We start from the raw sequence: 72,089 nt of genomic DNA on the forward strand, positions 1-72,089 counted from the left end.
GAAATGGCTGACAGATACTACCGTATCCATAGATCTAATAGGAGTGTGCTCTAAAAAACAAGTATAAATGATTCACAACAATGGTATGTAAATCCCTGTGTTGCATACATGATAATGAAAAGTAACCCTGTACATGCTTTGCATTACTGCATTATGTGGCTCCACGATGCCTTGCACAGGGGTATAAACAGAGTTCTATCGGCCCCAGGGAAACTTTTGGACCTCTGCCACAACACAAGCGTCTAGGTTGGATGCCCCTGTGTCACTGCTAGTAAGGAAAAGTCGAGGAATTATGAAAATCACAGTATTGATAGATATGTTATTGATATGGAAATGCTACAAAAATGGAAACAAGGATTTCTAAACTTCTAGATTTATTCAACATCGTGTATTAGCATCATGTGCAGAAATACACGCACTTACACAACTTGGCTGCTATCAATGAGGTTATTAATGGTTGTCTGAGAAATATTCTGACACACTGAATGCACTTGGTCACACAAATCATCAAGATCCGCTGCTGGCAGCTCCCTGTGCAATTGCCGACCAATTAGGTCCCAGATGTGTTTGATGGGAGAGAAGTCCAGAGACACTTGAGTCACCATATATTATTGAATAATAGGTAAATAATAAATTAATAATTTATATTATTGTCACTTGTGTGTCAACATATTAATAATGCTCCCGTATATTCATAATTCCTCCGTGTGCCTCCATGCACTATGTAATAGTACTTCCACACATTCTTTTGTTTTTAAAAATAAATAAAGTGAAACTCGTCTCATCTTGAACCCAGATTGAAAGACACAGCTCTGATCCTTCCTGCATGCAGCTTAGTCCAGGAGGTGACATTAAGTGAAGTCTACATGATATATGACCTGCTCCACGTGCTTCAGAAGTCTAACAAGCCACAGACCGATAGCAGTCTGCTAATTACCAGAGGAAGTGCCAGAGCAGGGAGCCAGCACGTTTTTATGTATTATCTTTTGCTCGTGTACACAAAACAATCACAGAGACGTGTTCCTTTTTTGATTGGATTCAAGGGTTAAAATTACCGATACTTGTCTATGAGTCCATGAAAATCACAGACAGCAGACGGATGGTATCAGTGTATCGCCCGTGTACTGTCCATGATTAACATTACAATAAGTAGGAGAAGCTTTGTGATTCATTTATTTAATTGGATGAAAAACGCTAACGACGCCGGGCGTGTTTTGTGATTTTGTTTCTAAATTTCCATGTTACTATCTGTATTTAAATAGTCTCTTCAGAGAGGAAGACTAGAACTCTAGTGCCACCTATAGGAAGTGACAATCCTAGAAGTCAATATTCACCCTTTAACGAGCTTGGTCACATGACTTAGGATAATAGCCAAATCAGAATCTCAATTTGCAGACACTGTGTTTCGGGGTACTGCCCCTCGTCGGTGCAAAGTGGAGATCTGGTTTGGCTGTGTGAGAGGCATCCGACCGGGATCCAAGGGGTAATGTTTCTCCTTGCGAAGAGTGACATGCTAAGCATGTCGAAATGAGGAGACTTTTAAGATGCAATGCTCCTCTGAGAAATATGCAAATTGTCTCTCCAGAGAGGAAGAGGACTAGAACTCTAGTGCCACCTATAGGAAGTATCTGTATTTAAAAACTCTAAAATCTTGCCGTTTTTACACACTGTCCACTAGCGCTCGCTTCTTGTTTTGTAGATATCACGTCTAAGAAGTGATCTCATTATAATCATAGGTAGTGCTTATATTAAAGGGTAGTTTAACACACACACACAGATGTGCACACACAGACGCACAAGCACACACTATGACAGACACACACACAGATGCACACACACACACTGTGACACACAGATGCACACACACAGATTCACACATACATGCACAGACACACACAGACGCACACACACACACACTGTGACACATACACACAGACGCACACACACAGATTCACACATACACGAACAGACGCACACACACAGATTCACACATACATGAACAGACACACACAGACGCACACACACAGATTCACACATACACGAACAGACACACACAGATGCACAGACACAGATTCACACATACATGCACAGACACACACAGACGCACACACACACACTGTGACACACACACAGATGCACACACACATACTAACACCTCCATGCACAATGATCTCCACACAGAAAACAGAGGATGTCTACACCACTTTAAAGTCATAGTCATCTGCAGATATCAGTTTCCTACGTCCATGTGGCTGCTATAAAGCACTGTAATGCTATTAACAGTAGCTCGGACAAGAATGCTGCATCAATAATCATGTGCAAAAAGTAATCTTAAACAAAAAAAATCTACTACAAAAAATAAAATAAAGCAACTAACAAAAAGAAGACGCTTTAGCATCTGGTTTTCATTAAACATGAAATCTAATGATATATTCCCTTCAAAGGGAATGTAGAGTCAGAAAGTGAACCTTTTGTTTAAATTAAAGAGGTAGTCCACTGCTTTTTCATTGATGACTTATCCTTAGGATAGGTCATCAATGTCTGATTGGCCGGGGTCTGACACCCAGCACTCCTGCTGATCAGCTGTTGTCAGTGCCGGTGGTGGTGCCCACTGGCTGGAAGTGCTCACTTGCCGAGCTGCTCCATCTTCTGATGGTGGCCTAGCCTTGGTACTGCACATCCGCCTCTTCCTATTCAAATCAATAGGAGGTGGATGTGTAGTACCTGTGGCGGCCACTACCAGATGACGGAGCAGCTCTGCAAGTGAGCACTTTCGGCCGATACCAGCTGTTCGGCAGGAGTGTCGGGTGTCAGACCCTGACCAATCAGACAGTGATGACCTATCCTAAGAATGCTAAAGGTAATGGACAACCTCTTTAAGTTTTCATTTTATTTCTTTTTTTTTACCTATTGATGGAGAAAATAAATTAGCCACTAATGTGCACGATATTAGTAACCACAATTAAAACATGGATCTGTAATATGACAACGTGCATCAACCTTTTTAATTTAAGAATAATTACATACATTATTATAGTTATTATGTTATACTAATGATTATATTAACTATAAACTATTTAATTTCCTTTTATTTTTTTTAACCTTTTCTTAACCTTTCTATGGCTTGCTTTTAATATGTGATGTTGAGTCTTTATTTTTTGCCCTTCAGTGATTACTTTTAAGGGTTAAATTATAACGTAAAAATAAATACAACAGTTTATTCTACAGCGAGCAGTCTGTAATCTTGCCAGAATTATCCATCTGTCAAAAGGAGGGAACATATATTTATGTGCACATACCCTGCTGAAATGTATCTTGGAAATTTGGATTTTACTTAATCAGCAAATTAAGTGAAATCCAATAAGTAGATGCTGATTTTGTTGCAGGTGTCTGCTTGCTATGAGTCATAAATATTCTGATTTAACCCAACAACCAAACAAGATATATTCTATGAAGAGAAGAATGCCACCTTTTGAAGAGAGATACACTAAATGAAATATATCAGGATAAGGATACATCGAGTGGCCACTTTATGAATCATCAACTTATTCTGGTAAAAGTCTCAGTTTCGAGATGAACAGGAAATCCTTCATTTCTGTCACATAAGAGCATGTCAACTTGGGAATTAAAGATATATTTTGGATTAATATGATGCGAGATCTGCACCTCATTTCAAAGTTTCCGTCTTTCATTTGTATATAGTGTCTATAGAAATATGCACTTTGTGTGAGTAGGTCTTTTATCTCAATGGCGTGAAAAAATAAATAAATTAGGGTATGACAGTATGCTGAGAAATTAAAGGAGTTGTCCAGGTTTATCAAGAAAGTCTGTAGTCCCTCTATGTGACTGCAGACTTATGACTCTTCACATACTGTGAGGATTTTCTGGTGCCTGTGGTGAGAAAGAGCAATTTAGATACTTATGGCCACATTCCGACTAGACGTGCACAGCCTCACTCAATACAAGTGAATTGAGTGAGGTCACGTACGTCTAGTCGAAATGTGACCTGGAGTATGTATATCGCATATTTGTGGTCATATGACAGTCCAGTCTAGCCGCTGACACTGGAGAATCATCAGAGCACACGCTGTGCATGATTGAGGATTCACAAGTCTGCAGTCATACAGAGTGAATGCAGATTTTTGTGATAGCCCTGAACAATCCCAATAAAAGGGTGGGCTGGTTTTTCACTACTTCTCTACAATCCCTTTAACGCCCATTGCATGTAAAAACTGCTTATTAGGGCTATGTTCAGATTATGCTTTAGCCTCATGTCAGTGGCCCTGCCAGGGTTTCTGTCTGGTGCCCCGAAAAATAAGAATCAAACAAATAAGCGGAAGGGGCCATGGACCTAAATAAAGCATAGAGTCTCTTTGTGCTCTGACAAACCGTCTTTTCTGCAGCAGTTGACTTTTGTGGCCACTGCAAAAAAGGTGATCACTGCTGAAAAACAGGTCAAATATAGCCCAAAGTAACTCCATTTTTTTAAAGTCGTTGGCTCCGATGGTTGAACCTGTTAAATCCCTTTCTCAGTGCTCCAGATGGAAGCAATGATGTGTTGTGACGTGTGACAAAAACGTGATGTGAACTAAATAATTATGTTGTGAATATTTTCTGCAGTATTTGCATGTATCCTGCATAGATATGGTACCTGTATAGCTATTTAGGGAATATTTGTATTAAATAGTTTAATCAATGCTCAACTATGAAGGTCCACACTCACATATTCTAATACTAGTGGAATTAAAGACTTAAAGGGATCCTGTCACAATAAAAATGCAGTCCAAACTGCATGCACCATGGTTTAGAGCAGGGTGAGCTCAGTAGACTGATATACAATTTAGCTAGAAAAGATTTAGCATAACTTGTGTTTTAATCCTCTAATCCTCTGCTCTTTCTGAGATTTTTGCTCCAGCAGGCGGCATTATCAGTGACTGATAGCTATCTGTGTATGCACTCTTATACAAAGAAAGCTGTCAGTCACTAATAGGACCGCCCACTGGACCAAAAATCCAAAATAGATAAGAGCTTTAAATATGTCTACTCAGCTTTTCCTGTTCTTTAACATGTTACCTACATATTGGACTGCATTTTCTTGGTGACAGGTTCTCTTTAAAGTGGTTGCCCAGCCAATTTTCATATACCCTATTTCAAAACTTTGTTCAGGTTCCTTATCTGATAGGCAGAATGCAGAGCGGTTACAAAGAATGTCTTTTCTGGTGGACCTGTCCTGGTCTACATTAGACAGGAAGCCATTGATTTAAATCTGAGCGGTGTAATACTTCGTTTTTCCTGTGGAGGCACTGATGGAAAATTGAACAGATTTCCCTAAGGATTACAGCTTTCTCTTTTACGCTGTGAAATTAGTTTATTGTCAGAAGAAGTTTTTACCATGTGATTGTTGAAAGCAGTCAACCCCTCTAAGATGCTTGTACATGTACAATAATCACAAAATTACAAGAAAGTCTAAATTTACTCCCTATTTTGTGATTACATTTGATGTGATGATGTAAAATGGTATTTCTTTCTTTATTCTTTTGTTTCTTTTTGCACAGTTGCATTGAATAGAACAGTCAACTGTATTTTTCAATACAATTACAGGCACAGCGCAGTAAGCATTGGGAGATTTTCCTGGTGCAGATGCAGTATGAATCAAGCATCGTCTGTATGACACTGAAACAATCAATTCCTACTGATGCAAATGTGTTTCATCAGGTATAATTGCTGCCTTTAATCAGCTTCGGTGTAAAAACACATGCACGGCAATGCATAAATGGTGCTATTTGCAATAGAAGGAATGGTCCCAGTAGTTACAGATATGGCAGGATATACCATACACTCCTTAAATGACCAATGACAGAATAGTAAAAATATTGGTCAGATTCTGTGAAATGTTACCAATCTATAGCAGAAAATTCTCCGTAAAGCTTTCAAGTTCAATAAAAAATGCTTTTAAATAGATTTTATAAGTTGTATTTCTTAATCAAGTTTTTCAAGAAATAATCCTAGAGACACTTCCGAGAACTTTTATGAATAAAACAAAATCCAAATCACATAAAATAATTGTCAAGAAGTTTGTGCAATTAGGTTATCTTGTCTTTTATTGCTAAAAGTTCTTATAAGCAGACCAGATTCCTCAGCATGCAGAGGTAATAACAACATGTGATATGGCAGTGGTAGTGGTTTCCAGTGTGACCAAACCATTCTTCTTGAGGGACTTTAAAGCCCTCTGCCAAAACAAAACTCTTGAAGGCCCAAATGAAAAAAGTCCTTCGAGACCCCAAGTTCAGATACCTGTTGTAACCTGGCATATGAGGGGATACCTATCAGGCACCACTGCTGAAAATGAAAGGGACTGCAAGGTCCATAAACAGGAGTTTCCAGAATTGAGAAATCGGGTAAACCACTAAACATCTCCGAGCTTAACCTCTTTGTTCCTACAGTGTAATAACTAAAAATTAATTCCTTACCCTCTGTGTATTACTAAAGAAATAACATTTTTTTCCTAAGATTAAACCATTAACTAACACCCTTCCTGCATAAATTCATTACTAATTAACCATCCTTCTGCCAGTGAACCGCTAATAATGAACTTTCATTTGCCTTTAATATTCCAATAATTAACCAGCTGTGGTGAATTTGAAATTGTCAAAATTGTTGTCCATTTTGTAACTGTATAATGCTGCATATACGTTACACATTAGGCCCTATGAATCAAGACAGGGATTGAACACGCCGGTGTTGATGAGGGGGCATACTGGAGTCGGATGCTCGGGATTCATGAAGAGACATATGCCTCTTCATGAATCAGGAGTGTTGGATGAGTGGTGTGCACCTCTGTGTGTGCGTCACCACAAATCCTACTCCAACCCTGCTGGGTAAGATTTGTGGTCTAGCAAACACTGCCACTCATCATGAACTCATTACTTTACTGACATTTTTTTGGCTATATATTAATTCACTCTGGGTGGGGGTTGGGGGTGAGAGCATTTGTGCCAACTGTATATGTGGCGCCCCTAGGGGTATTTGCCACAAAAATAGTTATTGACACCAAATACAAATATTAAAATAGCAAGACTGCATTACCATCTCCGGCCAGAAGGGGGAGCTCCAGAGACTCCCCTTGATCTATTCTGGTCTGAGAAAAGGACTGGCAGTTGGGTTGAGGAGTTGAAAGTGAGAGGTCATATAACTGAACTCCTAACAGCCCTATGACGGATTATAGGCCTGTAATACCCATAGTAGGAAAAGAGGAATAGAGAAAAAGGACATTGTGAGAACCAGGTAGCAATAACCTCTACCCAGAATAGGCGCAGAGACGGATACCGGATCCGTGGCTATATTCATTATATATAATACAGCAACCGGAAGGACGTGAGGTGATATCAGCTTCACCAGGGTAAGACGCAGAAACAGACACAGAGTTCAGCGGTACTCCCAAAAGGGGTAAGCCGACAAAAAGGACTCGGGTTGTCCGTCGAACCAGAGCACAGAAGAGACAGATTGGGTCGGCAGCCAGTTCACAAACAGCAGCAGGGCCATACAGAAACTGCGCATAATAAGAGGTGGAAATCCTGACAGGGTCAAAGTAATTCAGAGTTCTTAAACAGACTCCGGTGACAGTATTGGTTGCAAATCCCTTTTTGTTGAAGTAAACTGGTTAAACGTTTCAGCGCCTCAGTCTTTCATTTGGACAATAGCCATCGATCCAGGATCGGGGTCATCACAGCTGAGAGGACCTGTTGCTGATCAAGTAAGTGTCTGTTTCTTCATGATATCCCTTACATTGTGCATCGCCTGAGGCCACAGCACCGGGTCAAGCCACTAGTGACATCCCCCTCAAGAGACGGACCTCATTGATCTGGTGCTGGGTACCTCGGTCTCCTGGGCGTCACAACTGGCGTCACGAACAGGATTGGGCCAGCCCGTACACCGGGTATTGTGTGCCGTAATTGGAGTCTGAAACTGTGAAAATTTGGATGAAAAATCTTGGAGATTGACTTTGTTAAAGAAAATCCCGTTCCCCATTGAAAACTATTGAAAGTGACTTTTCTCCATTGGTTATAATGGGGTAAAAATGGCAGCCATCCCCTGATGTAATCATCTCATAACCGTTAGGCACAAAACTGTTAATCAAGCTACGTCATTACCCAAGCCCCAGTCTAACTGAAAAAACGTCAAAATCCACCATCACAGAGCGTGCGGCAGTTAGAGGCAGCAGGGGGCGTGTCATTGTCATCCTGCTGCACAGAGGAACGAATCTACATTATCTAGACGGAAGCGGAGACCGGAGGGGTCTGGATTAACTAAGGGGGTACAGTATGTCGCTGCACGGAGACGCCGCAGCACCCGGCGACGCTAATGCAGCTGAAAGACAGAGTGTCGATAGAGAGCCTGGCAGCGCAGCAGTGCAAGGAGTGGTGCCCATCATGCCGGTGTTGATGCCATATACCCCGGGTGGCCCGTGGCTTCCAATGTATGAAGGTGAACCTAATACCCTTGAAGGTTTCAGGGAAAAGATGCTGGCTCATTTTGATATGTTCCCCGTGGGTGAAGCTCAGCGTGTTAGTCTCCTGATGATGCAGTTAAGTGGTCATGCTAAGCGAGAAGTCACGGCATGGGCAACTGATCTAAAAGGTACTGTTGAACACATATTTGCTGGATTAAAAGCTACATTTGAAACCACTGCCAGCAGCAAAGCTAAAGTACAATTCTTTAATTGCAAACAAAAAGCTAATGAGGGCGTGAGAGATTTTGCCTTAAACCTGCAGGAAGCCCTTAAATCACTTATACTGGCTGAACCCATTTTTAACACAGGAGCTGATAAACTGCTAAGAGATCAATTTATTGAGGGACTCTACACCCCTTCTCACCGGGGGCATGTGAGCATGCTTGTTTTTAAGAATCCTGAATTGACATTTGCCCAATTAAAGGAGAGTGCTATACGTCTCCAGCTGGCAGAGGCACCTCGGGATCAGGATCTCACACAACCCATGGCAGATGCACTTCAGCAACGGGGAATGCCAGTGACATCAGCTACGTCCGGTGCCAGTGCTAAGTCCCTGGGGCCCATTACTAATGAGGCTCTTCAGCAAAAGTTTGACTCTTTAACTGATGTTGTTGCTTCAATGGCTAAAACCATGCAGGAGATGAGAGAACCCAAGATGGAGTTGGCAAACCGTAGAGAGAATGTTCCATGGATGAGGTCCCGGAGATACCCGACATGGAGAGGACGACCCCGTGACCGCTACCAACCGGATGGACAGCCCATTTGCCGCCGTTGCCAGCAGCCAGGCCACTTTGCACGAAATTGTGATTTAAACGGGAATCCCCTGGGAATGCGGGCCGCTTCGCAGGAATGAATTTTCAAGGCCCAACTGTTGTGAAATTGGATTTTGGGCTCCCCCGGTGGCCACTGGTGGAATTGAACTGGTGTGCATCATCCTCTCTGTTCACCTGTTTCCATCAGGATGTGGGAGTCGCTATTTAGCCTTGCTCCTCTGTCACTTCCATGCCGGTCAACATTGTAATCAGAAGCCTTTCTGTGCATGTTCCTGCTGCTAGACAACTCCCAGCTAAGTTGGACTTTAGTCCTTGTTTGTTTTTGCATTTTGTTCCAGTTCACAGCTGTAGTTTCGTTTCTGTGTCTGGAAAGCTCTTGTGATCTGAAATTGCCACTCTGATGTTATGAGTTAATACTAGAGTCTTAAAGTAATTTCAGGATGTGTTTTGATAGGGTTTTCAGCTGACCATGAAAGTGCCCTTTCTGTCTTCCTACTATCTAGTAAGCGGACCTCAATTTTGCTAAACCTATTTTCATACTACGTTTGTCATTTCATCTAAAATCACCGCCAATATTTGTGGGGGCCTCTGTCTGCCTTTCGGAGAAATTTCTCTAGAGGTGAGCCAGGACTATATTTTCCTCTGCCAGGATTAGTTAGTCCTCCGGCCGGCGCTGGGCGTCTAGGGATAAAACGCAGGCTACGCTACCCGGCTACTGTTAGTTGTGCGGCAGGTTTAGTTCATGGTCAGTTTAGTTTCCATCCTTCCAAGAGCTAGTTCTTATGTTTGCTGGGCTATGTTCTCTTGCCATTGAGAACCATAACAGTTTGACCGGCCTAAAAAAAGGGTTAAATTAATTGACAGAGAAAGGAGAGAAAAAGAGAAGTCTGCTGAAGATTTTTTTTTTTTTTTTTTCAGTTCTAGTGTGCTTGTAATTGAATCTCTTGCAAGTCTGCCTATATTGCAGCCTTTCTCTCTCTCTCTCTCTCCTTCTAATCCTGGAATGGCTCTGTGTTTACCTGTTTAAAATGGATATTCAGAGTTTAGCTGCAGGTTTGAATAATCTCACCACGAAAGTCCAAAATTTACAAGATTTTGTTGTTCATGTTCCTATATCTGAACCTAGAATTCCTTTGCCTGAATTTTTCTCGGGGAATAGATCTTGTTTTCAAAATTTCAAAAATAATTGCAAGTTGTTTTTGTCCCTGAAATCTCGCTCTGCTGGAGATCCTGCTCAGCAGGTCAGGATTGTGATTTCCTTGCTCCGGGGCGACCCTCAGGATTGGGCTTTTGCATTGGCTCCAGGGGATCCTGCGTTGCTCAATGTGGATGCGTTTTTTCTGGCCTTGGGGTTGCTTTATGAGGAACCTCAGTTAGAACTTCAGGCGGAAAAGGCCTTGATGTCCCTATCTCAGGGGCAAGACGAAGCTGAAATATATTGCCAGAAATTCCGTAAATGGGCTGTGCTTACTCAGTGGAATGAGTGCGCCCTGGCGGCGAATTTCAGAGAGGGTCTCTCTGATGCCATTAAGGATGTTATGGTGGGGTTCCCTGTGCCTGCGGGTCTGAATGAGTCCATGACAATGGCTATCCAGATCGATAGGCGTCTGCGGGAGCGCAAACCTGTGCACCATTTGGCGGTGTCTACTGAGAAGACGCCAGAGAATATGCAATGTGATAGAATTCTGTCCAGAAGTGAACGGCAGAATTTTAGACAAAAAAATGGGTTGTGCTTCTATTGCGGTGATTCAACTCATGTTATATCAGCATGCTCTAAGCGTACTAAGAAGCTTGATAAGTCTGTTTCAATTGGCACTTTACAGTCTAAGTTTATTCTATCTGTGACCCTGATTTGTTCCTTATCATCTATTACCGCGGATGCCTATGTCGACTCTGGCGCCGCTTTGAGTCTTATGGATTGGTCCTTTGCCAAACGCTGTGGGTATGATTTAGAGCCTCTTGAAACTCCTATACCCCTGAAGGGGATTGACTCCACCCCATTGGCTAGCAATAAACCACAATACTGGACACAAGTAACTATGCGGATTAATCCGGATCACCAGGAGATTATTCGCTTTCTTGTGCTGTATAACCTACATGATGTGTTGGTGCTTGGATTGCCATGGCTGCAATCTCATAACCCAGTCCTTGACTGGAAAGCTATGTCTGTGTTAAGCTGGGGATGTAAGGGGACGCATGGGGACGTACCTGTGGTTTCCATTTCATCATCTATTCCCTCTGAGATTCCTGAATTCTTGACTGAATATCGTGACGTTTTTGAAGAACCTAAGCTTGGTTCATTACCTCCGCACCGGGAGTGCGATTGTGCCATAGATTTGATTCCGGGTAGTAAATACCCTAAGGGTCGTTTATTTAATCTATCTGTGCCTGAACATGCTGCTATGCGAGAATATATAAAGGAGTCCTTGGAAAAGGGACATATTCGTCCTTCGTCATCTCCCTTAGGAGCCGGTTTTTTCTTTGTGGCTAAGAAAGATGGCTCTTTGAGGCCGTGCATTGATTATCGGCTTTTGAATAAAATCACGGTTAAATATCAATATCCGTTGCCACTGCTGACTGATTTGTTTGCTCGCATAAAGGGGGCCAAGTGGTTCTCTAAGATTGATCTCCGTGGGGCGTATAATTTGGTGCGAATTAAGCAGGGGGATGAGTGGAAAACCGCATTTAATACGCCCGAGGGCCACTTTGAGTATTTGGTGATGCCTTTTGGTCTTTCAAATGCCCCTTCAGTCTTTCAGTCCTTTATGCATGACATTTTCCGTGATTATTTGGATAAATTTATGATTGTGTATCTGGATGATATTTTGATTTTTTCGGATGACTGGGACTCTCATGTCCAGCAGGTCAGGAGGGTTTTTCAGGTTTTGCGGTCTAATTCCTTGTGTGTGAAGGGTTCTAAGTGTGTTTTTGGGGTTCAAAAGATTTCCTTTTTGGGATATATTTTTTCCCCCTCTTCCATCGAGATGGATCCTGTCAAGGTTCAGGCTATTTGTGATTGGACGCAACCCTCTTCTCTTAAGAGTCTTCAGAAATTTTTGGGCTTTGCTAACTTTTATCGTCGATTTATTGCTGGTTTTTCTGATGTTGTTAAACCATTGACTGATTTGACTAAGAAGGGTGCTGATGTTGCTGATTGGTCCCCTGCTGCTGTGGAGGCCTTTCGGGAGCTTAAGCGCCGCTTTTCTTCCGCCCCTGTGTTGCGTCAGCCTGATGTTGCCCTTCCTTTTCAGGTTGAGGTCGACGCTTCTGAGATCGGAGCTGGGGCGGTTTTGTCGCAGAGAAGTTCCGATTGCTCCGTGATGAGACCTTGTGCTTTTTTCTCGCGTAAATTTTCGCCCGCCGAGCGGAATTATGATGTTGGGAATCGGGAGCTTTTGGCCATGAAGTGGGCTTTTGAGGAGTGGCGTCATTGGCTTGAGGGGGCTAGACATCAGGTGGTGGTATTGACTGACCACAAAAATCTAATTTATCTTGAGTCCGCCAGACGCCTGAATCCTAGACAGGCGCGCTGGTCGTTGTTTTTCTCTCGGTTTAATTTTGTGGTGTCCTACCTGCCGGGTTCTAAGAATGTTAAGGCGGATGCCCTTTCTAGGAGTTTTGAGCCTGACTCCCCTGGTAATTCTGAACCTACAGGTATCCTTAAGGATGGAGTGATATTGTCTGCCGTTTCTCCAGACCTGCGGCGGGCCTTGCAGGAGTTTCAGGCGGATAGACCTGATCGTTGCCCACCTGGTAGACTGTTTGTTCCTGATGATTGGACCAGTAAAGTCATTTCTGAGGTTCATTCTTCTGCGTTGGCAGGTCATCCTGGAATCTTTGGTACCAGGGATTTGGTGGCAAGGTCCTTCTGGTGGCCTTCCTTGTCTCGAGATGTGCGAGGCTTTGTGCAGTCTTGTGACGTTTGTGCTCGGGCCAAGCCTTGTTGTTCTCGGGCTAGTGGATTGTTGTTGCCCTTGCCTATTCCGAAGAGGCCCTGGACGCACATCTCGATGGATTTTATTTCGGATCTTCCTGTTTCTCAGAAGATGTCTGTCATCTGGGTGGTGTGTGATCGTTTCTCTAAGATGGTCCATTTGGTTCCCCTGCCTAAGTTGCCTTCTTCTTCCGAGTTGGTTCCTCTGTTTTTTCAAAATGTGGTCCGTTTGCATGGTATTCCGGAGAATATCGTTTCTGACAGAGGTACCCAATTCGTGTCTAGATTTTGGCGAGCATTCTGTGCTAGGATGGGCTTAGATTTGTCTTTCTCGTCTGCTTTCCATCCTCAGACTAATGGCCAGACCGAGCGGACGAATCAGACCTTGGAGACATATTTGAGGTGTTTTGTGTCTGCAGATCAGGATGATTGGGTTGCTTTTTTGCCTTTAGCGGAGTTTGCCCTCAATAATCGGGCCAGCTCTGCCACCTTGGTGTCTCCCTTTTTCTGTAATTCGGGGTTTCATCCTCGATTTTCTTCTGGTCAGGTGGAATCTTCGGATTGTCCTGGAGTGGATGCTGTGGTGGAGAGGTTGCATCAGATTTGGGGGCAGGTAGTGGACAATTTGAAGTTGTCCCAGGAGAAGACTCAGCTTTTTGCCAACCGCCGGCGTCGGGTTGGTCCTCGGCTTTGTGTTGGGGACTTGGTGTGGTTGTCTTCTCGTTTTGTCCCTATGAGGGTTTCTTCTCCCAAGTTTAAGCCTCGGTTCATCGGCCCGTACAAGGTATTGGAGATTCTTAACCCTGTGTCCTTCCGTTTGGACCTCCCTGCATCTTTTTCTATTCATAATGTTTTTCATCGGTCATTATTGCGCAGGTATGAGGTACCGGTTGTGCCTTCCGTTGAGCCTCCTGCTCCGGTGTTGGTTGAGGGCGAGTTGGAGTACGTTGTGGAAAAAATCTTGGACTCCCGTGTTTCCAGACGGAAACTCCAGTATCTGGTCAAATGGAAGGGATACGGTCAGGAGGATAATTCTTGGGTAACTGCCTCTGATGTTCATGCCTCCGATTTGGTCCGTGCCTTTCATAGGGCTCATCCTGATCGCCCTGGTGGTTCTGGTGAGGGTTCGGTGCCCCCTCCTTGAGGGGGGGGTACTGTTGTGAAATTGGATTTTGGGCTCCCCCGGTGGCCACTGGTGGAATTGAACTGGTGTGCATCATCCTCTCTGTTCACCTGTTTCCATCAGGATGTGGGAGTCGCTATTTAGCCTTGCTCCTCTGTCACTTCCATGCCGGTCAACATTGTAATCAGAAGCCTTTCTGTGCATGTTCCTGCTGCTAGACAACTCCCAGCTAAGTTGGACTTTAGTCCTTGTTTGTTTTTGCATTTTGTTCCAGTTCACAGCTGTAGTTTCGTTTCTGTGTCTGGAAAGCTCTTGTGATCTGAAATTGCCACTCTGATGTTATGAGTTAATACTAGAGTCTTAAAGTAATTTCAGGATGTGTTTTGATAGGGTTTTCAGCTGACCATGAAAGTGCCCTTTCTGTCTTCCTACTATCTAGTAAGCGGACCTCAATTTTGCTAAACCTATTTTCATACTACGTTTGTCATTTCATCTAAAATCACGGCCAATATTTGTGGGGGCCTCTGTCTGCCTTTCGGGGAAATTTCTCTAGAGGTGAGCCAGGACTATATTTTCCTCTGCCAGGATTAGTTAGTCCTCCGGCCGGCGCTGGGCATCTAGGGATAAAACGCAGGCTACGCTACCCGGCTACTGTTAGTTGTGCGGCAGGTTTAGTTCATGGTCAGTTTAGTTTCCATCCTTCCAAGAGCTAGTTCTTATGTTTGCTGGGCTATGTTCTCTTGCCATTGAGAACCATAACACCCAACACCCTGGCACGACAGGTACATCGGAGGACGACCCATCATCCCTATCGTGCTGGACGGAATTCCCCTCAACGCTTTGCTGGATACAGGTTCCCAGATTTCATCTATACCATATATCCTTTATAAGAGGTACTGGGCTGAGGTAGATATTGATAAAGGACCCTCTGATGTTGAACTAGATATATGGGCCAGTAATGGTAAGTTGGTACCGAAACTAGGATTCAGGGATATGACCATAAAGATTGGTAAAGCAGAATTGAAGAAACAGGGTATAATTGTCGTTGATGTTGACCGACAGAACTGTGAACCAACTGTATTGATAGGAATGAATGTGTTAGAGAACTGCTTTTCCGAAGTTATTTCTGTCTTACAACAAATTGCTGAAACTGCCCGATCCTGCCAGCAGAGAGTTCTCCAGAGGAAAATAAAAGTATTAATGTTAAGGCAACAGATAGAAGTTGCAGGTGGAGAAATCGGCAGTGTGAGGGTGAGTGATCCAACGTCTATTGTAATCCCACCAAAAACAGAAATGCTGGTATGGTGTAGAGCGGCCATTGGTACTAAAGGACGAGACTATCAAGCCTTAATAGAACCAGCGTACACCGACAGCAGGCCCAGTATACTCACGGCACGAGGGGTGGTCGAGGAACACCGGGGACGGGTGCCAGTACGACTTTTGAACTGTGGAGAGGAAGAGGTCACTTTGCCAAGGTACGCTACAGTGGCAAAGTTATATACTGTTGACAACAATGCCATCACAACCGTTGAGCCCTTAGAATCGACCTGTCAGGTGGAAAATAACGGCTCAGATGGAAAATTGGAGGATTGGTGCCAACAGCTAGACGTAGGTGTAGATTCAACACCTACCCATCAAAGACAAGGGGTGTATAGATTAGTGACGGAATATGAACAGGTCTTCAGTAAACACCCATTGGACTTCGGACGGATAGAAAGGGTGGAACATACAATCCCCACCGGTGACCATCCCCCGATAAAAGAAAGATATAGAACCATACCGCCCGCTCACTATCAATGCGCGAAGGACATGCTGAGAGAGATGAAACAGGCCGGGGTAATGAGAGATAGTTGTAGCCCTTGGGCGGCCCCTCTGGTGATTGTCAAAAAAAAGGACGGAACCATGAGAATGTGCGTAGACTACCGGCGGATTAATAACATCACCCATAAAGACGCCTATCCCTTGCCTAGGATAGAAGAGTCCTTGACTGCTTTGAAATCTGCTAATTATTTTTCCACCTTAGACTTAACAAGCGGGTATTGGCAAGTCCCTGTGGCTGAGAGAGATAAAGAAAAAACGGCATTCACCACACCAATGGGTCTAAGCGAATTTAATCGCATGCCGTTCGGACTCTGCAATGCATCCGGTACTTTCCAGCGACTGATGGAATGTTGCCTCGGACACAAGAACTTCGAGAGCGTCCTCCTGTACCTAGATGATGTGATCGTCTACTCAAAGACTTACGAACAGCACTTAACAGACCTGGCAGAGGTGTTCGAAGCCTTATCCAAGTATGGTATGAAAATCAAACCATCCAAATGTCACCTTCTCAAGCCAAAGGTACAATACTTAGGGCACATCGTGAGTTCGGAGGGAGTAGCACCGGATCCCGAGAAAATAACTGCCATAAGGGATTGGCCAAGACCTACCAACGCAAAAGAGGTGAGGCAATTCTTGGGATTAGTGGGTTACTATCGTAGATTTATAAAAGGACTTACCAAATTGGCAGCGCCCTTGCAAGATGCTTTGATAGGGCAGACGAAGAAACCTTCAAACCGAAACCCTCCTTTTCAGTGGAATGACGAAAGAGAAGACTCCTTTGAACAACTAAAGAAGGCACTAACCGGAGAAGAAGTTCTGGCGTACCCGGATTACCATCAACCTTTCATCCTCTACACCAATGCCAGCAATGTGGGATTGGGAGCGGTGCTGTCACAAAAGCAAGAAGGTCGGGAGAAAGTCATCGCCTTTGCAAGTAGAAAACTCCGGCCTACTGAAAGAAATTCTGAAAATTATAGCTCCTTCAAATTGGAGCTACTGGCAGTAGTTTGGGCTGTGACTGAACGTTTCAAACATTATTTGACCGGTGCAGAATTTATTGTCTATACTGACAACAATCCATTGACCCACCTAGACACGGCTAAATTAGGTGCGTTAGAACAGCGATGGATAGCCCGGTTATCTAATTACAACTTCGTGATCAAGTATCGAGCAGGTCGCAAGAATGGAAATGCCGATGCCCTATCCCGGATGCCACACTTGAGAGATGTAGAAGAAGAAACGGGGGAGCTTGAAGAAATTGAACTACCAGCCTTTCATCAGCCCAAGGTAAAACATCGTCAGTCAAATACCTATCAGAAACAACAAGAAGTGAATTTTAATCCGTTAGCACACCATAGATGGGCTGACACCCAAGATAGCAATCCGGCTGTGAAGCTAGTGAAGGAACTATTGACTGAGCAAAGTGCATATCCCGATGAGGATGCCCCAGAAGAGACGCATCAACTCTGGAAAGAGAGAGGCAAAATGTTCCTGTATCAAGGGAAACTCTGTAGAAGATACACCAATCCGAAAACACATGAATTGGTTTGGCAGATTATCGTGCCTAAACAAGATGTGAGGATGGTCCTCGAGGCTTACCACAATGGTGCTGGTCACTTTGGTTGGAAAAAGCTAGAAGTACTTCTGAGAGAAAGATTTTATTGGGTCGGGATGAGAAAATCAATCGAACAGTGGTGTAGAAACTGTGGCCCGTGCAACCTCAGAAGGAACGATCAAAAGAGCCAAAGAGCACCACTGCAGCCCATAATCACCAAACAACCACTTGAACTGGTAGCCATGGACCACGTGAAGTTGACACCGAGCCGGTCCGGTTACGTCTATGCCTTGACCATCGTGGATCATTATTCGCGCTTCTTGGTAGTAGTACCTGTAAAAGATCTGACTGCAAAAACAGCAGCCAAAGCGTTCCAAACGTACTTTTGTAGACCCCATGGATATCCGGAACAGGTTCTCACTGACCAGGGTACAGCCTTTGAATCAGAGATCTTCAGAGAATTCTGTAATATGTATGGTTGCAAAAAGATCCGGACGACGGCCTATCATCCGCAAACAAACGGCTTATGTGAGAAGATGAACCATATTGTGATAGACCTACTAAAGACTTTACCTGAAACGGAAAGGAATCAATGGCCAGAGAAATTGCCTGACTTGGTGGATCTGTATAATCATGTCCCGGTGAGCTCTACCAACTGCACCCCAGCTTATCTTATGCGTGCAAGACCCGGCCAATTGCCAATCGATCTAGAAATGGGAATTCTGAAACCAGACGCAGAAGTTCAAGACTCCAATTGGGATGTCGTACGGCAAAAGCAGTATCGCCAAGTGCAAGAGAGTGTGGAAAGAAGCCTCCAGCAAACCAGAGAAAGACAAGAGCGAACTTTCAACCAGAATGCTCTAGCAACTCCATTAAGACCAGGTGACCAAGTACTCAAGAGGAATCATCGAACCAATAAACTGGATAATCAATGGGAAGCCGTACCCTACACAGTTTTACCAACAAGTATGGATAATCCTAAAATGTGTCTCATTAGCAAAAACGGAGGTTTAACATCTGTACTAGTGTCAAGAGACAATCTTAAATTATGTCCGGAAACGTTGAAAGAGCCAGAAGTTGTCCAGCCAGAATCAGAAGTTAGTCAACCTATACAGGTTCAACCAGTAAAGGAAAAAGAGGAGGAAATGTATCACACCTGTATAGGAGACTTTCCCAAAACCCTACTAACATACCATGGTGCAGTAGTGGTTCCCATGGTGGCCTTTTATCCAACACCGAATCCAATATTAGAAGTCCCAAGACAGGAAGAGGTTGACCCCATACTACAAGAGGTTCCAGGTCAGGAAGAACAGATTCCTGATCAGAGTGATCCCATTCACGGTGGACTTGCCAACCCCTTAGTGGTGGAATTATCTTTAGCAGAGAGGGCAGATACTATATCCGCAGTGAACAGAAGTACACCACATAAAGAGACACCGCTATTACGTAGATCCCAGCGTAGTACCCAGGGTCAATTACCGGCCAGGTATGTGGATTACCAGCTATAAGACTATAGTCATTGTTATCGTTCTGTAACGTTTAAGCCCAGTACCTACAGAGATTTACCTGTATGAACTTTTTGCATATTCTTGAACTTTTTATCAGCCCGGAAACACTAAATCAAAGCTCCGGAAAGACTGCTTTGTGAACTTTGCTTCCTAGTACCTTCAAGGATAGAACTGTATTAATGGACGCTATTTGAAGTGACTTCTTACAGAATTCCATTTTTTTGGTTTCTTTGAGTGGTTTTTGTAACTTTTCATTTTTAAGACTCTGTACATATCAATTGTTATTTCAAAATGTTATCATCCCACAGTCCCGGAGTACTGTTCTTAACTAAGGGGGAATGTGGCGCCCCTAGGGGTATTTGCCACAAAAATAGTTATTGACACCAAATACAAATATTAAAATAGCAAGACTGCATTACCATCTCCGGCCAGAAGGCGGAGCTCCAGAGACTCCCCTTGATCTATTCTGGTCTGAGAAAAGGACTGGCAGTTGGGTTGAGGAGTTGAAAGTGAGAGGTCGTATAACTGAACTCCTAACAGCCCTATGACGGATTATAGGCCTGTAATACCCATAGTAGGAAAAGAGGAATAGAGAAAAAGGACATTGTGAGAACCGGGTAGCAATAACCTCTACCCAGAATAGGCGCAGAGACGGATACCGGATCCGTGGCTATATTCATTATATATAATACAGCAACCGGAAGGACGTGAGGTGATATCAGCTTCACCAGGGTAAGATGCATCAACAGACACAGAGTTCAGCGGTACTCCCAAAGGGGGTAAGCCGACAAAAAGGACTCGGGTTGTCCGTCGAACCAGAGCACAGAAGAGACAGATTGGGTCGGCAGCCAGTTCACAAACAGCAGCAGGGCCATACAGAAACTGCGCATAATAAGAGGTGGAAATCCTGACAGGGTCAAAGTAATTCAGAGTTCTTAAACAGACTCCGGTGACAGTATTGGTTGCAAATCCCTTTTTGTTGAAGTAAACTGGTTAAACGTTTCAGCGCCTCAGTCTTTCATTTGGACAATAGCCATCGATCCAGGATCGGGGTCATCACAGCTGAGAGGACCTGTTGCTGATCAAGTAAGTGTCTGTTCCTTCATGATATCCCTTACATTGTGCATCGTCTGAGGCCACAGCACCGGGTCAAGCCACTAGTGACATCCCCCTCAAGAGACGGACCTCATTGATCTGGTGCTATGTACCTCGGTCTCCCGGGCGTCACATATAAAAAGTTGCAATTGAAGAATCAAATGAAAATATGTGGAACCCCAAACTCTGCCTACAATGGTAAACATAAAAAATGGTGCAAATTAAAAGAAGAATTAGAAATGAAATGAAATGAAAAACAGGCAACATTAAAAAAAAAAAAAAAAAAACTAGACGCAAAGAAAATTAGGCCCAAATTGAATTGTGACCTAGGTCTTTGATGCTCCTACTGAAATGTGCAGATGTCCTAACTTCAGAAGTTGATTTTTCATCATTTCTAAAATTGAAGTGTGGCTGGCCTGTTTCTTTTTTTGGGAATTTGGGGTTCATGAAAAATAAAATTGCAGTACATAATCAACTTCTGAACTGAAAATGTTGACATTGATAATATTGCTCATTTTTATTTCTGCTTTGTTGTCCATAATTAAGATCTGTTTTCTTGAGGGGCTGAAAGTGAATACATATACTTTAGTTATGTAAATGTCAAGGACTGTCAATGATAAATCTGTCTCTGTCCAAGGTTTTTCCAGAGAGTTTGAAGTGGTACAAAATACAAATTGAAAATCATTCGCTTATTTTATAAGTGTTAAATGAACTAACCCTGAAGAACATTTTCTGTCACAGCACTCCTATATAAAGTACTTTAAGTCTTTAGAAGAACCCTTAAGATCCTGCAGCCAGTGTTATCACATTTAATGGAATTAAATTCATTTTCTCCTCTGTTTCTAATTCAATGAATTGTGTTATTCCATGAGCTGTGAACTTATCGGAAGACAATATTGAGTTTAAAAAAAATAAGTGTTGTTTATTTTTCCCTGTGTTTTTATTATACAAGGTGATTGAGTATAATTTGATAAATTTGTTTTCTGGATTCCTGATGAGTAGAGATGAGCGAACTTGAACTGTAAAGTTCCTAATGTCCGCTGCTGAACTCCAAACACGGACTTTTCCTGGAAGTCCGTTTTACAGTTCCTGAGTTCGGGGAGTAGAGAGAGAGAGATTTTCTAGCTCAAATATTTGGGTCTCCATTGATTTGTATGGGGTTCAGGTTCAGGTTCAATTTTGAATGTGCTTCTGGCATTTTTTGACTAACGTTTGTTTGGACCGGACCCACCCAAACTTCCACAGCTCTACTCATCCCTAGTGATGAGTTAAAAAATGTTTTTAAAAAGGGTGGTCTCATAAACACAAATCTAATTTAAAGTTTATTAATTTCCCCTATTAACTGAGCTGTCCCATTTGGGATGTTTATGGCATATAAATAAGCAGGAAATAGCATAAATATCTTACAGATGCAGGTCCAACCACTGGAGCTCTGTCATATGTCCATTTATCAGAAATGGAGAGCTGGCCATCTATCCTTTTTCATATCTATTGTAGCTTTGAAATTGAATGAGTGTGCTGACCTTGTAATTTTCAGAGTTCCATAGAAATGAAGAGAGTTGTGCAGACACGGCCATCTTTCCATACCTTACATCATATAATAGGTCTCTTGATTCCACTATGGCATGTGACAGGGTCAGTTTCTCAAGAAAGATTCCACCTGTGGAACTCACATTAATTGAACATATACTCCATATATGTTCCAAATTGGAATACTCCCTTAAAGTTTGTGACTAGAGATGAGCCACCTCCCTAGTGTTCGGGTTTGGTTCGGTTTGGCGAACAGGGACGTGTTCGACGAACTGTTCGTCGAACGTTCGACGAACACCGTGTAACCCCATTGAAACCAATGGCAGGCAAACACAAGCACATACAAACACATGGAAAACACATAGAAAACACCTTAAAAGGTGTCCAAAAGCTGACAAACTGCTCAGAAGACACAACAAACGCATGGAAAAGTCACAACTACATATAGTCATGCGAAAAGAAAAGAGGTGGAGGAGTAAAAGGAGGAGGAGACACAGATATAGGCATGTCATGCCCTTCTAAAATCAAGAAAGGCTGGAGTAAAAATCTAAACTCACTCTACTAACACCCAGACGTCTTGACAAAAATTTTTTAAAAAGAAATATCTTTAGGTAGAATGGCGGCGGGTCCATTCAGAACACTTTCCTTAGAAGACGTAGTGGTACCCCCGTTGGGAGTTGTGCCAAAAAATGAACCCAATACATTCAGACTAATCCACGATTTGTCATATCCAAGGGGCAGGTCAGTAAACGACAACATCGACGCGGAACCTCCTTTGACGAGGCAATCAGGCAGTTCAAGAAGTTGGTAAGGGGCACCCTAATGGCCAAAACAGACATTGAGGGGGAGTTCCGGTTACTACCTGTGCCTCCGAATAGTGTCCTCCCATTGGGCTGCTTCTGTGAAGGAGCATACTACATAGATCGCTGTTTGCCCATGGGGTGCTCCATATCCTGCTCACTATTTGAGGCGTTTAGTTGCTTCCTCGAATGTGTCGTCATGGACGTTTGTAAGGCGGCATATTTTATTCATTACCTCCATGACTTCTTATGCCTGGGCCCAAAAGATTCGCCACAGTGTCAAAATACGCGGTAGTCAACCTGTGAGAAGGAGAGAGCTGGAGGGAGAGTGGACATCCCAGAGCCGAGGGGTTAGATTGAGAAAGAAAGAAGGCGGTGTAGCTTGCTTCATGGGTGGGGTACTCTGCTGAGTAGCAGAAATTGCTACTGGGCCCGAAAGGATTTCCTGGGCCAGATGCCGTTACAAAATAGTAGTTAGGTAAACAGGCGGTGTAGCTTGCTTCATAGGTGGAGTACGCTGCTGAGTAGCACTAAATTCTACTAGGCCCAAAAGGATTTCCTGGGCTAGATGCCGTTAAAAAATAGTACTTAGGTAAACAGGCGGTGTAGCTTGCTTCATGGGTGGGGTACTAAGTAGCACTTAGTCTACGTTCACATTAGCGTTGTGCGCCGCAGCGTCGGGCGCCGCAGCGTCGCCGCATGCGTCATGCGCCCCTATATTTAACATGGGGGCGCATGGACATGCGTTGTGCTGCGTTTTGCGACGCATGGCCGCAAGCGTTGGGCGCAGAGAACGCAGCAAGTTGCATTTTTTTTGCGTCCAACTTTCAGCAAAAAAGGACGCATGCGTCGCAAAACGCAGCGTTTTAGCGTGCGTTTTGTTGCGTTTTTGTTTGCGTTGTGCGTTGCGTCGCCGACGCTGCGGCGCACAACGCAAATGTGAACGTAGCCTAAATTCTACTAGGCCCAAAAGGATTTCCTGGGCCAGATGCCGTTACAAAATAGTGCTTAGGTAAACAGGCGGTGTAGCTTGCTTCATGGGTGGGGTACGCTGCTGAGTAGCACTAAATTCTACTAGGCCCACAAGGATTTCCAGGGCTAGATGCCGTTACAATATAGTAGTTAGGTAAACAGGCGGTGTAGCTTGCTTCATGGGTGAAGTACGCTGCTGAGTAGCACCAAATTCTACAAGGCCCAAAAGGATTTCCTGGGCCAGATGCCATTAAAAAATAGTACTTAGGTAAACAGGCAGTGTAGTTTGCTTCATGGGTGGGGTACTGTACTGAGTAGCACAAAATGCTATTAGGTACAAAATGATTTCCTGGGCTAGATGCAGTTAAAAATTAGTAATTAGATCAACAGGCGGTTTAGCTTGCTTCAAGGGTGGGGTACGCTGCTGAGTAGCACCAGATTCTGCTAGGCCCAAAAGGATTTCCTCGGGCCAGATACCGTTAACCCCTTAAGCCCCGAGGGTGGTTTGCACGTTAATGACCGGGCCAATTTTTACAATTCTGACCACTGTCCCTTTATGAGGTTATAACTCTGGAACGCTTCAACGGATCTTGGCGATTCTGACATTGTTTTCTTGTGACATATTGTACTTCATGTTAGTGGTAAAATTTCTTCGATATAACTTGTGTTTATTTGTGAAAAAAACGAATATTTGGCGAAAATTTTGAAAATTTCGCAATTTTCCAACTTTGAATTTTTATGCCCTTAAATCACAGACATATGTCACACAAAATGCTTACTAAATAACATTTCCCACATGTCTACTTTACATCAGCACAATTTTGGAACCAAAATTTTTTTTTGTGACGGAGTTATAAGGGTTAAAAGTTGACCAGCAATTTCTCATTTTTACAACACCATTTTTTTTTAGGGACCACATCTCATTTGAAGTCATTTTGACGGGTCTATATGATAGAAAATACCCAAGTGTGACACCATTCTAAAAACTGCACCCCTCAAGGTACTCAAAACCACTTTCAAGAAGTTTATTAACCCTTCAGGTGTTTCACAGGAATTTTTGGAATGTTTAAATAAAAATGAACATTTAACTTTTTTTCACACAAAATTTATTTCAGCTCCAATTTGTTTTATTTTACCAAGGGTAACAGGAGAAAATAGACCCCAAAAGTTGTTGTACAATTTGTCCTGAGTACGCTGATACCCCATATGTGGGGGTAAACCACAGTTTGGGCGCATGGCAGAGCTTGGAAGCAAAGGAGCGCCATTTGACTTTTCAATGCAAAATTGACTGGAATTGAGATGGGACGCCATGTTGCATTTGGAGAGCCCCTGATATGCCTAAACATTGAAACCCCTAACAAGTGACACCATTTTGGAAAGTAGACCCCCTAAGGAACTTATCTAGATGTGTGGTGAGCACTTTGACCCAACAAGTGCTTTACAGAAGTTTATAATGCAGAGCCGTAAAAATAAAAAATCATATTTTTTCACAAAAATTATCTTTTCACCCCCAATTTTTTATTTTCCCAAGGGTGAGAGAAGAAATTGGACCCCAAAAATTGTTGTGCAATTTGTCCTGAGTACGCTGATACCCCATATGTGGGTGTAAACCATTGTTTGGGCGCAGGGCAGAGCTCGGAAGGGAAGGAGCGCCATTTGACTTTTCAATGCAAAATTGACTGGAATTGAGATGGGACGCCATGTTGCATTTAGAGAGCCCTTGATGTGCCTAAACATTGAAACCCCCCACGAGTGACACCATTTTGGAAAGTAGACCCCTTAAGGAACTTATCTAGATGTGTGTTGAGCACTTTGACCCAACAAGTGCTTCACAGAAGTTTATAATGCAGAGCCGTAAAAATAAAAAATCATATTTTTTCACAAAAATGATCTTTTCACCCCCAATTTTTTATTTTCCCAAGGGTAAGAGAAGAAATTGGACCCCAAAAATTGTTGTGCAGTTTGTCCTGAGTACACTGATACCCCATATGTGGGTGTAAACCATTGTTTGGGCGCAGGGCAGAGCTCAGAAGGGAAGGAGCGCCATTTGACTTTTCAATGCAAAATTGACTGGAATTGAGATGGGACGCCATGTTGCGTTTGGAGAGCCCCTAATGTGCCTAAACATTGAAACCCCCCACGAGTGACACCATTTTGGAAAGTAGACCCCTTAAGGAACTTATCTAGATGTGTGTTGAGCACTTTGACCCAACAAGTGCTTCACAGAAGTTTATAATGCAGAGCCGTAAAAATAAAAAATCATATTTTTTCACAAAAATGATCTTTTCACCCCCATTTTTTTATTTCCCCAAGGGTAAGAGAAGAAATTAGACCACAAAAGTTGTTGTGCAATTTGTCCTGAGTACGACGATACCCCATATGTGGGGGTAAACCACTGTTTGGGTGCATAGCAGAGCTCGGAAGGGAAGGAGCGCTATTTGACTTTTCAATGCAAAATTGACTGGAATTAAGATGGGATGCCATGTTGCATTTGGAGAGCCCCTGATGTGCCTAAACATTAAAAAACCCCACAAGTGACACCATTTTGGAAAGTAGACCCCCTAAGGAACTTATCTAGATGTGTTTTGAGAGCTTTGAACCCCCAAGTGTTTCACTACAGTTTATAACGCAGAGCCGTGAAAATAAAAATTATTTTTTTTTTCACAAAAATTATTTTTTAGCCCCCAGTTTTGTATTTTCACAAGGGTATCAGGATAAATTGGACCCCAAAAGTTGTTGTCCAATTTGTCTGGAGTACGCTGATACCCCATTTGTGGGGAGGGACCACTGTTTGGGCGCATGACAGAGCTCGGAAGGGAAGGAGCGCCATTTGGAATGCAGACTTAAATGGATTGGTCTGCAGGCGTCACGTTGCATTTGCAGAGCCCCTGATGTACCCAAACAGTACAAACCCCCCACAAGTGACCCCATATTGGAAACTAGACCCCCCAAGGAACTTATCTAGATGTGTTGTGAGAACTTTGAACCCCCAAGTGTTTCACTACAGTTTATAACGCAGAGCCGTGAAAATAATTTTTTTTTTTTTTCACAAAAATGAAATTTAGCCCCCAGTTTTGTATTTTCACAAGGGTATCAGGATAAATTGGACCCTAAAAGTTGTTGTCCAATTTGTCCTGAGTACGCTGATACCCCCTATGTGGGGGGGAACCACTGTTTGGGCGCATGACAGAGCTCGGAAGGGAAGGAGCGCCATTTGGACTGCAGACTTAAATGGATTGGTCTGCAGGCGTCACGTTGCATTTGCAGAGCCCCTGATGTACCCAAATAGTACAAACCCCCCACAAGTGACCCCATATTGGAAACTAGACCTCCCAAGGAACTTATCTAGATGTGTTGTGAGAACTTTGAACCCCCAAGTGTTTCACTACAGTTTACAACGCAGAGCCGTGAAAATAAAACATATTTTTTTTCCCACAAAAATGATTTTTAGCCCCCCAAATTTTTATTTTCCCAAGGATAACAAGAGAACTTGGACCCCAGAAGTTGTTGTTCAATTTGTCCCTAGTACGCTGATACCCCATATGTTGGGGTAAACCCCTTTTTGGACGCACGGGAGAGCTCGGAAGGGAAGGAAGACTGTTTTACTTTTTCAACGCAGAATTGGCTGGAATTGAGATTGGACGCCATGTCGCGTTTGGAGAGCCCCTGATGTGCCTGAACAGTGGAAACTCCCCAATTCTACCTGAAACCCTACCCCTAACCGTTTACTGAACATTTTCTGACAGTCATAAGTGCCACGTATATAAGTGCCACGTATATAAGTGCCACGTATATAAGTGCCACATATATAAGTGCCACGTATATAAGTGCCACGTATTTAAGAGCCACGTATTTAAGTGCCACGTATTTAAGTGCCACGTATTTCAGTGCCACGATATTTCAGTGCCACGATATTTCAGTGCCACGTATTTCAGTGCCACGTATTTCAGGCACTGAAAAATACGTGGCACGTAAATACGTGGCACTTAAATACGTGGCACTTAAATACGTGGCACTTAAATACGTGGCACTTAAATACGTGGCACTTAAATACGTGGCACTTAAATACGTGGCACTTAAATACGTGGCACTTAAATACGTGGCACTTAAATACGTGGCACTTATATACGTGGCACTTATATACGTGGCCACTGAAATATCGTGGCACTTATATACGTATATAAATGTATATTTCAGTGCCACGTATTTCAGTGCCACGTATTTCAGGTTAGGGGTAGGGTTAGGGGTAGGGTTAGGGTTTTTTGTTTTTTTCTTGTTTTCTTGTGTTTTTCTATAAAAACGCATGCGTTTTACCGCGTTTACATGCATTTTTTCACACATGCGTTTTTTTTTAAAAACGCATGCAGATAAAAACGCAAGTGTGAAACCAGACTAAAAGACGCTTTTTATAGCAAAAAAGTTTTTGCGTCTCCACATTTTGAGACCTATAATTTTTCCACATTTTGGTCCACAGAGTCATGTGAGGTCTTGTTTTTTGCGGGACGAGTTGACGTTTTTATTGGTAACATTTTCGGACACGTGACCATTTTTTATCACTTTTTATTCCGATTTTTGTGAGGCAGAATAACCAAAAACCAGCTATTCATGAATTTCTTTTGGGGGAGGCGTTTATACCGTTCTGCGCTTGGTAAAATTGATAAAGCAGTTTTATTCGTCGGGTCAGTACGATTACAGCGATACCTCATTTATATCATTTTTTTATGTTTTGACGCTTTTATACGATAAAAACTATTTTATAGAAAAAATAATTATTTTGGCATCGCTTTATTCTGAGGACTATAACTTTTTTATTTTTTTGCTGATGATGCTGTATGGCGGCTCGTTTTTTGCGGGACAAGATGACGTTTTCAGCGGTAACATGGTTATTTATATCCGTCTTTTTGATCGCGTGTTATTCCACTTTTTGTCCGGCGGTATGGTAATAAAGCGTTGTTTTTTGCCTCGTTTTTTTTTTTTTTTTCTTACGGTGTTTACTGAAGGGGTTAACTAGTGGGCCAGTTTTATAGGTTGGGTCGTTACGGACGCGGCGATACTAAATATGTGTACTTTTATTGTTTTTGTTTGTTTTTTTTAGATAAAGAAATGTATTTATGGGAATAATATATTTTTTTTTATTATTATTTATTTAGGAATTTTTTTTTATTTTTTTTACACATGTGGAAATTTTTTTTTTTACTTTTTTACTTTGTCCCAGGGGGGGACATCACAGATCGCAGATCTGATAGTGTGCACAGCACTCTATTAGATCTGCGATCATCCTTTCATCGGAGCAGGCTGCAGCTTTCATCTGCAGCCTGCTCCGACCCGGAAGTGCTCCCTGCAGGACCCGGATACAGCCCCTCGGCCATTTTGGATCCGGGGCCTGCAGGGAGAAGACGTTCGGTACGAGGTGAGTACATCACCTTGTACCGATCGTCTCAGGGAAGCCCGCAGGGAGCCCCCTCCCTGCGCGATGCTTCCCTGTACCGCCGGTACACCGCGATCATGTTTGATCGCGGTGTGCCGGGGGTTAATGTGCCGGGGGCGGTCCGTGACCGCTCCTGGCACATAGTGCCGGATGTCAGCTGCGATATGCAGCCGACACCCGGCCGCGATCGGCCGCGCTCCCCCCGTGAGCGCGGCCGATCGCGTATGACGTACTATCCCGTCACCCGGAATTAAGTCCCAGGTCACCTTGACGGGATAGTACGTCATACGGGATTAAGGGGTTAAAAATAGTGATTAGGTAAACAGGCGGTGTAGCTTGCTTCATGGGTGAAGCACGCTGCTGAGTAGCACCAAATTCTACAAGGCCCAAGAGGATTTCCTGGGCCAGATGCCGTTAAAAAATAGTACTTAGGTAAACAGGCAGTGTAGTTTGCTTCATGGGTGGGGTACTGTGCTGAGTAGCACAAAATGCTATTAGGTACAAAATGATTTCCTGGGCTAGATGCAGTTAAAAATTAGTAATTAGATCAACAGGTGGTGTAGCTTGCTTCATGGGTGGGGTACGCTGCTGAGTAGCACCAGATTCTGCTAGGCCCAAAAGGATTTTCTGGGCCAGATACTGTTAAAAATAGTGCTTAGGTAAACAGGCGGTGTAGCTTGCTTCGTGGGTGGGGTACGCTGCTGAGTAGCAATAAATTCTACTAGGCCCACAAGGATTTCCCGGGCTAGATGCCGTTACAATATAGTAGTTAAGTAAACAGGGGGTGTAGCTTGCTTCATGGGTGAAGTACGCTGCTGAGTAGCACCAAATTCTACAAGGCCCAAAAGGATTTCCTGGGCCAGATGCCGTTAAAAATTAGTACTTAGGTAAACAGGTGGTGTAGCTTGCTTGATGGGTGGGGTACGCTGCTGAGTAGCTCTAAATTCTACTAGGCCCAAAAGGATTTCCTAGGCTAGATGCCGTTACAAAATAGTAGTTAGGTAAGCAGGTGGTGTAGCTTGCTTCATCGGTGGGGTACGCTGCTGAGTAGCACCAAATTCTACTAGGCCCAAAAGGATTTCCTGGGCTAGATGCCGTTACAAAATAGTACTTAGGTAAACAGGTGGTGGGTAGCTGGGCTACTCTGCTGACTAGCAGACACTGAAGCTTTGGAGCAGACCTCTGAATCCCAGGCCATAGTATGAGTAAACAACTCTGCAGATGACCCCACCCTCCTGGAATTGACGATAGCAACGTCATGTAAAACTCAGCAAGGGGACTAAATAAAAGAGCCTCAATTTTTTCAAAAAATTTGGCCACAGACACCACTTAAGTAGCATCAATTTCGCCAGAGTTTTTTTAAACGGTTGGTGAGGTGATTTTCAAAAATCATCAAGCTTTTAGTCTCCCCAAGATGACACAGGGGTAGAAAAGTCCTTGCGGATCCAGGATTTGTTCATCTCGATGAACGTTAGTCTGTCTACATTGTCACTGGACAGCCGCGTGCGCTTATCTGTCAGCACACCACCAGCAGCGCTGAACACACGATCAAAGAGAACGCTGGCTGCGGGGCACGACAAGATCTCCAAGGCGTGAGTGACGAGCTCAGGCCATTTTTCAAGATTGGAAGCCCAAAATGAGCAAGGGTCCAGTTCCACAGTCATGGCATCGATGATAACTTGGAGATACTCTTGTACCATCCTCTCTAGGCGTTGGCTGTGCGTCAGACTTCTTGTCTCCTGTGGCCTTGCAAAGGATGGTCTAAAAAAATCTTGAAACGATTGGAAAAAATTGCTGTTACCACCAGATACGATGTTACTGTTACGGTTAGAGTGATGACTCGATAGTCCCACGGTTGGCAAGTTAGAACTCAGAGATTGACTATGTGCACCACTGGTGTTTTGTGGAAAAGCAGATGTTAGATTCTGTAACAGTCTCTGCTGATACTCCTAAATGCGTGATTCCCTTTCTATGGCAGGAATTATTTCACCAAATTTGCTTTTGTACCGAGGATCTAAGAGTGCAGCAACCCAGTAGTCGGCATTACTTCGGATTCTGACAATCCGAGGGTCATGTTGCAGGTAGTGTAGCAAGAAGGTACTCATGTGTCTTGCGCATCCAGGAGGACCAAGTCCTTGTTGTCTTGGTGGTGGCGAGGTGAGAATCATGCTTCCTTCGTCTGCCCTCTCCCCCCAACCTCGCACAACAGAAATTTGATCAAGGTCTCCCTCATCTGATGAGTCTTCCATGCCCAGCGCCAGTTCGTCCTCCACTTCTTCCTTGCCTCCTGCACCTTCCTCAACTGTTTGGCTGCTACCATGCGCCCTCGGTAATCCCTCTCCCCCAGCCTCCAATGCCAGCCGCATTGGTGCTGCCAACCTTCTTGACCTTGCAGATATGATCCCTTCCGCATACGACTCCTCCTGTTCCTCCTCCTCTTGTTCCACCACCTGACTTCGGACACTGTGTAAGGTATGCTCCAGCATGTAAATCACCGGAATGGTCATGCTGATAATGGCACCGTCAGCACTAAACATCTTCGTTGCAACGTCATTCTCAGGTCCTAAATTCCTAGAATTAGGAATTTAGGACCTGAGAATGACGTCACGGCTTGTGATTGGTCGCGTGGCGGTCACATGAGCGGCACGCGACCAATCAGAAGCCGTGACGTCATGGAAGGCCCTAAACACGCTCATTTTAAGCAAAGAAGGCTGCCGGTTAACAGCGGTAAGGTGCAGGGGCCTCCGGAGAGGTGAGTATATCAATATTTTTTATTTTAATTCTTTATTTTACACATTAATATGGATCCGACACTGATTCCTGATACCACAAAAGTATCGGAACTCAGTATCGGAATTCCGATACCGCAAGTATCGGCCAATACCCGATACTTGCGGTATCGGAATGCTCAACACTACTTAGAGCCCGTGCGACCTGAAGAGCCACCATGACTTCTGGTCTGAGGCACAGTTGGGGTTGAGGATGCAGTTGATGACGTGCTTCCAGTACTCCATCTCTGTCCAGGAAGGTGCACCGTTACCTCGTCGTCAGACTCGTCACTAGAATCCTCCTTCACCTCCTCTGCTGACTTCATGGACTGGCAGACTGGGGGTTGACAGTAAGTGGGGTCTACAACCTCATCATCATCATCCTATGTGTTCTCACACCCTTCGTCCTCAGAGCCAACCTCTTCCTGCCCTGACTGAAAAGTCAAGTTTTCATTCCAATCAGGTATCTCAGTCTCATCATCATCTTCCTTATTGTTTCCACCAACAGGAGTTACAGTTTGGGAACGAGGGTCTACATTATGCTCAGAACCTTCTTCATCTGGGCCCGGATCCGACTCACAAAGATTCTGGTCATCAGTGCAGATCATTTCCTCATCTGGATTCACAGAAGCTCTGGCGCAGACCTCTGATTCCCAGGCTATAGTATGCGTAAACAGCTCTACAGACTCAACCATGTGTGTTACCCCATGCTCAGACGGGCAGCTGGAGACTTGGGAGCTGTGAGGAAACAAGTGCGATTGGGGTGACAACTCTGAGGACTGGAGTAGTTGTGATGTTGAAGTTGACATGGAGGAGAGCCCACTTGAACGAGCACTTGATATCTGTTCAAGCACCTGCTGTTTTTGTGCCTCATCCGGAATTTTTGGCGATGTTTGTAGAGATGGTCGTAAGAAAGGGATCATATCAGATTGTCCACGAAAAGAAGTAGACATCTTACTTTGGCAGGAAGATGGTCTTTCTTCTGCAGATGTTACTGTTGCTTTACCACCTACCCCACGGACACAACCTTTTTTTCCCTTTCCAACACGCCTATTCCCATTTCCATCAGCAGCAGGCCTTTTGCCACTCATTTTAGTGCTTAACTAATTGGCAACTCTGTATCTGTAGTTGTTGGCAGAACAAACGATGGATGAAAACCAAGCAGAACTGAGTGGCCAAACTGTGGTACTAGGCCCAAAACTATTAACTGGATTAGATGCAGTGACAATAGAGATACACAGGCGGTGTAGTTAGTTTCACAGGCGGGCTACTCTGCTGACGTGCAGACACTGCTACTAAGTCCCAAACCCCAAAACGATTTACTGGGTTAGATGCAGTAAAAATTGAGATACACAGGCGGTGTAGCTAGCTTCACAGGCGGGCTACTCTGCTGACATGCAGACACTGCTCCTGGGCCCTAAACTATTAACTGGATTAGATGCAGTAAAAATTGAGATACACAGGCGGTGTAGTTATTTTCACAGGCGGGCTACTCTGCTGACGTACAGACACTGCTCCTAGGCCCAAAACTATTAACTGGATTAGATGCAGTAAAAATTGAGATACACAGGCGGTATAGTTTGTTTCACAGGCTGGCTACTGTGCTGACGTGCAGACACTGCTCCTAGGCCCTAAACTATTAACTGGATTAGATGCAGTGAAAATTGAGATACACAGGCGGTGTAGTTATTTTCACAGGCGGGCTACTCTGCTGACATACAGACACTGCTCCTAGGCCCAAAACTATTAACTGGATTAGATGCAGTAAAAATTGAGATACACAGGCGGTATAGTTTGTTTCACAGGCGGGCTACTCTGCTGACGTGCAGACACTGCTCCTAGGCCCAAAACTATTAACTAGATTAGATGCAGTAAAAATTGAGATACACAGGCGGTATAGTTTGTTTCACAGGCGGGCTACTCTGCTGACGTGCAGACACTGCTCCTAGGCCCAAAACTATTAACTGGATTAGATGCAGTAAAATTGAGATATACAGGCGGTATAGTTTGTTTCACAGGCGGGCTACTCTGCTGACGTGCAGACACTGCTCCTAGGCCCAAAACTATTAACTGGATTAGATGCAGTAAAAATTGAGATACACAGGCGGTATAGTTTGTTTCACAGGCGGGCTACTCTGCTGACGTGCAGACACTGCTCCTAGGCCCAAAACTGTTAACTGCATTAGATGCAGTGAAAATAGAGATACACAGGCGGTGTAGTTAAATTCACAGGCGGGCTACTCTGCTGACGTGCAAACACTGCTACTAAGCCCAAAACCCCAAAACTATTAAGTGGATTAGATGCAGTAAAAATTAAGATACACAGGCAGTATAGTTTGTTTCACAGGCGGGCTACTCTGCTGACGTGCAGACACTGCTCCTAGGCCCAAAACTATTAACTGGATTAGATACAGTAAAAATTGAGATACACAGGTGGTATAGTTTGTTTCACAGGCAGGCTACTCTGCTGACGTGCAAACACTGCTACTAAGCCCAAAACCCCAAAACTATTAACTGGATTAGATGCAGTAAAAATTGAGATACACAGGCGGTATAGTTTGTTTCACAGGTGGGCTACTCTGCTGACGTGCAGACACTGCTCCTAGGCCCAAAACTATTAACTGGATTAGATGCAGTAAAAATTGAGATACACAGGCGGTATAGTTTGTTTCACAGGCGGGCTACTCTGCTGACGTGCAGACACTGCTCCTAGGCCCAAAACTGTTAACTGGATTAGATGCAGTGAAAATAGAGATACACAGGCGGTGTAGTTAGTTTCACAGGCGGGCTACTCTGCTGACGTGCAAACATTGCTACTAAGCCCAAAACCCCAAAACTATTAACTGGATTAGATGCAGCAAAAATTGAGATACACAGGCAGTATACTTTGTTTCACAGGCGGGCTACTCTGCTGACGTGCAGACACTGCTCCTAGGCCCAAAACTATTAACTGGATTAGATGCAGTAAAAATTGAGATACACAGGCAGTACAGTTTGTTTCACAGGCGGGCTACTCTGCTGACATGCAGACACTGCTCCTAGGCCCAAAACTATTAACTAGATTAGATGCAGTGAAAATAGAGATACACAGGCGGTGTAGTTAGTTTCACAGGTGGGCTACTCTGCTGACGTGCAGACACTGCTACTAAGCCCAAAACCCCAAAACGATTTACTGGGTTAGATGCAGTAAAAATTGAGATACACAGGCGGTGTAGCTAGCTTCACAGGCGTGCTACTCTGCTGACGTGCAGACACTGCTACTAAGCCCAAAACCCCCAAATGATTTACTGGGTTAGATGCAGTAAAAATTGAGATACACAGGCGGTGTAGCTAGCTTCACAGGCGGGCTACTCTGCTGACGTGCAGACAATGCTACTAGGCCCAAAACTGTTAACTGGATTAGATGCAGTGAAAATTGAGATACACAGGCGGTGTAGCTAGCTTCACAGACGGGCTACTCAGATGACTATCAGACAATGCTACTAGCCCAAAAGGATTGGCTGAGCCAGATTACACCAAATGCTGTGACTAACACTTGCACAGCACTGGCTCAGACCTGCCTGGCAAACAGTGCTATGAACTGCTGTAACCTACCCTGAAAAGGACTGATATTACAACTAGTCCCAACTCCTCCCGACTCCCTAAACCTATCTCTCTGACAATTCGCTCCAAAAAAACACTCTTAGTCTGTATAGCGCCCACAGCAGCAGTGATGCCGTCTAACATCTAAGCTGCAGCAGTGAGGAAATGGTGGCAACGGGGCAAATGGCTGGTCCTTATAGGGCAAGGACATGTGACATACACAGCCAATGACACATGCCCTTGCTTGTGTGCATCACATGCACATTGCTGTGTGTGTGTGCACTGCTGATAGGCTGAGGGACTGCACCGCCCCTCTGTAAATGCAGGAAAGAAAAAACAAAATGGAGATCGGCGTTATTTCAGCACAGATCTATCCCCCCACCAACTATACACTGAAACAGTCTATTAACAATGATAAACAGTTTTAATGTGCAAATCAAGCTAGGCTTTTGGTGAACGAACAGTTATCGAACAGAAACTCGAACAGCCGAATTTTAAGCAAATTGTTCGGGTTCATCAAACGACTCGAACACCGCCCAAAACAGCTCGAATTTGAAATTGGCTAACAGTTCGACTCGAACACCGCTTATCTCTACTTGTGACATTATAAAGGGGGCCTCTGTTTGTTATCAATAATGAACAGCATGAGCAGTGAAACAAGGTGTACATGACAGGGTTCATCTATGCACTCTGGGTGCACTGGGTGCCATGCGAATGAGTGAAGGAATTGCGCAGTGTTTAGATAGGAATACAACTTGTTTGGTGAGAATTAGCATTCATTGAGTGCATGGTTACAATGTACTTTTATACATTGTAATATCATAAAGTTTACCCAAAAGTATGATACCAAAGTTAATAAAAAGTAGAATAACTTGTTAATGGTAGTTAAGGAGGTGTAAACCAACTAAAAAGTTAGTGTAATCTTAAATAGACAGATGGCACATTGATGTTTAAAGGTAAATATTCATTTTACCAAATTTTTCGGACTATAAGATGCACTTTTTTCCTCCAAAAATGTGGAGGAAAATGGAGGGGATGTACTGGCTCTGGCTGTGGTGAGTAGTGTTGAGCGATACCGTCCGATACTTGAAAGTATCGGTATCGGAAAGTATCGGCCGATACCGGCAAAGTATCGGATCCAATCCGATACCGATACCCGATACCAATACAAGTCAATGGGACTCATGTATCGGACGGTATTCCTGATGGTTCCCAGGGTCTGAAGGAGAGGAAACTCTCCTTCAGGCCCTGGGAACCATATAAATGTGTAAAAGAAAGGATTAAAATAAAAAATATCGCTATACCCACCTGTCCGACGCAGCCGGGACTTCAGCGAGGGAACCGGCAGCGTTGTTTGTTTAAAATTCGCGCTATTACTTGGTTACGTGAATTCCCGGCTTGTGATTGGTCAGGTCGGCCATGTTGCCGGGACGCGGACCAATCACAGCAAGCCGTGACGAAATTACGTCACGGCTTGCTGTGATTGGTCCGCGTCCCGGCAATATGGCCGCCCTGACCAATCACAAGCCGTGACGTCACGGGAGGCTGGACACGCGCTCATTTTAAAATGGGCGCGTGTCCAGCCTCCCGTGACGTCACGGCTTGTGATTGGTTGCGCCGCGGTCAACCAATCACAAGCCGGGAGGCTGGACGCGCTCATTTTAAAATGGGCGCGTGTCCAGCCTCCCGTGACGTCACGGCTTGTGATTGGTTGCGCCGCGGTCAACCAATCACAAGCCGGGAGGCTGGACGCGCTCATTTTAAAATGGGCGCGTGTCCAGCCTCCCGTGACGTCACGGCTTGTGATTGGTCAGGGCGGCCATATTGCCGGGACGCGGACCAATCACAGCAAGCCGTGACGTAATTTCGTCACGGCTTGCTGTGATTGGTCCGCGTCCCGGCAACATGGCCGACCTGACCAATCACAAGCCGGGAATTCACGTAACCAAGTAATAGCGCGAATTTTAAACAAACAACGCTGCCGGTTCCCTCGCTGAAGTCCCGGCTGCGTCGGAGAGGTGAGTATAGCGATATTTTTTATTTTAATTCTCTCTTTTACACATTTTAACATTAATGTTGTTGCGATACCCGATACCCGATACCACAAGAGTATCGGAATCCCGGTATCGGAATTCCGATACAGCAAGTATCGGCCGATACCCGATACTTGCAGCATCGGAATGCTCAACACTAGTGGTGAGGATTTGGGGGAGCGGCATCGGTGGAGCAGCGGATCACAGAGGCAGGAGGGTAATGAATATTCATTTCTCTTTAGCATCCTGGTATGATTGGCCCCCGTTCCCATCCAAGCATGCATGGCCCCATCCTTATCCTGGTATGATTGACCCCCGCTTCTATCCTGGTATGTATGGCTCTATTGAAAACATTAAAAACAAACCATTCCACTTACCTTTCCGGCGCTCCCTCACAGCATCTTGTTACAATGCCAGCAGCTGCTTTATGCTTTTGAGCAGCGCATTGTAGGGACATCATGCACTACTTGCAAGCCGAAGGGCAGCTGCCAGAATACTCACTCCTCTGCACGCCGGGACTGTGAGTGCACAGAGCAGTGAGTATTCATTGCTCTTTAGTAGCATGCACAGTGTCAGCTGGAGCCTTCCTGCTGGGGCCATGCACACCAGGATAGAGATGAGGGATCCATACATACCAGGATAGGGATGAGGGGGCCATGCATAACAGGGTAGGGATGAGGGGGCCACGTGTATCAGGAAGGGGATGAGCGGACCATATATACCAAGATAGGGATGAGGAAGCCATGCATACCAGGATAGGGATGAGGGGGCCATGTGTATCAGGAAGGGGATGAGCAGACCATATATACCAGGATAGGGATGAGGAAGCCATGCATACCAGGGTAGGGATGAGGGGGCCATGTGTATCAGGATGGAGATGAGGGGACCATATTTACCAGGTTAGGGGATATTAACCTCTTTCTGACATCTGACGTACTATCCCGTCGAGGTGGGGTGGGCCCGTATGACCACCGACGGGATAGTACGTCATATGCGATCGGCCGCGCTCACGGGGGGAGCGCGGCCGATCGCGGCCGGGTGTCAGCTGCCTATTGCAGCTGACATCCGGCACTATGTGCCAGGAGTGGTCACGGACCGCCCCCGGCACATTAACCCCCGGCACACCGCGATCAAACATGATCGCGGTGTACCGGCGGTACAGGGAAGCATCGCGCAGGGTGGGGGCTCCCTGCGGGCTTCCCTGAGACGATCGGTACAAGGGAATGTACTCACCTTGTACCGAGTGTCTTCTCCCTGCAGGCCCCGGATCCAAAATGGCCACGGGGCTGCATCCGGGTCCTGCAGGGAGGACTTCCGGGTCAGGGTCCGGAGCCGGCTGCAGAGCAGCCTGCTCCGATGAAAGTAAGATTGCCCACCTGACAGAGTGCTGTGCAAACTGTCAGATGGGCGATCTGTGATGTCCCCCCCTGGGACAAAGTAAAAAAGTTAAAAAAAAAAATTCCAAAAGTGTAAAAAAAAAAAAAAAAATTCCTAAATAAAGAAAAAAATATATATTATTCCCATAAATACATTTCTTTATCTAAAAAAAACAAAAAAAACAATAAAAGTACACATATTTAGTATTAACGCGTCCGTAATGACCCAACCTATAAAACTGTCCCACTAGTTAACCCCTTCAGTGAACACCGTAAGAAAAAAAAAAAAAAAACGAGCCAAAAAACAACGCTTTATTATCATACCGCCGAACAAAAAGTGGAATAACACACGATCAAAAAGACGGATATAAATAACCATGGTACCGCTGAAAACGTCATCTTGTCCTGCAAAAAACGAGCTGCCATACAGCATCATAAGCAAAAAATAAAAAAGTTATAGTCCTCTGAATAAAGCGATGCCAAAATAATTATTTTTTCTTTAAAAGAGCTTTTATCGTATAAAAGCGCCAAAACATAAAAAAAGATATAAATAAGATATCGCTGTAATCGTACTGACCCGAAGAATAAAACTGCTTTATCAATTTTACCAAACGTGGAACGGTATAAACGCCTCCCCCAAAAGAAATTCATGAATAGCTGGTTTTTGGTCATTCTGCCTCACAAAAATCAAAATAAAAAGTGATCAAAAACTGTCACGTGTCCGAAAATGTTACCAATAAAAACGTCAACTTGTCCCGCAAAAAACAAGACCTCACATGACTCTGTGGACCAAAATATGGAAAAATTATAGGTCTCAAAATGTGGTAACGCAAAAAATATTTTTTGCAATAAAAAGCGTCTTTCAGTGTGTGACGGCTGCCAATCATAAAAATCCGCTAAAAAACCCGCTATAAAAGTAAATCAAACCCTCCTTCATCACCCCCTTAGTTAGCGAAAAATAAAAAAAATTAAAAAATGTATTTATTTCCATTTTCCCTTTAGGGCTAGGGTTAGGGTTAGGGCTAGGGTTAGGGCTAGGGTTAGGGTTAGGGTTAGAGTTAGGGTTAGGGCTAGGGTTAGGGCTAGGGTTAGAGCTAGGGTTAGGGCTAGGGTTAGGGTTAGGGCTAGGGTTAGGGCTAGGGTTGGGGCTAGGGTTGGGGCTAAAGTTAGGGTTAGAGATGGGGCTAAAGTTAGGGTTAGGGTTGGGGCTAAAGTTAGGGTTGGGATTACATTTACGGTTGGGATTAGGGTTGGGATTAGAGTTAGGGGTGTGTCAGGGTTAGGGGTGTGGTTAGGGTTACCGTTGGGATTAGGGTTAGGGGTGTGTTTGGATTAGGGTTTCAGGTAGAATTGGGGGGTTTCCACTGTTTAGGCACATCAGGGGCTCTCCAAACGCGACATGGCGTCAGATCTCAATTCCAGCCAATTCTGCGTTGAAAAAGTAAAACAGTGCTCCTTCCCTTCCGAGCTCTCCTGTGCGCCCAAACAGGGGTTTACCCCAACATATGGGGTATCAGAGTACTCGGGAAAAATTTGACAACAACTTTTGGGGTCGAAGTTCTCTTGTTATCCTTGGGAAAATAAAAATTTGGGGGGCTAAAAATCATTTTTGTGGGAAAAAAAAGGATTTTTTATTTTCACGGCTCTGCGTTGTAAACTGTAGTGAAACACCTGGGGGTTCAAAGTTCTCACAACACATCTAGATAAGTTCCTTAGGAGGTCTAGTTTCCAATATGGGGTCACTTGTGGGGGGTTTCTATTGTTTGGGTACATCAGTGGCTCTGCAAATGCAACGTGACGCCTGCAGACCAATCCATCTAAGTCTGCATTCCAAATGGCGCTCCTTCCCTTCCGAGCTCTGCCATGCGCCCAAACAGTGGTTCCCCCTCACATATGGGGTATCAGCGTACTCAGGACAAATTGGACAACAACTTTTGGGGTCCAATTTATCCTGTTACCCTTGTGAAAATACAAAACTTGGGGATAAAAAATCATTTTTTTGGAAAAAAAAGAATTTTTATTTTCACGGCTCTGCGTTATAAACTGTAGTGAAACACTTGGGGGTTCAAAGTTCTCACAACACATCTAGATAAGTTCCTTGGGAGGTCTAGTTTCCAATATGGGGTCACTTGTGGGGGGTTTGTACTGTTTGGGTACATCAGGGGCTCTGCAAATGCAACGTGACGCCTGCAGACCTATCCATTTAAGTCTGCATTCCAAATGGCGCTCCTTCCCTTCCGAGCTCTGTCATGCGCCCAAACAGTGGTTCCCCCCCACATATGGGGTATCAGCGTACTCAGGACAAATTGGACAACAACTTTTGGGGTCCAATTTATCCTGATACCCTTGTGAAAATACAAAACTGGGGGCTAAAAAATAATTTTTGTGAAAAAAAAAAGAGTTTTTATTTTCACGGCTCTGCGTTATAAACTGTAGTGAAACACTTGGGGGTTCAAAGCTCTCAAAACACATCTAAATAAGTTCCTTAGGGGGTCTACTTTCCAAAATGGTGTCACTTGTGGGGGGTTTCAATGTATAGGCACATCAGGGGCTCTCCAAACGCAACATGGCGTCCCATCTTAATTCCAGTCAATTTTGCATTGAAAAGTAAAATGGCGCTCCTTCCCTTCCGAGCTCTGCTATGCGCCCAAACAATAGTTTACACCCACATATGGGGTATCAGCGTACTCAGGACAAATTGGACAACAACTTTTAGGGTCCAATTTATCCTGTTACCCTTGTGAAAATAAAAAATTGGGGGCGAAAAGATCATTTTTGTGAAAAAATATGATTTTTTATTTTTACGGCTCTGCATTATAAACTTCTGTGAAGCACTTGGTGGGTCAAAGTGCTCACCACACATCTAGATAAGTTCCTTAGGGGGTCTACTTTCCAAAATGGTGTCACTTGTGGGGGGTTTCAATGTTTAGGCACATCAGGGGCTCTCCAAACGCAACATGGCGTCCCGTCTCAATTCCAGTCAATTTTGCATTGAAAAGTAAAATGGCGCTCCTTTCCTTCCGAGCTCTGCCATGCGCCCAAACAGTGGTTTACCCCCACATATTGGGTATCAGCGTACTCAGGACAAATTGTACAACAACTTTTGGGGTCCATTTTCTTCTGTTACCCTTGGTAAAATAAAACAAATTGGAGCTGAAATAAATTTTGTGTGAAAAAAAGTTAAATGTTCATTTTTATTTAAACATTCCAAAAATTCCTGAGAAACACCTGAAGGGTTAATAAACTTAATGAATGTGGTTTTGAGCACCTTGAGGGGTGCAGTTTTTAGAATGGTGTCACACTTGGTTATTTTCTATCATATTGACCCCTCAAAATGACTTCAAATGAGATGTGGTCCCTAAAAAAAAATGGTGTTGCAAAAATGAGAAATTTCTTGTCAACTTTTAACCCTTATAACTCCCTAACAAAAAAAAATGTTGTTTCCAAAATTGTGCTGATGTAAAGTAGACATGTGGGGAATGTTACGTATTAAGTATTTTGCGTGACATATCTCTGTGATTTAAGGGCATAAAAATTGGAAAATTGCGAAATTTTCTAAATTTTCGCCAAATTTCCGTTTTTTTCACAAATAAACGCAAGTTATATCGAATAAATTTTACCACTAACATGAAGTACAATATGTCACGAGAAAACAATGTCAGAATCGCCAAGATCCGTTGAAGAGTTTCTGAGTTATAACCTCATAAAGGGACAGTGGTCAGAATTGTAAAAATTGGCCTGGTCATTAACGTGCAAACCACCCTTGGGGGTGAAGGGGTTAAGTACAGAATTGACCACATTTTTTGCTTCAACTTTTTTTCCTAATTTCCTCCTCTAAAACCTAGGTGCGTCTTATTGACTGGTGCATTTTATAGTCCGAAAAACACGGTAACTTAGAACTTATTAACACTGAAGGAAATCTTCATATTGTTTCAGTATTTTATTTTAGTACAGTATTTTGAAATGAAAGGTGCTCAGATTAACCAATGGAGAAATAACAGTGCACTGTTCAAGGAAGGCTGGTAGCTCTTAATAGAGTTTCCATGGACAGGCTTTGCAAAAGTCACTCTATTCAGTGAATCCAATGGAAAACTAGGAATTCACCATTTAATCCCTGTACAGGTATCGGAACTTACACTGGGCCCTTACATCCACAGAGTGACTGCTGGCTGGTGGAGTGAGCAGGCAGAGGGAAGGTATGTTAAACCAAGTCATATCCAGAAGGTCAAGTCAGGGACAAAAATAGATGTGAGGAGCGTAGTTAGGGGAAAATAGTGCATACTTGCGGTCACATCACCTCTTGCTCCTGGCGCCGACACTGGAGAATCCTCACAGCACATAGTGCATGCAATGTGAGGATTCACAAGTCTGCAGTCACATAGAGCAGACTTGTAGGTTAAGACCGGACAACCCCTTTAACAGAACTGCACTTGTGTTGCCTAGTGTTGTCTGCAATGAAAGTGCAGCACTGCCTAGTGACAGTAGTAGGAGTGAGTCCAGATATGGATGTTACAGAAAAGCTGAAGCAAACATTAACTTACCATTGAAACTGTAATATCAATTTGTTTGTCAACCTGCATTTTCTAAAATGGATATAACTTAGACACAGCAGAATGTAATATTAGAGTATAATTTAGGAGTAATTACTAACTATAATAGAAGTTATGGAAATGTTATATTATGAAGACGGAGAAAGCTTTATAGACTAGATATACTCCTAAACAATTAGATGCTAATGTTATCATTCACGGTTATGAATAATTGGCATAATCTGAAATGAATAGGTGTATTCTGTTGTAGGAAAACCTTCTAATAAAAGTAAGTGTATAGCCTTTGTCTCAAGGGTGGCATGATGGCAACAACAATCTTGTGTCAAGCCGTTTAAGATAAGAGGTTAAGATTTCCATGTTGTTCTTTTAACTAGCATTAATTTGTGACACAATACCCTTTAAATGAATATGTATGACGAATCCGCGTCATTGAAGCTGAGGGATTACTGATTTGATCCATACAAGTGGATGCAATAAGCCCTCTCTATGTGAAGTCTTATAGGTGGGAAAGATCCACGTTTCTGCCCTTACAATGGGATGAAAGACTCTGTATTTGTAGAGCCGAACACCTGCATTCTAAGATGCCTCTTGCAAACAGCCGCATCAAAGGTTTACTATTTCATTCTTGGCCTCTTCAATGCACAAGCAAATTGCCTCATTAGAAGCCCAGAAAAGTACATTGTTTAGATTAGCAAGACCTGATTAACAAGGTACAATGGCTGTCTTATTTATGTCACCTTGGCGTACGACAGCACTCAAACGTGTTTTTGATCGCTCTTTGCAAGGTGCGTCCCCTTTCAAAGGAGATACCGTGCTGTTTGTTCAGATTTCACTCCTGTGCTAATTAGGTACTTACAAATGAGCAATATCCCAGGGCTCGGACATAAAACAACACCGTGGATGGAGCTGCAGTTACCAGCAGCATGATTATGTTGATGGAGATGCGCAGAGCAAAGAAGCCATGTTTCATTTCAATGTTATGACCTTGTTTCTACAGGAAAGAGAGTTTACATTTATCATAAAACTTATCAAGGGAGACCAAAGGACTTTTATATATACAGTATGGTGGAAGCAAGTGCTCGGTCGCCAAGAAAGAAACTTTAATAATTATGGACTATCACAAATTACAGATTTTATGCAGTCTGGAATGCCAATTCGCAACATGAGCCGGGAGAGTACGGCCTCCACGTAAGAGTCATTCGTTGGATGAGTTTAGTTGTCATGAAGTGTGACATAACTGTGGCAAAATGTTCATCATCACATCACTCTGTTTAGCTTATAGGACATCAGACACAAAAATCATAGACTGTATGCAAAAAGGAAAACTCATCACAACCATTGGAGGTATTTATTTGAAGCTTAAGATAAGTTCTTCCATTAGTTAGATCCATAGAGGTAAGGCTACTTTCACACATCAGGTTTTTGCTGTTGGGCTCAATTCAGCGAATTTTGAAAAAAACAGAACCGGTGAACGCTGCCGCCGGATCTGTTTTTTTCTCATAGATATGTATTAGTGCCGTATTGCGCTGGATGGCCTCACGTTGTGTCCGGTTTTCCGGCGAAAACTGTTTTCCGGTGTCTGAAAAAACACAGACAGTAATGTTTTTTGTCCGTGGGAAAAAAAATGGACAGTGCTGGATCAGCGCTTTTGTTTTTTAGCTAGAATGGAAGCCTATGTTTGCTGGAAGACGCCGGATCCGCTTTTTTTAACTGAGTATGCTCAGATACAATTGGCCAGCCCCAGGAAACAGATATAAACACTGCCAGTGAGGCCTTCTCTCATCCATTTACCAGCCAGCCACCAAGACAAAAGACTTGCCACCAGAGCTGAACATGCCACCAGAGCTAAACCTGCCACCAGAGCTGAACCTGCCACCAGAGCTAAACCTTCCACCAGAGCTAAATCTGCCATCAGAGCTGAACCTGCCACCAGAGCTGAACCTGCCACCAACCAGCCACAGTGCGCCAGCAGCCAGCCAGCCACAGTGTGCCAGCAGCCAGCCAGCAGCCAGCCAGCCACAGTTTGACAGCAGCCAGTCATAGCCATGTCTTCTTCTGGGAGCCCTCCCCCACGTCAACAGCGCTTTGAGGTAAATAAATGTTTTGGTTTTTTTGGTGATGTTTACGTAGTATATAATATACAGTACAGACCAAAAGTTTGGACACACCTTCTCGTTTAAAGATTTTTCTGTATTTTTATGACTATGAAAATTGTACATTCACACTGAAGGCATCAAAACTATGAATTAACAATGAGGAATTATATACTTAACAAAAAAGTGTGAAACAACTGAAATTATGTCTTATATTCTAGGTTCTTCAAAGTAGCCATCTTTTGCTTTGATGACTGCTTTGCACACTCTTGGCATTCTCTTGATGTTACCCACGCTGGGTATTCTAAGATTTGCAATCAGAGTAAAAGGATCAGCCCAAAATTAATTTATGATTTAATTGCCTTAAGGGCGCACTAGGTAATTACAAGAAATATACAGTAAAAATATATCAAGATTTACAGTCAGAGTAAAATATAACAATCATAAGACAAAGCTTAGAGGTATAAAGTTGGAGGTCAATTTACCAGGTTGAAGGTCGCTTGTGGAAGCCGGGGAGCTCAGCGTGCCGCAGGTCCAAGACTTAGTTGCCAGGCAGCCCCCAGAAAGCGTGTGCTTGCTCCCCTCTGGCTGGCATACCCTCTCCCTTAGTTCCTTAGTTAGTCATCTTCCTCTGTTCTTACCCACTCTCCAAGGGTCCCAGCTCTTAACCCTGCTGTGTCCCTCCCCCCTGTACCTGGGCGGGCTAAGAATCTCCACCCCTCAGCTTCCCTGCAAGATCTGTATCCAATATCTAATAAATGGGATAACTTCTCTCAGGATGATCAGATCAGCACATGGGCGGTACCAGCGCACGAGGTTTGTTCTGCTGGTCGCACAGGGACCAAACCCGGACCCATTCGGTCACTGTGGGAGGCTGATCTCCATATCTCAGGTCCAGAACTCCCACGGACCTGGGAGTTGCACTGTCAGATACGCAGTTTATTTAGGGCGAGGGGGATATTTTTTATGAGCCTGTACCTCGGACGATGCGTCCATAATTCATGATTCCATGTTGGAGATGGTTCAACTGGAAGGCCACAATAGACGTGTATCCTGTGGCCACTTGACATGCGTGCTTTAATTGAGCCCCTAGGCACCTCCTGCAGACCTGTGACCAGGAGACAAAATGGAGTCATGCCAATCTTTGTTAGTATGCCCGTATCCAAGATGGTGGCTGCTCCCTCATCACACCTCCCTGCTTTAGAGGGCGCTAGGGGGCATCACATTCCTGTGTTCCCCATGCGCCCTTCTGCACCTTCTCCTTGCCGGGACAACCCATCAGCATTACCATGGCCTCTTCGGTGGCGAATGGTGAAGTGATACTGCTGGAAAGTGAGGCTCCAGCGTAGCAACCTCCCATTCGTCCCAGAGACCAAGTGTAACCAGCTGAGGGGGTTTTGGTCTGTTTCCACGGCGAAGTGGCGTCCATACAAGTATGGCTGCAGACGCTGCAGGGCCCACACAATTGCCAGACATTCCTTCTCCATCGTGGAATAGGCCACTTCCCTCTGCAGGTGCTTCCGGCTCAGGTACAAAATGGGGTGTTCATTTCTTGTAGTATCGACCTGGCTGAGCACAGCACCGAGGCCAAAGTCACTGGCGTCGGTCTGTACTACAAACGGCCACGTGAAGTTGGCTGCCTGTACTACGGGAGAGCTAGAAAGGGCCGTTTTGAGCACCTGGAAGGCTGTCTCACAGGCAACTGTCCAGACGACTGCGACAAGCAGCTTCTTCTTGGTGAGGTCCGTCAGGGGCTTGGCCAGGGTGCTGTAGTGTGGAACAAACTTGCTATAGTACCCAGCAGTCCCCAAGAAGGACATCACCTGCTTCTTGGTCCTGGGGGAGGGCCAGGAGGTGATGGCATCTACCTTCCCAGGCTCTGGCTTCTGAGCTCCCCCACCTACCCGGTGTCCCAGGTAGTGGACCTCACTCATACCCAGCTGGCACTTTTCCAGCTTAATGGTCAACCCTGCTCTCTGGATCTGCCCTAACACCTGCGCCAGGTGCTGTAGGTGATCCTCCCATGTGGGACTGAAGATGGCAATGTCATCCAGGTACGCGGTCGCATACCCTTCCAGTCCCTTGAGCAGCGTGTTGACCATCCGCTGAAAAGCGGCAGGGGCATTCTTCAGGCCGAAGGGCATCACTGTGGACTCATACAGTCGAAATGGGGTGATAAAGGCAGAGTTTTCCCGTGTCTTAGAGGTCAGGGGAATCTGCCAATATCCCCTGCTCAGGTCCATGATGGTCAGGTACTTGGTCCCGGCCAGCTGATCGAGCAGGTCATAGATGCGCGGCATTGGGTACGCATCGGTGACCGTCACAGCGTTGAGCCCCCAGTAGTCCATGCAGAACCGCGTAGTTTGGTCCTTTTTAGGGACGAGTACTACAGGCGAAGCCCACACGCTGTTGGATGCTTGGATCACCCCCAGCTTCAGCATCTCATCTATCTCTTGGCACATGTGCTGCTGCACCTCGAGAGAGACCCGATATGCTGAACGCCGGATCAGGGGGTGATTGCCGGTGTCCACCTCATGGACAGCTGCCTCAGTCCTTCCGGGCAGGCTGCTGAACAGCCCCCGAAAGGGGTGTAGGGTGACCCCCAGCTGGGAACATTGGGCCTCCGAGACCTGGTGGCCAACCCCCACATCCTCGATTGATCCACCCGCCTTGGCTTGGGTGAGCAGATCCAGGAGGGTTTCTACCTCACCTTTCTTGCAGGGAGATTGCACACTGGGTGGGCACAAGCCTCCCGCTCATGATGTGCCTTCATCATGTTCACATCGAAGGCCTTCCTCCTTCCACGGGCATGGTCCAGGGTGACCAGATAGGTGATGGCTTTGAGCTGCTGGTGCCAGAGGTATGGACGCTCCCAGGCCGCCTGAAGCTTGTTTTGTGGGTCGGGGACCAGTACCCATACCTTTTGACCCACCTGGTAGGTCCTCTCACAAGCATTCTGGTTGTACCACTGCTTCTGGTTAGCTTGGGCCTGGGCCATATTGTCAAGCACCAGCCGCATCAGGGCCGTCATTCTGTCCCGGAAGTGCACAACATACTCAATGGCCGACACTCCAGGGGTGGCCAAATTTCCTTCCCATGCTTCCTTCACCAGGGCAAGGGGCCCACGTACACGTCTCCCATACAGGAGCTCAAAGGGGGAGAACCCCATTGAGGCCTGTGGAACCTCCCAGTAGGGAAATAGAAGGTGTTGGAGATACCGCTCCCAGTCTCTCCCCTGGGAGTCGACCAACATCTTAAGCATCTGCTTTAAGGTGCCGTTGAACTGCTCACACAGGCCATTGGTCTGTGGGTGATATGGGCTGGCTACCAGATGTTGCACCTGTATCTGCTTACAGAGAGACTCCATCAGCTGTGACATGAACTGGGTCCCTCGGTCAGTGAGCATTTCCTGGGGAAACCCCACTCTGGAGAAGATCTCCAGTAAGGCAGTGGCCACTTTGTCAGCCTGAATGGATGACAAAGCTACCGCCTCCAGGTACCGAGTGGCATAGTCCACTAACGTTAATATGAAGCATTTTCCGGAGCAGCTGGAAGTGGACAGAGGTCCAATGAGATCCACAGCCACCCTCGAGAAAGGCTCTTCAATGATGGGCAGAGTTACCAGTGGGGCTTTGAGGCGCCTCCCCACCTTCCCCACCCTCTGACAGGTGTCACACAAACAGCAGTAGGCAATTACCTCGGTCCTCATTCCAGGCCAGTAGTAATGCTGCGCTAGCCTGGCCCTGGTTTTAGTGATCCCTAGGTGTCCGGCCATGGGAATCTCGTGTGCTATCTGCAACAATTGCGCCCTGAACGGATAGGGTACCACTAACTGTTGGTCCCTGGGCCATGCCTCCGGTGAACCCTGCTGGACCATTACCCGGTACAGCCGTCCCTGGTCCCAGATCACACGCTCGCGGTCTGACTCCCCAGGAGGCTGTGCCGCCTGCTCCTTGAGAGCTTTCAGGCTAGCATCAGCTTCCAGCGCTGCCTGAAATCCCTGACTCAATGTGGAGAGAATGGACGACACCTCCACTGTTGTGGATTCTGTTTTTGGGCTCCCTCTGGTGGTTACGGCTGGTACTGGGTGACTTTGGTGGGTTGCGGTCTCTGGTTTCCACCTGTCCATCAGAGGCTGGGTGTTTCCTATTTAACCTGGCTTTCCTGTCATTCCCTTGCCGGCTATCAATGTACTCAGATGTGCTCAGTTTGGTTCCTGACTACCTGCTCCCAGATCTCTCAGGATAAGCTAAGTTCTGTTTTTCAGTTGTTTGGTTTTTTGTCCAGCTTGCTAATTATGACTCTATGCTAGCTGGTAGCTCTAGTGGGCTGAGGTTCTCCCCATGTGCCATGAGTTGGCACATGGGTTCTTGTAATCTCAGGATGGTTTTTGATTAGGGTTTTTTTGCTGACCGCTCAGACCCCTTTTGTATCATTCTGCTTTCTAGTTATAGCGGGCCTCATTTTGCTAAACCTATTTTCATCTCTATGTGCGTGCCTTCCTCTCATTTCACCGTCAATACATGTGGGGGGCAACTATACCTTTTGGGGTTTATTCCTCTGGAGGCAAGCTAGGTCTTTATTTCCTCTGCAGTGCTAGTTAGCTCTTAGGCTGGCGCGTGGCGTCTAGAATCAACGTAGGCAGGCTCCCTGGCTATTTCTAGTTGTGTTTGTCAGGAGTAGGGCAGCGGTCAGCCCAGGTTCCATCGCCCTAGAGCTCGTCCGTTATTTATGTTATTTTGCTTGTCCAGTGCGATCCCCAGCCATTGGGATCCATGATAGTATAGCCGGCCCACAAAGTGTTAATTGTTTGAGCTGAAGCAGGAGAAAAAGAAGTGTTTAAGGGAAATTTTTTTTTTTTTCCCCTCAGAGTTTTGCTGCCTAGCCCTTAATTGCTGTCTAGCTGCTTCTTACCTCCTCTTAACCCTTGAATGGCTCTGACCTTAGCTGTTTAACATGGATGTCCAGAGTTTGGCTTCCAGCCTGAGTAATCTTGCTGCAAAAGTTCAAAACATACAGGATTTTGTTGTTCACACTCCTATGTCTGAACCTAGAATTCCTATTCCAGAGTTTTTTTCTGGAGATAGATCTACCTTCCTGAATTTCAGGAACAATTGCAAATTGTTTCTTTCTTTGAAATCTCGCTCCTCTGGAGACCCTGCTCAGCAGGTTAAGATTGTAATATCTTTCCTGCGGGGCGACCCTCAGAATTGGGCATTTGCATTGGCACCAGGGGATCCTGCATTGCTCAGTGTGGATGCGTTTTTTCTGGCACTGGGATTGCTCTATGAGGAACCTAACCTGGAGATTCAGGCTGAAAAGGCTTTATTAGCCCTCTCTCAGGGGCATGATGAAGCGGAAGTATATTGTCAAAAATTTCGGAAATGGTCGGTGCTTACTCAGTGGAATGAGTGCGCCCTGGCTGCAAACTTCAGAGATGGTCTTTCTGAGGCCATTAAGGATATTATGGTGGGGTTCCCTGTGCCTACAGGTCTGAATGAGTCTATGGCTATGGCCATTCAGATTGATCGGCGTTTACGGGAGCGCAAACCTGTGCACCAGTTGGCGGTGTCTTCTGAACAGGCACCTGAGACTATGCAATGTGATAGAATTCAGTCCAGAAGTGAACGGCAAAATTATAGGCGGAAAAATGGATTGTGTTTTTATTGTGGTGATTCAGCTCATGTTATATCAGCATGCTCTAAACGCACAAAAAAGGTTGATAAATCTTTTGCCATTAGTACTCTGCAGTCTAAGTTCATTTTGTCTGTAACTCTGATTTGTTCACTGTCTTCCATTTCCGTCGATGCCTATGTGGATTCGGGCGCTGCCCTGAGTCTTATGGATTGGTCATTTGCCAAACGCTGCGGTTTTAGTCTGGAGCCTCTGGAAGTTCCTATTCCTTTGAAGGGAATTGACTCTACACCATTGGCTATGAATAAACCGCAGTACTGGACACAAGTGACCATGCGCATGACTCCCGTTCATCAGGAGGTGATTCGCTTCCTTGTACTGTATAATTTACATGATGTACTAGTGCTTGGTCTGCCATGGTTACAAACTCATAATCCTGTCCTGGATTGGAAAACAATGTCTGTGTTAAGCTGGGGATGTCAGGGGGTTCATGATTATGCACCTCTGATTTCAATCGCTTCATCTACTCCTTCTGAGGTCCCTGCGTTTTTGTCTGACTATCGGGATGTTTTTGAGGAGCCTAAGCTCAATTCGCTCCCTCCTCATAGGGATTGTGACTGTGCTATAGAATTAATTCCTGGCAGTAAGTTCCCTAAGGGTCGTTTATTTAATCTGTCAGTGCCAGAGCATACTGCTATGCGGAATTATATTAAGGAGTCCTTGGAAAAGGGACATATTCGTCCATCTTCGTCTCCTCTGGGAGCAGGTTTTTTTTTTCGTGGCAAAAAAGATGGTTCCCTGAGGCCTTGTATAGATTATCGCCTTCTGAATAAGATTACAGTCAAATATCAGTATCCATTGCCATTATTGACTGATTTGTTTGCTCGCATTAAGGGGGCTAGGTGGTTCACTAAGATAGATCTTCGCGGTGCGTAAAATCTTGTGCGGATAAAACAGGGTGATGAGTGGAAAACCGCATTTAATACGCCTGAGGGCCATTTTGAGTATTTGGTAATGCCTTTTGGACTTTCTAATGCTCCTTCAGTCTTTCAGTCCTTTATGCACAATATTTTCCGTGAATATCTGGATAAGTTTATGATTGTGTATTTGGATGATATTTTGGTGTTTTCTGATGACTGGGAGTCTCATGTTCTACAGGTCAGGAAGGTGTTTCAAGTCCTGCGGGCCAATTCTCTGTTTGTGAAGGGCTCAAAATGTCTCTTCGGAGTCCAGAAAATTTCTTTTTTGGGGTACATTTTTTCTCCTTCTACTATTGAGATGGATCCCGTCAAGGTTCAGGCGATTTGTGACTGGACACAACCTACATCTGTTAAGAGTCTTCAGAAGTTCTTGGGTTTTGCTAATTTTTATCGTCGGTTCATTACTAATTTTTCCAGTGTTGTTAAACCTTTGACTGATTTGACTAAAAAGGGTGCTGATGTTGCTAATTGGTCTCCTACGGCTGTGGAGGCCTTTCAGGAACTTAAGCGACGGTTTTCTTCTGCTCCTGTGTTATGTCAACCAGATGTTTCACTTCCTTTTCAGGTTGAGGTTGATGCTTCCGAGATTGGAGCGGGGGCGGTTTTGTCACAGAGAAGTTCCAATGGCTCGGTGATGAAGCCATGTGCGTTCTTTTCTAGAAAATTCTCGCCCGCCGAGCGCAATTATGATGTGGGTAATCGGGAGCTTTTGGCTATGAAGTGGGCATTTGAGGAGTGGCGTCATTGGCTTGAGGGTGCTAGACATCGTGTGGTGGTCTTGACTGATCACAAAAATCTGATTTACCTTGAGTCTGCCAGGCGTCTGAATCCTAGACAGGCTCGTTGGTCGTTGTTTTTTTCTCGTTTCAATTTTGTGGTTTCATACCTGCCAGGTTCAAAGAATGTGAAGGCAGATGCTCTTTTCAGGAGTTTTGTGCCTGACTCTCTTGGAGACTCTGGGCCTACTGGTATCCTTAGGGATGGGGTAATATTGTCCGCCGTCTCCCCAGAGTTGCGACGTGCATTGCAGGAGTTTCAGGCGGATAAACCTGATCGTTGTCCACCAGAAAGACTGTTTGTTCCGGATGATTGGACCAGTAGAGTCATCTCCGAGGTCCATTCTTCTGTGTTGGCTGGTCATCCTGGAATATTTGGTACTAGAGACTTGGTGGCCAGGTCTTTTTGGTGGCCTTCCTTGTCAAGGGATGTGCGCACCTTTGTGCAGTCTTGTGAAGTGTGTGCTCGGGCTAAGCCTTGCTGTTCTCGGGCCAGTGGGTTGTTGTTATCCTTGCCTATCCCGAAGAGGCCTTGGACGCACATTTCCATGGATTTTATTTCAGATCTCCCTGTCTCACAGAAAATGTCCGTTATCTGGGTTGTGTGTGACCGCTTTTCTAAGATGGTTCATTTGGTACCCTTGCCTAAGTTGCCTTCCTCCTCTGAGTTGGTCCCTTTATTTTTTCAGAACGTGGTTCGTTTGCATGGGATTCCGGAGAATATCGTTTCTGACAGGGGATCCCAGTTTGTGTCTAGATTTTGGCGGACGTTTTGTGCTAAGATGGGCATTGATTTGTCTTTCTCGTCTGCATTCCATCCTCAGACGAATGGCCAGACGGAGCGAACTAATCAGACCTTGGAAACTTATTTAAGGTGTTTTGTTTCTGCTGATCAAGATGACTGGGTTGCCTTTTTGCCACTGGCCGAATTTGCCCTTAATAATCGGGCTAGTTCTGCTACTTTGGTCTCTCCTTTCTTTTGTAATTCGGGGTTTCATCCTCGTTTTTCCTCTGGTCAGGTGGAGCCTTCGGATTGTCCTGGAGTGGACGTGGTGGTGGACAGGCTACATCAGATTTGGAATCAGGTGGTGGACAATTTGAAGTTGTCTCAGGAGAAGACTCAGCAGTTTGCTAATCGCCGTCGCCGTGTGGGTCCCCGACTTCTTGTTGGGGACTTGGTGTGGTTGTCTTCTCGTTTTGTCCCTATGAAGGTCTCTTCTCCTAAGTTCAAGCCTCGGTTCATCGGTCCTTATAAGATCTTGGAGATTCTTAACCCTGTGTCTTTTCGTTTGGATCTCCCAGCATCGTTTGCTATTCATAATGTGTTCCATCGGTCGTTATTGCGGAGGTATGAGGTGCCCGTTGTTCCTTCGGTTGAGCCTCCTGCTCCGGTGCTGGTGGAGGGAGAATTGGAGTATGTTGTTGAGAAGATCTTGGATTCTCGTGTTTCCAGACGTAAACTCCAGTATTTGGTTAAGTGGAAGGGTTATGGTCAGGAGGATAATTCCTGGGTGGTCGCCTCTGATGTTCATGCGACTGATTTGGTCCTCGCCTTCCATAGAGCTCATCCTGATCGCCCTGGGGGTTCTCGTGAGGGTTCGGTGACCCCTCCTCAAGGGGGGGTACTGTTGTGGATTCTGTTTTTGGGCTCCCTCTGGTGGTTACGGCTGGTACTGGGTGACTTTGGTGGGTTGCGGTCTCTGGTTTCCACCTGTCCATCAGAGGCTGGGTGTTTCCTATTTAACCTGGCTTTCCTGTCATTCCCTTGCCGGCTATCAATGTACTCAGATGTGCTCAGTTTGGTTCCTGACTACCTGCTCCCAGATCTCTCAGGATAAGCTAAGTTCTGTTTTTCAGTTGTTTGGTTTTTTGTCCAGCTTGCTAATTATGACTCTATGCTAGCTGGTAGCTCTAGTGGGCTGAGGTTCTCCCCATGTGCCATGAGTTGGCACATGGGTTCTTGTAATCTCAGGATGGTTTTTGATTAGGGTTTTTTTGCTGACCGCTCAGACCCCTTTTGTATCATTCTGCTTTCTAGTTATAGCGGGCCTCATTTTGCTAAACCTATTTTCATCTCTATGTGCGTGCCTTCCTCTCATTTCACCGTCAATACATGTGGGGGGCAACTATACCTTTTGGGGTTAATTCCTCTGGAGGCAAGCTAGGTCTTTATTTCCTCTGCAGTGCTAGTTAGCTCTTAGGCTGGCGCGTGGCGTCTAGAATCAACGTAGGCACGCTCCCTGGCTATTTCTAGTTGTGTTTGTCAGGAGTAGGGCAGCGGTCAGCCCAGGTTCCATCACCCTAGAGCTCGTCCGTTATTTATGTTATTTTGCTTGTCCAGTGCGATCCCCAGCCATTGGGATCCATGACACTCCACATCCGCTGTCAGCTCCCCGGGATCTGTCTCCTGGCTGCTGTCTGACTCAGCAGCCACTTGGTCAGAGAGAGGGAAGCCGTCGGACCTCTGCGAGGCTCCTTGGGCTCCGGCGCTCCCACTCCTGGTGACAGTGGCCACGACCGCTGTGCCCATGAGTAGCGCCTGCTTCCCCCTGGCTCCTGACCAAGTCGCCGGGTCAGGCAGACTTCCCTGCACTCCTGACATACCGGGTGTAGGGAACTCCTGCCCTGGGGTCTTACCTGGTGGCTCCTCTCCCGGAATGCCCCCTCCCCCCATGGCCTGTTCCTCTTCCTGCAGGGGCCCTAGACTCAGCAGGCTGGATTCACTTAGGGGCCCTACACTGCCCATAGCAGCCCCTCCCTCCACCTTTGAGCTCTCCCCTACAGTCTCCTCACCTGTCCTCCCTGTGAGCCCTGTGTGTGTGGTGTCAGTGCATGGATTACCCTCAGCTTTCACTCCCTCCTCCACTGTTGGAGGCACATTCAACACATCAACATTCACAGTAGAGTCATGACATTCTTGAGCCGAACTTGAGGGTTCAGTGGCCACATACTGAGACACTAGCCGCCCCAAATCGGTCCCAAGTAATACATTGGCAGTAATATTTGACGTTACTCCCACCTCCCGCATTCCCTTCCTGGCACCCCAGTCCAAAAACACCTTGGCGACAGGCAGCGCCGGTTCCATGCCTTCAATTCCGGAGATGGAAAGGGTTTTCCCCAGTACCAAGTCTTGAGGGGACACCACCTCAGGACATACCAGGGTTCATTCAGCGCCTGTGTCCCGCAGTCCCATGAACGCTGAGTGGCCGATGGTGACGGGTTGGTAATTGTCCAGGGATCTCCCACCACCCCCTCCCACACATAAAACAGTGGACGGTTTCAGGGACAGGGATGGGGCCTTAAGACGCTGGGGACATACAGCCTTGAAGTGTCCCAGCTGGTTGCAGTGATGACAACTTCTGCGCCTTGCCTGGAGAGGGAAGCAGGGGGGTACACCCCTTGCACTCTGGGGGCTGGGGAAACAGGGGCAGGATTGGGCTTACCCCCTCTTCAGGTGCTGCTGGCAGGCTTCTTCGGCTCAGGCGCCCTGTTATTGGCATACTCGTCTGCCTGGGCAGCTGTAGCAGAAGCCCCCTTCGGTTTTCGGTCACGGAGGAACTGCTGGAGGTCCTCTGGGCAGTTCCACAAGAACTGCTCTGTGACGAACAGTTCCTGGACCTCCTGGCAGGTGGTGAGCGCTAGACCCGAGGTCCAGTGCTCTGCAGCTCTCAGCAACGCCCTCATGTGGTCGGTCCAGGTGTCATTTGGGCCCCCGCTGCAGGCTCCGGGAACTTCTTGCAGTAGGACTCCGGGGTGAGGTTGTAGTGCTGGATCAGGGCACACTTGATGCTGCTGTAGTCCTGCTCTGCCCCAGCAGGTAAGTACCCCAAAATTACCAGGGACTTACCCCTCAAACGGGGGGTCAGATATCTTGCCCACTGATCCGGGGCCAGATGGTGTTGAAGACAGGTCCTTTCAAAGGCCAGCAAGAAGAAATCCAGGTCTCCATCCTTCTCAAGCAGAGGGAAGTCCTCGGCCTGGACTTTGGAAGCCCTAGACTCTAGTGGTGCTGGGGCGTCCAGCAGGAGCCCGTGTTGAGCCATCTCCAGTCGGTGCTGGCGCTCCGCTGCTCTCTCTCTGCCGCTGCTTGCTCCGCTGCCCGCTCTGCAGCTTTCTCTGCCCGCTCCGCTGCCTCATGGCGTTCTGCCCACTCTCGCTCCTCTGCTTCACGGCGTTCTGCACGCTCTCGGCCTCTGCTGCTTTCTCTGCAGCTGCCATGAGTCTCATATAGGCGTCTTCATTACCCGCCTCGAGACGTGCCACTGCTGCTGCAACAACGACCTCTGATGTGGACAGGCTGGGGCGGGTAGGTGGTGGGTAGTCCCTGGCCGGACTAAGAAAGGGTGGCTGGCTCCTTGGGGAGTCCGGGCTGAGCTCCCCCTCGCCTTGAATAGTACCGTCCACCACCACCTCCTCATAGACCATAGCATTGGCCTGCACCCTCACCCTCACTGCACTCCTGGTATCATCCGCCATCTTTGGAACCTCTGGTTACTGACACAGCTGTAACCCTGACCTTGCACACAACTTATTATATCTACACTCTGACCGTCTAGTGCTGGGCTGACCTTAAAACCCCAGCAGTGAAAGTTGCCGCTGGTAGTCTTTAGTGTCTAGGAGTAGGGGTCCCACGCACACTATTACTCTGATGCCACACGCTGCCACCAATGTGAAGGAAATCCAGTTCCTCCCACGTCACCAATCCGCGACGTAACTACCCAGGCACAGCTCTCTGGCGCGCCCTTTGACGCTGGGTATTCTAAGATTTTGCATGGGATTTGCTGTTGATGTTGTTACTGACAAGAATGTGCTGCCAAGTTGTTCAAGTAAAGTTTCACATGTTGCATTTGAACCAGACTGTGTTTCAATTCTTGTGAAGTCAGTTGCAGAAAGGCCTCAGCACCACAGTGGTATCCCTGATGGCGCAGCAGGAGAAGACACAGGTATGTTGGTGAAAGAATTCTGTTTTCATGTGAGGTGAGGTCAGGCAGGGTTGGCGTTAGGGGCAGGCAGACCAGGGAGCTGCCTAGGGCCCCCGCTCCTCCAGGGGCCCCCAGCTAGCGGCGCATCACACAGCTGCTATGGGGTCTTTGTGAGGCAGGGGGTCTCCCCCACCGCAGCCGGCATATTGATCTACCGTATACCGGTGTCTGCTGCTACAGTTCAAAGCAATGATGGAGGAGAGAGTGTCAGCTTTTTCTCCCTCTCTCATCATTCCCCGCTCTGCCTCTGACACTGCGGGTGCGCGATGGCATCATCGCACACTCACTGTATGCCAGGCAGTGCAGCCGCTGAGACAGGAACAGGGAGCAGCGTGGGCCTGAGGAGATGTAAGGATTGTGTGTGTTTTTTTTTACTACAACAGTGAGTACTGGACTGTGGGGCCATTCTCGGGGGGGAGAAGATGTGGGCTGTGCTATATGCTATGCGGGCTGTGCTATATGCTATGCGGGCTGTGCTATATACTATGCGGGCTGTGCTATAAACTATGCAGGCTGTGTTATATACTATGCAGGCTGTGCTATATACTATGCGGGTTGTGTTATATACTATGCGGGCTGTGTTATATACTATGCGGGCTGTGTTATATACTATGCAGGCTGTGTTATATACTATGCGGGCTGTGCTATATACTATGAGGCTGTGCTATATACTATGCGGGCTGTGCTATATACTAGGAGGCTGTGCTATATACGATGTGGGCTGTGTTATATACTATGCGGGCTGTGTTATATACTATGGGGGTATATTATATTCTATGGGGGAGGCTGTGTTATATACTATGTGGCTGTATTATATACTATTGGGGTATATTATATTCTATGGGGAGGCTGTGTTATATACTATGGGGGTATATCATATTCTATGGGGAAGGCTGTGTTGTATACTATGTGGCTGTGTTATATACTAAGGGGTACATTATATTATATGGAGGAGGCTGTGTTACATACTATGGGGGCTGCATTATATTTTATGGGGGTCTGCATTATATACTATGGGGAGGTGGACTGTATATCCTATGGGGGGCTACATTATATTCTATGGGGGCTGTATTAGATTTTATGAGGGAGGATTGCATCATACTCTTTGATGGGGCTACATTATATTCTATGGGGAGGTGGGCTGTATTATATTCTATTTGGGGCTACATTATATTCTATGGGGGCTATATTATATTTATATTCTATGAGGGGGTGATTGCATTATACTCTATGAGGGGGCTACATTATACTATATGAGGGGGGCTGCATTATTTTCTATGGGGGTTACATTATACTCTGTGGGGTGGTTGCATTATACTATATGTGGGCGGCATTATACTGTATCGAGGACTATGGGGAATACATTATACTATATGAAGAACTATCGGATGCATTATACTATGGGAAGTGAATTGTGCGACATGGATGACTATGGCGGTGCATTATACTATATGGAGCACTATGAGGAGTATATTATACTATGTAGAGGACTGAGCAGTGTATTTTAATATATGGAGGACTATGAGGAGTGTATTATACCATATGGATGACTATGGGAAGTGTATAATACTATATGGAGGACTGAGGAGTGTATTATACTATATGGAGGACTATGGGGCTTATTATTTTAAATGGAGGACTATGGGGTGTGTATCTTACAATGGAGGACTGTAGTGCACATTATACTATGTGGAGGACTATGGGGTGTATTATACTAAACAAGCAAAATGCTGCATATTCATCGAGTGATTGGATTGTTTATGCCGGAACAAAAGTAATTGTTCTCAGCAGTACATCACCGGTGTAAGCTGTAGATATGCTGCTGATAACATGATACTGTATGGTGATCTGTTAGTGATCTATTAGTGATCATTCTGTCCCCGTCATTCTTTCGCACATGGTGGAAAGAGGCCGGGAAACAAGCGTTGCACTTGATTTTAATATTCACTTTTGAATGTTGGTTGTGCTTTCACACTCGTGGTAGCATGAGGCGGACTCTATAACCCACACAAGTGGCTCAGGTAGTGCAGCTCATCCAGGATGGCACAACAGTTTGAGCTGTGACAAGAAGGTTTGCTGTGTCTGTTAGCGTGGTGTCCAGAGTATTCTCACAACATGTCTCCGAATTACCAAGCAATACATTTTTTATTTTTATTCTGAAAAGGAGAAATGGTCAAAATTAAAAAAAAAACAGTGCTTTCAGACCTCAAATAATGCAAAGAAAACAAGTTCTTAATCATTTAGAAACAACAAAACTAATGTTTTAGCTCAGGAAGAGTTCAGAAATCAATATTTTGTGGAATAACCATGACTTTTAATCACAGCATTCACAGCACACTGCTTTTGGGTGACCTTAAGCCACTCCTGGTACAAAAATTTAAGCAGTTCCTCTTTGATGGCTTGTGACTATCCATCATCCTCCAGAGGTTTTCAATGGTTTTCAGATCTGGAGATTGGGCTGCCCATGACAGGGTTTTGATGTGGCGGGCTAATTTTTGCCAGAGCTGTATATATATATATATATATATATATATATATATATATATATATATATATATATATATATATATATATATATACACTATGTTCCAAATTATTATGCAAATTACATTTTTATCAGATTTTCCTAAATGGTCGGTGCAAATGACAGTCAGTCTAATAGAAGTCATCACCCGTTAGATTATACATCGAATTTTATTGAAGAAACCTCCCAGTGATAACAGTATAATCTCCAAAATGAATAATAACTCAAAATGCACTGTTCCAAATTATTATGCACAGTAGAATTTTTATACATTTGATATGTTTTAAAGAACTGAAAATGCTCATTTGTGGAATTTGCAGCATTAGGAGGTCACATTCACTGAACAGAAAAGCTATTTAACGCCAAAACATCCCAACAGGCCAAGCTACATGTTAACATATGACCCTTCTTTGATGTCACCTTCACAATTCTTGCATCCATTGAACTTGTGAGTTTTTGGAGAGTTTCTGCTTGTATTTCTTTGCATGAAGTCAGAATAGCCTCCCAGAGCTGCTGTTTTGATGTGAACGGCCTCCCACCCTCATAGATCTTTTGCTTGATGATCCTCTAAAGGTTCTCTATAGGGTTGAGGGCAGGGGGAGATGGTGGCCACACCATGAGTTTATCTCCTTTTATGCCCATAGCAGCCAATGACTCAGAGGTATTCTTTGCAGCATGAGATGGGGCATTGTCAGCATGAAGATGATTTTTCTCCTGAAGGCACGTTTCTGCTTTTTAGACCATAGAAGAAAGTTGTCAGTCAGAAACTCTATATACTTTGCAGAGGTCATTTTCACACTTTCAGGAACCTTAAAGGGCCTTACCAGCTGTTTCCCATGATTCTGGCCCAAAACATGACTCCTCCACCTTCTCGCTGACGTTGCAGCCTTGTTGGGACATGGTGGCCATCCACCAACCATCCACTACTGCATCCATGTGGACCATCCAGGGTTGCACAACACTTATCAGTAAACAAGACTGTTTGGAAATTAGTCTTCATGTATGTGTGGGCCCAATACAACCATTTCTGCTTGTGAACACTGTTTAAGCGTGGCCGAATAGTAGGTTTATGCACCACAGCAAGCCTTTGAAGGAGCCTACACCTTGAGGTTCGAGGGACTTCAGAGGCACCAGCAGCTTCAAATATCTGTTTGCTGCTTTGTAATGGCTTTTTAGCAGCTGCTCTCTTAATCCGATGAACTTGCCTGGCAGAAATCTTCCTCATTATGCCTTTATCAGCTCAAACACATTTGTGCTCAGATACAGCCACAAATCTCTTAACAGTACGATGATCACGCTTATGTTTTTGGAAAATTTCTAATGTTTTCATCCCTTCACCAAGGCATTGCACTATTTGATGCTTTTCAGCAGCAGAGAGATCATTTTTATTTCCCATATTGCTTGAAAACTGTGACCTGCTTAATAATGTGGAACATCATTTTTAAGTAGTTTTCCTTTAATTAGAATCACCTGGAAAACCAATTATCACATGTGTTTAAGATTGATTTCAGTGATCCATTGAGCCCTGAGACACAATACCATCCACGAGTTTATTTGAAAAACAAAACAATTAAATCTTTATGACACTTAAATCCAATTTGCATAATAATTTGGAACACAGTGTGTATATATATATATACACTCACCGGCCACTTTATTAGGTACACCATGCTAGTAACGGGTTGGACCCCTTTTGCCTTCAGAACTGCCTCAATTCTTCATGGCATAGATTCAACAAGGTGCTGGAAGCATTCCTCAGAGATTTTGGTCCATATTGACATGATGGCATCACACAGTTGCCGCAGATTTGTCGGCTGCACATCCCAAAGATGCTCCATACAAGGCAGGATGGATCCATGCTTTCATGTTGTTTACGCCAAATTCTGACCCTACCATCCGAATGTCGCAGCAGAAATCGAGACTCATCAGACCAAGCAACGTTTTTCCAATCTACTGTCCAATTTCGATGAGCTTGTACAAATTGTAGCCTCAGTTTCCTGTTCTTAGCTGAAAGGAGTGGTACCCGGTGTGGTCTTCTGCTGCTGTAGCCCATCTGCCTCAAAGTTCGACGCACTGTGCGTTCAGAGATGCTCTTAGGCCTACCTTGGTTGTAACGGGTGGCGATTTGAGTCACTGTTGCCTTTCTATCAGCTCGAACCAGTCTGCCCATTCTCCTCTGACCTCTGGCATCAACAAGGCATTTCCGCCCACAGAACTGCCGCTCACTGGATTTTTTTTCTTTTTCGGGCCATTCTCTGTAAACCCTAGAGATGGTTGTGCGTGAAAATCCCAGTAGATCAGCAGTTTCTGAAATACTCAGACCAGCCCTTCTGGCACCAACAACCATGCCACGTTCAAAGGCACTCAAATCACCTTTCTTCCCCATACTGATGCTCGGTTTGAACTGCAGGAGATTGTCTTGACCATGTCTACATGCCTAAATGCACTGAGTTGCCGCCATGTGATTGGCTGATTAGAAATTAAGTGTTAACAAGAAGTTGGACAGGTGTACCTAATAAAGTGGCCAGTGAGTGTGTATATATATATATATATATATATATATATATATATATATATATATATATATATATATATATTTCAAATTTTCCTTAAGGCTATTTCACTATAACTATCTCTGTAAAGGTAAAGTTAACCTTACAAGTTAGGCTGGGCATAATATCATGGCTCGTGCCTTGAATCTGCAACATACCAACCACATATCAACCAACTTGAGTCAATAGTAAATATGGTCTTTTAGGTAACCATTATGATTCCCTTTTAGAAAGTAGTTTCTGTGTATGCATACTTGCATATATCTCTGTCCAATGTCTATAATCTGGAGATCTCTTTTCTGTTTTGTAGCCTTAAGCTGAGTCATTTGTCATAAATGTGTTTTCTTTCTGAAAGTGGTATTAAATTTAGAGAGATGAATGGCATGTTAAAGTTGTATGTAAGAATAGAAACCGTCTATGCACGTAAAAATAAAGATGAGTTATGTGAGAGCATTAAATATTTAAAAGATCTGAAAGACATTTTTAGATTTTATAAGCTTATTTTAAATATACATGCAGTATAGCTATCGAGCTATTGAATTTTCCATGCACATTAGATAAATATAGGCATATTCTGCCTGACTATCTGTTTGTGGGGCAGCTATAAACTATATTGTTGGTCAACTAAAGAATTTAACACTTTTAAAAATGAATCCCCAAAACGGGGCTCTCTAATTCCCATTGCATAAACAGACGTTCAAATTCTGTTATAGTGCAAGAGTGAGACAGGAATTGTCATATACCTTTCCCTCTTAAAACAGTGTTTGTACAAAGTGTCCGATTTTATTGCATTCTTGTGATATGTGAAACTGCAAGGAGTTTTATAGGCACTAATGTATGTGGTTCATCTAACGTATTGTGATTGATGTACAATGTTATTTGTGTATAAGATATAGGGAAAGTATACGACACAGTTTAGAGCTTAGGTTAGAGATAGCTAATGATTTTATATAGATGAGGACATAAGGTATAGTATAAGAGTCATAGCTACATTTAGGAAAGGGAGATTCGAGCATATTAGGTATAGGAAGTGGCGCACAGGGTTAGATACACTTAATTTGTTCAGGACTAGTCCAGTATGGGAGGGGGTTGGGTCATATAGAAAGAGGAGCACTTCCTGGTTAGATGAGTTGGATATTAGATTGAGAGATAGATTTAAGATAAGAAAGAGTTCAAGGCCAGAGGGCTGGAGGGCACGAGAAGTTCAGACTGTTCTGGCAGTATGAGAAAGTCGGCAACTGTCTTCAGCAGACATTCATGTAACGTCCGGGCCTACATCCTGAACTGGGCAATGGGAAGCATGCCTATTTCCATTTAAACAAGTGGAAGCTGGAGTGGGAAATGCGTGAGAGCGATAGGACGGGTTTTGTTAGTACTGTGGAATCGGACGAAGTATCCCAGGGGTCGAAAGGGCCAGGTAGCGAAGGGATATCTCAGGCTGAACAAACAGAGAACATGGAAATGTACTGTGTGGTATCATCAATTGAACTCGGACTGTTTCCTAAAGTTGAACTGATTGATAAGAAACGAGTGTCCCCTGGTTTGTGTGTGGCTGTTCCTTTACCAAAAGACGTGGATGCAGTGGAGGCCTCCGGCCTGAATGTTAGAACAGTATATTGTACACAGCGTGACACTAAGAGACTGGGACACAGTTTATTTGTGGGATGCCTGAGTGTGGGAATGCAGCCCCTCAAGCATGACTACCACCATGTGCATATTATAGATGCATACACAAAAAACGCAAATGAGGGTGTGTAGCGCCTGCTAGGGCTGTGGGGTACTCGGTACTGGGTCCGACACAGTCCTTAAAGGGGAAGGTCACGGCAGCAGTGACCTGGTCTGTGGCACTGGGCAAACAATAAAAGAGTCCTTGGATGAAAAGGGGAAAAAAATAAAGTTTATAGGGGATTGTGTTTGTGAAGGCACCTGTGGTACAAGGCAATAAAAGTGCTAGCCGACGCTGCTTCAGAGTCCGCTGGGGCTGATGGTGATGCAGCAGAATTGGTGCAGCTTTCCACAGGTAGAACTAGACCCCAGGGTAACTGTAGTGTTAAATGATGAGATGATGGTGGTAGTGGTAGGACAGGCAGGTGTTGTGAAATAACGCAAGGACACAGTGAGGTGCAGCTTCCACTTTACTCACAGTTCTCCAGTCCACAAACGCTAGCCGGCTGCTGTGTTCTCCAGGTCAGTGGTCAAGCAAACTCCCAGGTAAATTGGGATACACCTTTCCAGGACTCCTTTAATATGCCTTTCTCTGGCCATCTCACTACACTGGCTTCCACTTCTCCTGCCCAGCACCTTACCCACAGTGTCCCAAGCCTGCAGCCACGAACCTAGTGGGGCGGCATCCTCTGAGACCCTGGATTCTATCTGGCTGTCTTTTTAGTGAAGTATGGGTGGATGTGGCTGTGACTCTTGCAAAAGCCATAGCGTCTGGTTTCTTAGATGAGCTTGAAGTGTTCCACTAAGTTGGGGCCAGTGCCCTGACTGCAACCTGGTCCCTTCATGTCTGGATGCTGGCCCCACGTTGGCTTCTGCAGTTCCCATGCCCCTAGGATCCCTTTTGTCCTCCCGGGAGCTTCCTTCTCTCTCTCCCTCTCAATTCTCACTTTAGCTCTGTTCTCTTTAGGCTGTCAGGAGCTGCAGATCCTCACGTTTGCTCAGCTCCACTTCTCACATACTCCTCTCTGAACTATTCTTCCCGCCTTCTATGCTCCTCCCATACTCTACCCCACCCACTCCCACCACCCATTCCTGTCTAGCCTGGGATGAGGCCTTCCTCCCTAAGTGTACGCCCAGGTGCCCCGAATGAACTGGTGTGTTGGATGTGAGTGTTAGAGTTCTGGGTAGTGCTCCCTCCCTACCTGAGAGAGGGATGCCACACCTCTGGATGAGGTGCATTACCTCTGTGGCGACTTAACCCCAGGAGCGCCACAGGTGTGCTACCACTTCTCCATCAGGACTGGGGACGAAGCACCCCTAGTTTTGTTTCAAAGGCCCTTCTAATCAAACAATTTTGGAATGTGAAATTCATATATCTTTATCATACATTATTTGGAAAAAACTGTTTAGGATACATGTAACAATAGTGAACAAGTTGATCTTGTTTGTTATTGTTTCAGTGTGCTTCCTGGATGTCTATATATATATTACCGATTTACCTAAGGTTACAGATGTGTCTTAACATGAAGGACTCTAGTAGAAAGGCCATAATTATTGAAATGTAGACTTCTTCTGGTGAGGAGACAAATAAACGGTCAAGATTTAGAAGACTTAAGTATCAGCAATGACCCTAGCTTCATGTTACAATGGCAAATGAAATGTCAGACAAGAAAAATATTCAGTTGTTAGTTTTGAAACTGGGTTGTACAATACTTTAAAAGTCGAACTAAACTGTCCAGAGAGGTGTAATACATAAAAAAAATACTATCCTGTCCTCAATATTCAGTGATTGGTGATGTGATCACTGTGGCCAAGAGGTGACCACTGTTCTGCTGCCTTCACATTTCATCTGAACAGGAACAGAGATGTTTATTCCAGCATACGTTCATACGAGGAAGGTTGGACAAGCCCAACAATGTCGGTAAGGTTGACTTACAAATTTTTGGATAGTAAAATGTAGTGTCTACCTTTATAGCACAGTCTAAGGTTGTGATCAGAGCTTCAAATCTCACAACAGTTTTAAAGCACAATTTATTACAAGGTAAAGATTACTATAGTAGCTATACACATTAGACTTATATAAGTTTTGGTGAGACTGGCCAAACACTTGATGTATATGAAACAAATAGTCGATATTCTTTCTGCAAGAGTCGGGACAAAAAGAGATCAGGCATAATGAATTTGACCACGTGGCAAAACCTTTTTTTTTTCTTAAGATACATAAGGAATAGTGATGAGCGAATATACTCGTTACTCGAGATTTCTCGAGCATGCTCGGGGGACCTCCGAGTATTTTTTAGTGCTCGGAGATTTAGTATATTCGCTCATCACTAATAAGGAATAGTGATGAGTGAACGTGCTCGCCACTATTTGTTACTCGCCCGAGTATCGGGGTACTCGGCGTACTCGGCGACCAGCGATAACCGCGGTCTCCACCCAGCAGTTTTGCGGACTTTAGAGACCCAATCACGGTGCAGGGATTGTCTGCCAGGCCATGAAAGGCCGCAGCCATCTTTGTTGTGGTCATGCAGTGATTTGCTGGGCCGTACAGCATCATTCCGAGTATAAGAGACCTGGCGCCGCCCTGCTTGCCGCATTCTCTTTCTGTTTCAGCGAGAGTAGGGAGAGCTACTGCTGAGATAGGGTCAGAATCGTTGTTTTAGAGTTAGTGTAGGTCTGCAACTCTTACATCCACATCTCCTGAGAAACCAACAGTCCTTTTTAGGGCTAATTCGTGGGTCCCGAAATTGCAGCGCTAGGCCGGCAGGGCACAGCATATCCACATCAGTGCAAGGCCTGCAGGCACTGTATGTGCATCCATTGCTCCCACTGCATCCTTCCCAAAGCTCCATAACTGCCTGCTGCTGCAGCATATTTACTGTCTATATACCATTTTTTTCCCAAAAATCCCCCCCCCCTCAAAAAAAATACAGTCTGTTCTGTCAGACTGAGGCCTGTTGAAAAGTGATAGTTTGTCAGGCATGCGTAGCATAGTTGTGTGTGCTACCCTTGTGGCCTCTTTTTTATTTGTTGGTGTTTTAAATTTACCAAAAAAGGCCTCATATATCTCTGTGCTCCAAGTTTGGTCATTGGAGGCCAGTGTACTTATTTCGTGGCTGTGTGATTCTCAAATTCTATACAGCGCTATTTAGCATCCAAAAAACTTGACAAGCCACAGATTTGCCAGTGTGGTATTTCCGTTACAGCTGTCATACATCTCTGTGCTCTAAGTTTGGGCATTGGAGGCCGGTGTACTTACTTTGTGGCTGTGTGATACTCAAATTCTATACAGCGCTATGTAGCATCCCAAAAAATTGAAAGGCCACAGATTTGCCAGTGTGGTATTTCCGCTACAGCCGTCAACCGTCATATATCTCTGTGCTCTAAGTTTGGGCATTGGAGGCCGGTGTACTTATTTTGTGGCTGTGTGATACTCAAATTCTATACAGCGCCATGTAGCATCCAAAAAAATTGAAAGGCCACAGATTTGCCAGTGTGGTATTTCCGTTAACAGCCGTCAACCGTCATATATCTCTGTGCTCTAAGTTTGGGCATTGGAGGCCTGGTGTACTTATTTTGTGGCTGTGTGATACTCAAATTCTATACAGCGCCATGTAGCATCCAAAAAAATTGAAAGGCCACAGATTTGCCAGTGTGGTATTTCCGTTAACAGCCGTCAACCGTCATATATCTCTGTGCTCTAAGTTTGGGCATTGGAGGCCTGGTGTACTTATTTTGTGGCTGTGTGATACTCAAATTCTATACAGCGCTATTTAGCGTCCAAAAAAATTGAAAGGCCACAGATTTGCCAGTGTGGTACTTCCGTTACAGCCATCAACCGTCATATATCTCTGTGCTCTAAGTTTGGGCATTGGAGGTCGGTGTACTTATTTTTTGGCTGTGTGATACTCTAATTCTATACAGCGCTATTTAGCATCCAAAAAACTTGAAAAGCCACAGATTTGCCAGTGTGGTATTTAAATTAAATTAACTTAAAAAAAAATCGAATACAGTCTGTTAGGTCAGGCTGAGGCCTGCCTGGTGTTTGGGTTTGAAAAATCGTAGATTTGCAGGCATACTGATCACATATTATTTCGCTAGTAATAAAGACATTTGTGTTGAGCATTTGAGATAGTGCAGTAGTCCATTTAAAATGGTTAAGGCAAGGGGCAAGGGACAGGGAAGTGGACGTGATGCTGATGGTGCATCCAGAGGACGAGGCCGTGGGCAAGGTGAAAGTGGGCAACAACAAAGACCCACATCTTCTCGCTCGACCTTGCTAGAGCTGCCCAAAGCTTTGACCAGTCCCGGTCACACGAAGGTGATGGTGGGAAAGTGTCAGAAGAGGTGGAAGATGATGAGACACGATTGCCAGAAAGTCAGGAGGAGGAGCAGGGTGTGGATGTGGAAGACGAGGTGGTGGATGACATAGTGACTGACCCAACCTGGCAGGAGGACATGCATAGCAAGGACAGCAGCACAAATGGGGAAGGAGGCATATCCCCTTAACAGGCAGGAAGAAGCAGTGTCGTGGCCACAGACAGAAGGCGTGCATCCGTTCCCTGTAACACCAACATAAGTAAAGTTGCCATTCCACCTGTGAGATCTTCCCGAGTCTGGATATTTTTTAAAGACCCTGCCGATAACCCCAAACAGGCCATATGCAGCACCTGCCATGCCCGCATCAGAGGTAGCAAAACAACCAGCCTGACCACCACCAGCATGATCAGGCACATGCAAGCAAAGCACCTGACTTTGTGGGCCTAACTCCATGCTCCAGGACCACTGCCTGCTGGTCAAACCACTGCTTCTTCCACTGTTTTGCATAGAAGCCAATCCCCAGTACACCGTGCATGTGAAGACGCCTCTAGCCCTGCACCTGTTGTGGCCCACAGTCAAGCAGCACCATCAGCAAGGGCGTCAACGTCCTTGTCCCAGCACAGAGTTCAGTTGTCTATAGCCCAGTCTTTGGAATGCAAGCAGAAATACCCAACCAACGCCCCACAGTCCTCAATTCTAATATTTCTCTTCTGCTTGCGCTAGAAATGCTGCCTTTTAGGCTTATTGAGACGGAAGCTTTCCGCAATCTGATGGCGGCGGACGTCCCAAGGTGCTCGGTTCCCAGTTGCCACTATTTCTCCCGGTGTGCCTTACCGGCATTACACCAGCATGTGTCCCACAACATTACCTGTGCCCTCAACAATGCTGTTACCGGGAAAGTCTACCTAACCACGGACACATGGACAAATGCTTGTGGGCAGGGATGGTACATCTCAATGATGGCACACTGGGTTAACATAGTGGAAGCCGGTACATAGTCGGACCTTGGGATGGAACACATCCTCCCCACGCCGAGGATTGCTGGCCCTATGTCAATCAGGGTTGCCCCCACAGTTTACAGCTCCTGCACCTCCTCCTCCTCCTCTTCATTCTCCATGTCTGAAACCAACACATCAGTCAGAAGCTGGAAGCACTGCAGCACTGCCTCAGCCAAGCGGCAACAGGCTGTGCTGAAGCTAATCTGCATCGGTGACAAACCGCACAATGCAGAAGAGTTGTGGACACCACTGAAAGAGTAGTCAGATGTTTGGATGACACTGCTGAACCTACAGCCAGGCATGGTCGTGTGTGACAATGGCTGTAACCTGGTGGCGGCTCTGAGGCAAGGTGAGCTCACACACGTACCTTGCTTGGCCCATGTGCTTAACCTCATGGTTCAACGTTTTCTGAAAAGCTACCCGGAGCTGCTGGATCTGCTAGTGAAAGTACGTCATCTGTCTGCCCATTTTAGAAAATCAGCTACAGCTTCAGCTGCCCTTGCCATGCTTCAGCAGTGGTTTCAGCTTCCAGCTCACCGACTGTTGTGTGATGTCCCCACGCGCTGGAACTCTACGCTGCATATGTTGGAAAGGATTTGTGAACAGAAGAGGGCCATTGTTGACTACCAACATCAACAAGGCCGTCGAATTTCAGGTCAGACTCCACACATAAGACCTCAGGAGTGGACATGAATGTCAGACATATGTAACATCCTCCAAAACTTTGAGGACTGCACCAAGATGGTGAGCGATGATGACACCATAATTAGCATCACCATCCTGCTTCTTAGCATTCTGAAAAACTCTCTGCTCACAATCAAAGAGGATGCATTGCAGGCGAAGCACGAGTACATGGAGCAAGAAAACATACAGGGGGGATTACACTCAGCCCAGCCTCATGTCTTCTCAATGTGGATTGGTAGGCAATGAGGAGGAGGAGGAAGAACAGGAGCTACTTTCATGCGCTATAGACAGTACTACAAACACATCTGTATTAGCTTCTGTTCAGCAGTGATGGCCTGAGGACAGGGAGGAGGAGGATGAGGAGGAGGAGGACAGCATGGTCAGTCATCCTGTTGGTGAGGACACAGAAATCTTGCCTGTTAGCAGTCTGGCACGCATGGCTGACTTTATGTTGAGCTGCATTTCACGTGACCCTCGGATTACCGAAATTTTGGGGGACATTCATTACTGGGCAGAGAGGTGTACTAAAAAGTTGCAGTACCACAGGGCCCTTGTAGCGGAATTACTTAGAAAATTCCCATGTGAGAACGCTGGCAGCAGATGTCAGAGTTTTTTGTACAACCAAGGACTCCAAGTGAGAGACAGAAGTACAATCCAGCTCAGGCAGGGGAACAATGGCCAAGTTCTGGGACAGTTTTCTCAGACCCTCCCATCGTGGCGGCTTAGAGGCAAGGGGTGCTGTCACAAGAAATGCAATGTTTGGGAAGATGGTGAGGGAGTACCTTGCAGATCGTACAAACGTCCTCCGTGATTCCTCTGTGCCTTTTAATTATTGGGTATCCAAGCTGGACACGTGGCATGAACTGGCTCTCTATGCCTTGGAGGTCCTGGCCTGCCCTGCTGCTAGTGTTCTGTCAGAGAGAGTTTTTAGTGCCGCTGGTGGAATTATGACAGATAAGCGCATCCGCCTGTCAACTGAAAATGCTGACAGGCTGACTCTTATCAAAATGAACAAAGCCTGGATTGGGAAAGACTTCTGTACACCACCAAGTGAAAACAGCGAAAAATAACCTCAAATACATTCTCTCTTTTGGGGAGGTGTATTCTCATGCACCTCTTCACAACCACACAAGGGTATACGCTTCCAGATTTGGTTTGTTTGTTTTTATCCTCCTCCTTATCCTCATCCTCCTCATCCAGAACCACTATGTCACCAGGGTGAACGTGGTCTGTACGGTGAATTTTGGCAAAGGGTGCTGTGATGGCACTCTTTTATTTTTTTGAAAAAGGACAACACATTGGGGAATTGGGCATGGCATTACATTGGGCAGACTTCTTAACTCGGTCTCCTGCTATCTAAAATGTACCTGCCACTAGATCACCAGGGTGAACGTGCTCTGTACGGTGCATGTTGGCCAAGGGGTCTATGATGGCACTCTTTTATTTTTTTAAAAAAGGATTTTACATTGGGGAATTGGGCATGACATTACATTGGGCCGACTTCTTAACTCTGTCTTCTGCAAT

The sequence above is a fragment of the Ranitomeya variabilis genome, chromosome 3 (genome assembly GCF_051348905.1).
Source record: "Ranitomeya variabilis isolate aRanVar5 chromosome 3, aRanVar5.hap1, whole genome shotgun sequence".
Lineage (NCBI taxonomy): Eukaryota > Metazoa > Chordata > Amphibia > Anura > Dendrobatidae > Ranitomeya > Ranitomeya variabilis.